Source organism: Daktulosphaira vitifoliae, unplaced genomic scaffold (genome assembly GCF_025091365.1).
Source record: "Daktulosphaira vitifoliae isolate Bord-2020 unplaced genomic scaffold, ASM2509136v1 Scaffold_2, whole genome shotgun sequence".
NCBI lineage: Eukaryota > Metazoa > Arthropoda > Insecta > Hemiptera > Phylloxeridae > Daktulosphaira > Daktulosphaira vitifoliae.
In genome coordinates this window covers 42,948,768-43,020,856 of record NW_026099573.1, presented here as the reverse complement: position 1 = coordinate 43,020,856, position 72,089 = coordinate 42,948,768, and the positions used below count along the sequence as shown (strand labels likewise).

The 72,089-nt window shown below is 25.4% G+C and overlaps 4 protein-coding genes across 5 annotated transcripts; 2 read left to right on the top strand and 2 right to left on the bottom strand.

Annotated features, from left to right (window-relative positions):
* Positions 1 to 65: 65 nt before the first annotated feature.
* LOC126898306 (fatty acyl-CoA reductase 1-like) lies at positions 66 to 14,413 on the bottom strand. The gene is made up of 9 exons (XM_050672248.1): positions 14,222 to 14,413; positions 5,267 to 5,526; positions 2,513 to 2,764; positions 2,254 to 2,399; positions 2,076 to 2,188; positions 1,794 to 1,986; positions 1,416 to 1,658; positions 1,012 to 1,269; positions 66 to 841 (listed from the first exon to the last, which is right to left on the bottom strand). The coding sequence occupies exons 2-9, from the start codon at positions 5,522 to 5,524 to the stop codon at positions 649 to 651; spliced, it is 1,656 nt and encodes a 551-aa protein (XP_050528205.1). The 5' UTR covers positions 5,525 to 5,526; positions 14,222 to 14,413; the 3' UTR covers positions 66 to 648.
* A 17,452-nt stretch (positions 14,414 to 31,865) lies between these two features.
* LOC126897603 (uncharacterized) lies at positions 31,866 to 48,694 on the top strand. 2 transcript variants are annotated; one of them, XM_050671321.1, is made up of 16 exons: positions 31,868 to 33,919; positions 34,395 to 34,522; positions 36,917 to 36,964; positions 37,043 to 37,151; positions 38,538 to 38,630; positions 43,071 to 43,243; positions 43,387 to 43,623; positions 43,718 to 43,877; positions 43,985 to 44,128; positions 44,490 to 44,674; positions 44,758 to 44,867; positions 46,484 to 46,672; positions 46,735 to 46,888; positions 47,019 to 47,151; positions 47,425 to 47,789; positions 47,916 to 48,694. In XM_050671321.1, exons 1-16 carry the CDS (start codon positions 32,233 to 32,235, stop codon positions 48,237 to 48,239), a joined length of 4,239 nt encoding a protein of 1,412 aa, XP_050527278.1. In that variant the 5' UTR covers positions 31,868 to 32,232; the 3' UTR covers positions 48,240 to 48,694. The 2 variants fall into 2 exon arrangements, with proteins under 2 accessions (XP_050527279.1, XP_050527278.1); XM_050671322.1 differs by lacking the exons at positions 47,425 to 47,789; positions 47,916 to 48,694 and having other exon boundaries at positions 31,866 to 33,919; positions 46,945 to 47,082.
* A 3,233-nt stretch (positions 48,695 to 51,927) lies between these two features.
* LOC126897783 (uncharacterized) lies at positions 51,928 to 61,461 on the top strand. The gene is made up of 7 exons (XM_050671647.1): positions 51,928 to 52,538; positions 52,731 to 52,810; positions 52,993 to 53,139; positions 53,280 to 53,528; positions 59,473 to 59,702; positions 59,940 to 60,072; positions 61,082 to 61,461. Exons 1-7 carry the CDS (start codon positions 52,505 to 52,507, stop codon positions 61,283 to 61,285), a joined length of 1,077 nt encoding a protein of 358 aa, XP_050527604.1. The 5' UTR covers positions 51,928 to 52,504; the 3' UTR covers positions 61,286 to 61,461.
* A 185-nt stretch (positions 61,462 to 61,646) lies between these two features.
* LOC126897782 (sphingomyelin phosphodiesterase 4) lies at positions 61,647 to 68,062 on the bottom strand. Its single transcript, XM_050671646.1, has 14 exons — positions 67,853 to 68,062; positions 67,592 to 67,788; positions 66,651 to 66,794; positions 66,442 to 66,544; positions 65,348 to 65,579; positions 65,065 to 65,239; positions 64,862 to 64,962; positions 64,243 to 64,389; positions 64,026 to 64,188; positions 63,665 to 63,835; positions 63,191 to 63,406; positions 62,965 to 63,099; positions 62,766 to 62,897; positions 61,647 to 62,179 (listed from the first exon to the last, which is right to left on the bottom strand). The coding sequence occupies exons 1-14, from the start codon at positions 67,896 to 67,898 to the stop codon at positions 61,832 to 61,834; spliced, it is 2,310 nt and encodes a 769-aa protein (XP_050527603.1). The 5' UTR covers positions 67,899 to 68,062; the 3' UTR covers positions 61,647 to 61,831.
* Positions 68,063 to 72,089: the final 4,027 nt, after the last annotated feature.

Sequence of the window (72,089 nt, the reverse complement as noted above, 5' to 3'; positions counted from 1 at the left end):
TGTCAATATTGGAATTTAACAACAATTTTTGTTATTAAAATGATAAAATATTTTATTTCATTGACTGCAATATAAATTTTGATTTTTATTAAAAACATTTATACAATCACAATTTTTTATAAATTATAAAATATATTGATTTATTTATTCTTTGATTATGTCAATAGCACAACAAACCCAAAAGAAACTCCAAACTTACTCAGTAACTCAATTTAAATCACATCTTAGGTTACAAGGTTAAAAATTAATAAGTCATGTAAGTCAATTAATTTGAATTTAAATAGAATAATACAACGATAAAAATGATAAACGATAAAAAAAATTCTTAAAGTAACTATATTTATAAAACTATAATTGGAGGTTATTAGTAAAATAGTTTTTAATAGTATCATATTTTACAATAAAAAATATAATATTAAGTATTAATCTAATTTTACTATATTTTAACTATTTAAACAGCATATAAAATTATCCTTAAGGAAGTCTTTATTTAACAAACAAAATTATTATTAAAAAATAATAATTAATTAATGTATTTGAAATTGAATTTAATCAGTAAAAAATGTAAAAATGTGTTTAAGTAACTGTAACAATTAATATTGGTACAAAAAAAATTAAAACAAAATAGCACTATATTAAGATTTAAGACTAAAGCTCATTATTCATAATTGGTTCGACAGTAGAACTTTGAATAAACATCGATCGTGTTGTATCAAAAAACATTTGTATTAGACTTAGTAAAAATATACCGATTGCTAAAATGAAATCAGACCACTTGAATAAGGTCCACAATAGAAGACCGAAGAACAATATTTTGGCTATTATATCGACACAATACATTCTATAACAAAATAAATTAATGAATTATAGTATAATTATTATGTTAAAATTTTATAGCCCAAAATGTAATTGTAAATAGAAAAAGTTTAATTTAACCATCTTTCTACCTAATTTTACATTTTAAACTTCAGTTTATACATAAAAAGTATACGAGTATTTTATATTACATACATTTTCATATGTCTTCTTGCACCCGGTAAAGTATCAGGCATTTCCTTTAATATGTAAATACGAGAAGCCATAATACAGTCTCTAAAATAATTTCTAATATTCATGTCAGCTCCATCTATTTTGTATTCAAACTTTTCTCGAGCATTCATAATTTTTCTCAAGTGGTGAACATGTTCATTTCTAAATTCCCATTGATTATTTGCATAATATCCAAACACTTCAAATCCTTTGTTAATTCTATCTTGTATACGAACAAGGCTACAAATCCAAGTTGAAAAAAAGTTTTTAAACTTAACATGAATAATCATTTCAAAAAACAAGTTGTCTTTTGTGTGTACACGATCGCGAATTAAATCTATTTTTATTGAATAGACTTAATTAATAATACTATTAATTATTATTACCATGGTTTGTTTCCAGACAAATATATTATTGCATCCAAAAAGTAAGCTGGAATAGTATGTAAAAAGAACGCACAAATATCGTGATGAAGCTTACTAGACTTCATACTGCCTCCAGGATACCATACACAACCATTCAACGGTACCTCATGAGTTACTATATCTTTACCAATGTCGATAATTTCTTGCCATGTAATTTGCCATTCTTGACTTGATGTCAAATGCCCAATCCATCTGTCTTTGTCACTATATTCAAAAATACAATAAGCTTTAAAAACAAATTGTGATAAGTGATAAAAATATTTTAATTATTTTGGAGTGTTTTTAGTATGTTTTGTTTATCACCGAAAACTCTCATTAAGAAAATTAGTTTTTATTTACTTATTTTCCAAGTAATTCCAAATAAATAAAAGAAGACCATTAACAGTTATGTCGACTGGCAAGAAATCAGCGTAACCTTTGTTATCACAATACATTGTCCGAATGACTCCTTTACCGGCGCCAATAAGTAAACCCGCAGGACCATTTATATTATCTGTCCAACCGGGCAAAGGCTCTTTCCAAACAGGAATAACTAAAAGACATTAACATGTTTGATTTATTTAAAATGAATTTAGAAAAATTTGGAAGTGATAGATGAGTTATCTTTTACAGCATACTAACCAATTGATGGACGAGTTATTACAACTGGCATTCCAGTTTTTCTTTCTTCAGACACTAAGTGTTCAGAAAGACATTTTGTGAATGCGTAAGAGTTAGGAAAGGTTCCAAGAACTCTAAATACAAATAAATAAATTGATAAAAACTACAAGACACGAATAAGATCTAATAGATAACTAACTCTTTGGAAATAGTTTCAACAAAAGATTCATCTAACAATTCCATGCTTTGAATAACTTTGTTTGGATCTGCTGGTGGAGGGTATGGTTTTTCGTACAACACTTTTTCGTCCAGATGACAGTACGCTGTCGAAATGTATGCAAATAACTAAAAATTGACGAAAACATACTAATACATAAGTAATTCAAAATTTAAAAAGTAAAATTTCGATTACCTNATACTTAAGTAATTCAAAATTTAAAAAGTAAAATTTCGATTACCTTTAAATTTTTCATTTCTCTTGCCAACGCTAGCATAAATTTAGTTCCTCTGGTATTCAATAGAACAGCTTTTTTTAAAGGCTCATCAAAACGAATGGTAGCAGCGGCGTGGAAAACTATGTCTACTTCGTCGGTGAGTATCTTTCGATCTTCTTTATTTATGCCTAATTCTGGTTCCAAAACATCTCCAGCTATAGGAAAAATCTTTTTTATGATATCTGCACCATGCAATTCTTTTAAGTAATCATACAACTATAAAAAAAATATTAGAAAAATTAAAGTGCTTGTTTAGATGGCCGCACAACGTCTTTGTCGTACTTAAAATTATGTCTGTTTTTCAAGCAATCAAACTTAAAATTTTCGATGTAATTTTTCATTTCAAAATTGTTTCTTTATTATAGTTTCGACGTTTTTTATTTAACTAAACCAGTTTTTTTATGTGGCAAAATTTTGAAAAATTAATTTGTGATCAATATATAAATAAATGTATCTTGTGGTTCATAATAAAAAATATTACTTGTACTATTTAGTTCTTTGTGTATAATATGTATTCTATACTGATTATATTCCAAATTTTCAAATGCGCTACTGGAGCCATAAAAATTTAATTTACAATTTACATTCTAAACGTTATTTTTAATAATGTAAAACAATTTTTTCTTATTTTCTTTAAATTATTTTTGTTGGAACTTTGTTGTTTCTCAAATCTTTGATTAATAAATGTAAAATTTATGGTTTCCTACAAAACTTTTTATTTTTAAAACTTATAAAATATTTTATTCTTTATTTTTCATTTGGTCATAATCAGATACTTTCGATTATTACAATAAGTTACGTATTCAACGTCTTTAACTANTAAAATTTATGGTTTCCTACAAAACTTTTTATTTTTAAAACTTGACGTTTGCTAATAAATCAACCTAATGGAACCTATTTCTGGTACCTACCTAATAAGAAAGTTAGCAACAAAATATTTCACAATAAATGTGGTTGACTTTTAAATCACAAAAATTAATTTAATAAATTATTAATACTCCATCGTTTTTTTTAAACACTGTTTTCGAAAATTTAATCCATACTTTGATATAAAGTATCAAAATATGGATCAAATTTATGTTTATCTCTGCTTTTATCCGATACGATAAAAGCGGTATTTCATATCTAAAACGCCTTCTATTCAAATGTTTATCACTTAAAAAATCATATTTAAAATAAATAAAAGCTAAATTTTTTATTGCATATTTAATATTGTACTTAATACAATAGTAAAAATTAAATAATTATTAAACTCCTAAAAAATATATAATATATTATGTTTTATACGTAACCTATACATATTTTTAATTATTTTAAATATAATTATGAAAATTCATATTTCGTAATAAATGTGTTTATGTACTTCGAAAAAATATTCAAAACATTTTTTCGTGAAAAACAGTCATTCGTTATTTTATAGTAATTTAAATACTATTAATTATTTTTATCTAAAACAAATAAAAAGAAATTAGTTTACTGAAAATGACCAAACACAGACTAGGCTTGATAGATTTCCATAGATGTTTTAACCTACGTTATTCAATTCTTATTCATTATTTCATAAAGTTTGATAAAATCATTATATAAACTGGTACTAAAGAAAATCAGAGAAAGCAACTACTACCTGTATTTTTAATATGTACCATCAAACGAGGTAGTGCAATATTTTACAGATTTCATCACTCAATTTTTGTATATAAACATTTTAACAATACTTGAAAATATTTTACTAGTGCTGTAGATTACTATAACTAAAATGATAATTGATATTCAACCCAAGTTTAATCACCGCCCCAAGTTAGCCCATTTAACTGTATTAATTTACTTTTTATTATATTCCTCCAATCCTAGAGTATTCGTTATAATTTTTACTAAAAATTTAAATTAAAAAAAAAAGTACTACTTTAGAAATACATTTAAATTGTTTACTTTTTTTTTTAAAGTAAAAGAAGTTATGTTAAAGTAATAATTAAAAAACGAATGTTTCATTAGTAAAAATGTTGAATAATAATGTAAATTAAATATTTATTCCGCGTTTTTTTAGTAATTTTTTGTGTGGGTTTTTGAGTTAAATATTTTTAATATAGTTTTAGTTTTTTAAATACTATTTACTGCAATAAAAAATAATTTTCTATAAACATGTTATGCTATGTTTAATATAAAAATACCTCTTCAGTATAACGAGCATACAAAAAATAATTTATAAAACATATCATTCTTTAAAATTACCAATACTTCTGTATTTAACATTCAAAAATTATAATTTAAGGTAACAACTAATATTTTTTTTAACATTTCAATGGGTAGATTTAAAAAACGTAGGACTTAAATGAAAAACATTATTAACTGAAAAACAAATTGTACGTAGAAATTTATTTTATTTATTAAATAAATAATTAAGTTAAACTTCAAAAACTACATAATTACATATGGCTAACATATTAAAAATAAATAACATTAATCCTTATTAAAAAATCAGCAGATAAGCATATTTCGAAACAATGTTTTTCATATAACCTCCTAAGCTTTTAATTTAAAATTATGGTGTACCGTACCAGCCATTAAAACGGAATTTAAAATTTTTTCAATGATTAATAATGACAAAAAACATAATTTTAACCTCTTTAAATGCTGGACTTTAGCACTATGGAGCCCATCTAACCCTATGTGAGGGCCCTAGTTATGACTAATAATATAATAAATTATTATAAAACTTACCACAGAAGAAAATAGAGCTTCGATTCTTTGTTTAGGATTATTTCCCTTCTTAGGTCGCAAAAGTATATATATTCTTTTAACATCTGGAGATTTTCGTAAAATCTTCTCAATAAGAACTTTTCCTAAAAAACCTGATCCGCCAGTAATGAACAACGTTTTATTTGCAAAAGTTTCACCTACACGCTCTGGTAGATGTGCTAGGCTTTCAGGTAACTTTGCTGGCTTGTAATTAAAGAAGTTTTCTTCATAGGTCGGCATTTCTGCAATATTATTAAATAAATTAGTTGAAAATAATTCAGTATAAACAAAGATATGAAACGCAAAGTATTGTTTTTAGACTGAGAACAAAATATGTTAAAATGAAATACTGTACTACGTTTTACGAAAGGGAAAAGTATTAAAAAATAGTAGTAGGGTGTTACATCTTCAGCTATTATGATTACAAGGTTTCTACTTTCAAGGTTTGTCATGTTACATGAACAATATACTACTTATATGACTACCTACGATGTATTACAATTAAATATCATTATATTCATGATCTTATTTGTGTATGATGTAGGTTAATTTTCTTTGGGTGAAAACATGAATCTGTTTAGTAATAGTTTTTGCAAACAACGTATACTGACCATAGCTATGTAAGTTAAATTATTCGTGTATGTAATTAAATGTATTTACATGATATTTTACCAGTACAAAAATGACGATTAAATATTAGAAAGTAAATTTCATATTTTAAATTTATGTGTTTGCCAAAAAAATAATAGAATAAACAACTAAACAATATAAATTATTAAAGTTTTATTTTGTTAGTTATCAATAAAAAAAAAACAACAATGGGTTTCTAAAGAAAATTGTTTCACATTCTTTTAAAATAAATAAACTTATATGGAAGAAAGCTAATTAGCTTCTTCCAAAGGATCATTCTTCGGATTATTTAGTTTTCCATTAAAATCAGTTATTAATAATTGCGTCATAATATTTTATAGCTAAATACACTTAAATTTACATTACCTAGTTAATTATATTTTATTTATTGTCACTTATAAAGAAATCTCTAAAACAATTAACTTTCATTTTTATTACCTTTCACATAAACGCATACTAAGAATTTGTAATAGTTTAAGGTTAGATCTTATTGTTTAGATTAAATTTTTTACAGTTACTTTTAAATTTTAAGAATTAAATAAATAAGTGGATGTAATATGCTTTTTTAATTAAATTAACTTTTTCAAAATTTAATCAATAGTTGTAAAAATATTTTCAGTAAAATTACGCTAAATAATTAAATACAATTTAAAATATCGAAAAAATTTTAAATTTTTAAAAGATTAAACGTATAAAAAATAGAAAACACATTATAAATAATATTATCAGTTAATATTATGAGATGAACAACCAGGAATGTCATATATTTTAAATAGAATAATTAGATATAACTATGGAGCAAACGGGTTAACGAATAAATACTCATTCTTGTTGATCTTTTAATACTGTAATATGTAAGCGAACACTCATTCATTAAGTTTTCTACTAGTATTATATAAATAACCTTGGCCTCTAGTACTTTCTACATCAAATTTTTATTGATTAACGTTATATCTTTTAATGAAATATACATTTACAATCATAGCAGTACAATTTATAAATATATACGATTTTATTAAAAGATTCTTTTATTTTTGAATATTTTTTATTATTTCTATAAATTCTCTAAAACTAGACAAATTTTAAGAACAAATATTTTTTATTATTTCTATAAATTAATTCTCTAAAACTAGACAAATTTTAAGAACGAAAATTTTTTTAATTGCTTTATGTTGAATGATGAACACATCAATATTAGGTCTTAAAGTGTGGTTTTTATTTTAATATTAATACATTTATTCTAATATTGAAACCAACCTATTTCCATTTAATACATATTTTTCTGGGTTTCAACTAATCCGGATATAGTTTACTTGTATAACTAAACAAATATTACATGTAAATAAGTATCGTTCTTATCTAGATAAGACAAATATTGATATTTGTCTTCTATGAATAATTATATATTATGTTAGTATGTATAATTTTGAAAAACATTGGTGTTTTATTACTTTTACTTTTATATATGTCTATTTATAACATAAAAAAAATACAACTTTTACCCAGCTATTATTATTTTATTTATTTTTCTTAAATAAAATTAATTTTTATGGATAAACTGCTCATAACATAAACCCATCAATTTAAAATTTTCTCACAAATAAAAGTTTATCCAATATTATATAAACTTTTTGTACTTGAGTCTATTGCAATAATTTACCTAATATATTTTTATTAGTTTTTAATAACTATGAATTTTTTAGTGGAATAATGGATTTTATACTTTTACGGGCATATTTAACTAAGATATAAAATATTTAACATTATTATTAATGGAAAATATTTCTACAAGTTTCTTCTTTTGTAATAGTTTTGAAAGTAGAATAGAACCTTCAATACAATAATTCTAATAAATAAATTCTCATTGTTATAGAATCACAAAAAATTTATTAATGCCATTCTATTTAGAGAAAGTTTTTTAAGGTCTTAAGAATAAAATAGCATCGATCAGACGTACTATACAAACGTTAAAATTTAACTACGCCTTAGGTAAGTAATTAAAGAATATAACTGTTATTTCCAAATAATATATCTTTCATTACACTATGTATTTGCCAGGCTGATTACTATAAGCCCAGATCACAGACTATTCATCATACTTCTTATACGCTCTAGTATAAAATATAAATATCATAATGTGTTAATGAACTCCTTAGATAAAGAATATAGAATTTAGAATAATTGCGTTAGGTATCTCCGAGTGCTGACATTCGCATGATACAATATTTGATATAAATCACTATGATTACTACAAAAATATTAATTATCTGGCATTATATAATTAAATCAAATTATATAAAATTACAATATTTATTGAATTCACTATTCAATTTTACTCCTACCGAATATTTTTTTTTATATTATTAATGGTAAAACATAATATTTTAACAAAATATATTATTTATCTATGCTATACATTAATAATAAAATTTTATTCACTTCATTTGTAGATTTAATCAGCGAATAACCCCTTAGAGAAACGTAGCCCTTTTTATCATTTTTATATAACTATACAATTATAATTGAAATATACCCTATTTTTCCTATACAAGATGATTCTTTTACCGCTAGCTACTCGATTTTTCTTAAAATAACAATTATGTTAAAGTAATTTTTTTTAATATATTTTAGTTACATTTATTAATTACTTTTTTAATAAATTCCTTATAAGGATGTCAACTTTACTTTTTTATATATACATATTTTACTAGCTTATAAAATAAAATAAAAACTAATTTAAAAAAGACTGGTCGATTACAATTTTTGAACTAGTACTTCGAAAGTTTTTAAAAGTTTTCCTTTTAACCATTTGTTGAAAAGAAAATGTGAGAAATATCTAATAATAAATGTAGTCATAATAGTGTATCACCTCGAGTTTGTATTTTAAAATGTTAATAACTTCCAAAATAATAGGTAAAAGTTATTAATCCACCAGTCGTTTTCGTTATTAGATAATTTTTTTATTTTATAAGCTCGATAAATATGTATGTTGCAATTTAAAGAAATTAATTTGATACCTCTTGTTCACTATTCAAGTTATAAGGGATTATACTAAACTGTAATTAATAACTGAAAAATCAATAAATATATGAAACTAAAAAATATCAAAATAAATTTTTTTAAGATAGTTCTTATTTAAAGAGAAAACGAGTGGCTAACGTTAAAATAATAATCCTGTATGTCTATCTAATCTATGTAATCACAGAAATAAAAAGGATTTGGCTATTTTAAAACCAAGTAATAGAAGTTAGATAAACCTAACATGTTAAATAAATTTAACGGTCAAAGTTGCTTTTTTTAATTATGTTGCGAAAACATGAGAGATTACATAAAATGTTGAGATTTTAGGTCTGACCATACCAAACCAAACAAATGCGTAATAATAATTTTAACAATGTTCTCTCCTCTTCCCTTCCAATAATTTTTTTAGCAAATATATTAGCTTAAAATAAGTTTTTAAAAACCCGAATACAAAAACCAATGATTTCGGATACAAGATGTGGCCTTGATTGTGAAATTAATGTGTTGGATGGTTACAATATAATTAATATAACTTTTGGCCATCAAAATCACTGTCACGATAATCAAAATAAGAAAATCAAGTTTAGTTTATAACGTATAGCGCATTGTTTAAATGTACTTAGTGGTGCAATCATTAACAAATACTTCAAAGACATAAAAAATTTCAAAAAAAATATATATACGCTATCCTGCAAAAATTACAATAACTAACTCTTCAGTAAATATGATGACAATAATAATTTTGTGCGTGGTAATAAAAAATTACCTGAAACTATATTGATCGTTTAACTCATAGATTTGTATCTAATTGAAGTTGTTATGTTTTTTACTCATTATAATTACTTTACAATTATGTTGTGATACATATAACAGTTCAATTAATCTTAACTTGAAGTATTCTTATTCTATACATATAGCTGTCACAGTACAATATTTTTATGTGGAAATGAAATAATAATAATGAATGAAACGGGTTCGAATTAAAATACGCAAGTCTATAAAAAAATGAAAGTTGAAGACTTATTTAATTTGTATTATCAAAATTATTAGCTAGAATGAATATTAATACGCAAATTAATTTTTTTTAAGATACATATTAATTACCTCTTTAGTATATGTTATAAAAATATGATTAAACAACTAATGGCACCCCTTAATGACCTTTATTATTATAAATACAATTTTTTACTATACTCGAAACATATACAATCAAATTAATATTTCTTAAAACAAAATATAAACCTTAATTAAAAATTTTTAATTTTAATTGCAAAAAAAAAAATTAATGACAATTTGGTTACTTTCGGAAAAAATAGGAAACGTCGTGACTCCTAAAAAGATTAATTTACTTAATATTAATTTATCGTGATTCAAATAACGGGAATTATTTAAGGCTAATGTACAATAAAACTGAATACATAAATTTCATCTTTATAATTTTATGTAATTTTATTAATCAAACTACAGTACTCTTTTTTATTAACATATGATTACTGTAACTCCCACTTAAATTTTTGGCTAGCGTTAAAAGAATCATTCTGTATATAAATATTAAACCATAATATATTGTTTAGTTTGAAAGTATTATGTTTTCTCTAAATCATATTTTTAGCGGTTTTTTTTAAATTTATATGAAACATTTTCTATAATTGTTAGTAGTCAATAATTGTTAGTAATCTACTCACTCGACCATGAATTTACAAAAATAGTTAGAGAAAGTTTTTGGAAAGAAATTTCAGTTACATTTTTGAATGTTCTATTAGATGAAAAATTTTACAATTAAACGCAAATTATACAGGTAAGAAGTGTATAGGTGATCAATTTTAAGTAATAATGATTTTTATATTTTTTTATGATAGTTATTATTAAAAAAATTTACACATCGGTGACAGACAATGTATGAAAGCAAACTTGCGTAGAATATAAGAGTGTGAGGCTATTAATAGTCACAAGTTAATAAAGAAAAGATTTCTGTATGTCGGATAATATCTTAGTCAATGAAAATTAGTTTATGTGACAAAATATTTAAACGAAAACTTCTGTTATTCTTAATAATTAAATATCATTAGAAAATTTATCTAAATTAAATTAAATCTAATCTGAACATGCTGTAACAGAAAAACGATTGATCAGTCAAAAAAAAATTATAATAACAAAATTATTTGTAATTTTTTTTATCATATTATCAAGTCAAAAATATGAGTTCCATTAAAAAAGTTCAGATTCTAATTCCTGAAGGAATGAAAAAACATTATTTGACGACATAATATTATAGAGTTTTTTAAACCAAATTTTGTTCTCTGCAAAATGAAAAATGTTTAAAAGTTTCTAAGAAAATTAGTGTCGTCTTATAGATTACTCCGTAGGAAATGAGCCGTTCATTTTTAATATACAACATTGTTTGAAAATAATATATTATATAATTTAGCCACCTCAGTTATTTATCAAAATTTTATACATAGTAATATAAAAATTATTTTTTAAAGAAGAAAAATTAAATTTTGACCTACCAGAAAATTTGAACATTCTATGTTTATGAATAAAATAATTTATTTCTGAAAATTAAGACTATCTGATATATATATATTGTCATTAATCCTGCAATATTGAGTATATCAGTCTTTTTAGGTTTCCAGGATGATCAAAAGCCCTTATTTGAATTATACACGTTCAAATACAAGAGTTACTTTTATAACTAATTAGTAGAACTAGGACTGTCAAAAAATATATGTACAACAAAATTGTTCAGAAAAACTTCATTTATCATTATTGATATAAATCTTAATATGTCAAATTATGAGATACAATCTACTGCAGTATAAGCGACGATATTTAACTTGTAACAATTGAGGCATTGATACAGAAAGAGTACTAGATCACAAAAACTACATTTTTAAAAAGAAACAAAAAAAAAATTGTTTAAATCATGTGGAAAAATGAAAAGCGTCTTTTTTTTCTGTGTTATTCCTATTCTTTATAGAACTTTTATTTAATATTTTAATTAAGTTTTTAAGTTTTACTTTGTCTTCCACAAAAAAACTGAAATTGATTTTATTTTACTTAGTATATTTTCCAACACCTCAATAAGTATTACTTAAAATTTTTAACTAAATAAATATTTGTTTAAGTCCTATTATAAAGAAATTATGTTTCTTTTAAACTTTTAAGTATATTTGTGATCTCAGAAACAGGTTATTAATTAACAAGTTTTTGATTTTTTTTTTATGTTCTTTAATCTTTTCTAATAGAAAAATTGTTTTTAAATAATAAAGTTTTACTAATCATTATTACTAATGTTGTAAAGTATTAAATTGAATATAGTGTTAATAAAAAAAAGTTAGCATCAATTTATATAATATGTCAGGCAATATACAGATCGATATGATTTACTAACTAACAATTCTTATAACTTTTGTTATAATTATAATTTCACTGTAATTTTTTTAAACAATTTTCGTATTTTTATACTCAATTAAAAGCATATTAAATAATAAAAATATGCCAAAAATAATAAATATTTTTAATAACAATAAAAGAAAACGTCTTTAAGTTTTCATCATTTTAAAATAAGTAGCTGTTTTTAAAAAAAATTTCATGAATTAATTACGACTTTAAAATAAATACTTATTAAGTTGCAAGCTTTTTAATATGTTGAGTGGGTATGTAAAATGAATACAGAATGCGTTATAAATATACACCATTATTAGCTTTAACCACTCGCGCTACATACCCACTCAATGTATTAAAAAGCTCAATAAGTACTTATTCTAATGCTGTAATCGAAACATCAAATTTTTTTATTAGAAAATTTTGACAATATTAAAAATAATAATATCGTAATATTCGATTTTCAAATAAAACCGAACTGAGTTTAATTTTAAAATTAAAATTCGGTTCAGGTTTGTTTTCAATATTAGGGTTTATAACATTACTAAGTAAAAATTAAAATTATTGTTTTTTTTTATTATTATTGAAAATAAATAATAAAAATTATGCTTTTAATGTCTACGAAAACAAAAATTCTTTTAAAAAAATTACAGTGAAATTTGAATCGTATCAAAGTATATAAAAGTTTTCGGTTAGATCTGTTTCACCACTTATATTGGTATATTGTATTAAGGTTTTTTCTAATCATTATTTTATAGAAGCGTATTTGAAGGAAAAGCTAAAAGAGCGTAACCCCTCTAAAATTTCATGCAATCGCCTGAATTTTTCTCAAAATACTATTAGAATAATTTTAAGCAAAAAAAGTCACAAATTAAATTTTAAATATCAAGTATTTAATATAAATAAAATTCTCGCAGTGTCATTAAATAAATAATATTTATTTCTAAACAAATCGTTTCCTTTAAAAAGATAAGAAAATAATTATAAGCATTTTACACCAAATTACTTGACAGTCTAGTCTATACTTTCTATGATTCACAAAGCCGGAAACTATGCAGTTAAAAAGCTGTTTTTAACCGTTCGGTGATGGTATCAGTTTAACTATTTTCAGACTTTTAATTTATTTCCTATTCAACGTTTAAAGTTTCAAATATGAATTTTTAAATGTTTTAATATGATTGTAATCATTCTTTTCTAATAAGATAAATCATGTATGTACTTCTATAACATTATTACTTTGAGCTATAACGCAAATAGTATGACTTAAAATTTAGCATGTTCCTATTAATTTTTAAATATTGTCAGTGGCGATTTCAAAATTTTCATATTTTCAGCCTTTATAAATTATTTTTCCCTGAGCTATAGTAGTATAAAATATGATCTATTAATTGACCCAAATTACCTTAAAGTCATGTAAACCTGATAATGTCCTCTCTTTAACTTAAATAATTAAATAAAGATCTATAGATAAGACTATCAAATTCATATCACATTTATTATTTTATGGCATCATATTTATAATTAATTTATCTTTTCATCATTTGAACATGAAGTGTATTTTTAAAAATGGCATCATCCAACAATTTCCAGTTTATATACTAGTGAGTCAAACCTCTAAAATAATTTATTTATTTATAAATATTTACGATTTTTCAAAATTAATCTGTTTACATCAAATATTTTATAATATGCGAATTGTCAGCCTTAAAAAAATATTTGTTCACACTCAATAAATATCAAACTCGTTGTCTAATCAAAAAATACTATAAAATCTATTTAAAAGACTAATTGCTTTTGCTTTTTTATAAATACATATATATCATAACAACTAATATGTTAAATTTCACTTAATTTTTTGTACTTTATCTATAAATTCTGTGTTTTAAAACTATAACGTACCTATACCGTTTTACGATGATGGACTTGAAAAATCCAATACCACAAGCCTTAAAAACGATGACGGAAACGGTTTACAAATTTGAACGAACAACAAATTACGAACACAATGAGAGCAAAAGTAAAATTAAAGTAAGACAAACTAAGTGTAACTAAAGACTAGCGGACGATGGCAATAGACTCAGACTTACCAAGTCGTTAAAAAGGAAAGTTGAAAAACCAGATGTAATAGTTTACTCACTACAACGTATTCGTGTCATCGTTCAGGTAGATTGTTCTTTCTCCGTTAGTAGTAGGAGACCGGTCAGTTGAAAGTAAGAGGGGAATTCACCTGTAGGGGTTTCTACGTTTGTCCTTGGACTTCCCGGATGGATGCGAGCGGTACATTAAAGTCTCTCATAACGTGCCGTTATAATAATCTTCGTGTACTTCATGAACACCATACTCTCACTCAGGTCTTTAAATTTGTCTACATAATACTATTGCTGTTGTTACTCATAGAAACGATACACTCGCATATTTGTCTGCCTTCGATTTCAATTATATAATATAACAGGTAACAATATGCGATTACGTAGGAAAATATGTTCATTAGAAAAATCGTTAATTAATGTTAGATATGTCAGTGTATTCAAACTACGTATCATTTATTAATATTTCTAAAAATAAATTAAATTTCCTTGTACGTTAAAATTTATTAAAATAAAGCATTTGCAGGCACATGCATAACATTGTCAAGATTATTTCATAAATGCGATAACAATGTTTTCAACAACAAATAAATTTCAATAAATACAATTTTATACAAATTATTAACTTAGGTGACGGTTTAATTGGATCGCCAAAATCTGTGTTTTTCTAGGAGAGGAGAAGACAAGTAGTATGACAGAGAAGCAAGTCGATTATCCAGTTATATGAAATAGTATATAGGGATAAAGTGAATTTTTTTTTTTTTTTTTTTTTTTGAAAAAAGTACGATATCTAAAAAAAAGTCAATAATATATCACATCCCGAAACAATTTAATATTTTATTTCGCTATGAAGAGTATAGATAAAAGATTCCTAACCTGATTTATGACTTATAATGTGCAAACTATCCTACAAATACCCCTCAAACGATATTCATTATGGTTGGCCGTTGACATCCACGATATTTTCTTAATTGATATGTTACTTAATTATCTTTACACGAATTTTTATTACTTCCCTTTTATTTGAATACTAACTAAAATATAATAATTGAATTATTAGTGTAGATTTTAAACTAAATTTTACTTTAATTTATTCAAAAAATTACAATAAAATATTCCATTCACGTCAAACGTTTCATCAAAACAAAATTGTTAAAATAAAAATTATGTATCGTCATTTATTAATTTAAACAGATTTAACAAGGACAATGCACAATTTTTTTGACCTAGCACTACTCTTCTTCTATGGACATAACTTACTTTACGAACGTGAGTGTGTAAATTGAAATTTCGTTCTTATGTTAACATACAAGGTGTTCAGTAAGTCAGGAAACAGGTCAGTTGTTATAAGCAATGAGAACATTAGAAACCCGTTCCTTAGATACTGAACACTCTATATAAATATATACTAATGGCATAATTAATGTTTTATCTGGAGAAGATATACATTAGAAAAATGTTCACGAAAAACGAAAAAGTTGTATATTTACTATGTAAATATGCCCTTGGGAATCAGTCCCTTTCATCATTCCTTTAATTATGCACTTGATAAATAATAGTGAAAAATATGTTTTTTTTTATTCTATCCCGTGTTGCTTTCTTTTAAGCTCTTCTATTTTTTAGAAATAGACATGTAAAATGATAAAATCATATAGATATGATTTATAAAAATGGTTCTTTTATATTATTTTGTTTTAATTGCGTAAATAAAATGTCGTTGTTTTCAACTATAGTCATTGTGCTATGTACTATGTAAGTCGTGAGTTTATTTTTATACACGCATTCCCTCACCGTGCATTAAAAATAGCAAGCAGATTTATTCATGAGAGTATATAAAAGTATACTAAAGATGTTAACTTTAAAAATAAATCATTTTTATAAATGTCTTTTTAAAAGAAAATTCTTTTTCAAAAAAATAATACGCTAACATATTTCTAAAATAAATGTTTTATGTAATAGAAGGGTTACCTTTTGAAAGTCTAATTCTATAATTTACTCAATCTTATATTAACTTTAATCATTAACTTCAACTAACTTTCTGTCGTTAATTTTTAACAGTCTACCAAGAAAAACAGTTCGATTAAACTGGTGTAAATGGACAAATACGGAGATTAGGCTGCCATAGGTACCTTAAATCTATTTTTTATATATATTTCTAAATTTCCATGATATTGATTTATTTTTGCCATTAGCAAAAATATTTATGTGTTAAAAAATTATAAAAATAATAATCAATAGTATTATTATCCTCTTTTATTATAATATGAGATCCATTTCAATCAATGGTTGTATGAACATAAACATGTATATATAAAAGAAAAAGTTAACCGTTTAGTTCCTTACATTTCAATCCAATTGGTAAAGAGCCTTTTATGTTTTTTTATATTTAAAAATATAAATTAATGACACTGTTGATATAAGTTCTAAAATAAATATTAAAATTTATTATTAAAAATACGGATTTGAATTTAAACTTTAAATAATATTACTTTTATTATTAAACTTATCTCATACTAATAAATAATAAAAATATCACAGGTGAACTTTTATTCCAAAAAATGTATTTGTGAAAACGTATTGTTCTGTTAAATTCTGAGACTCTGTATAATTATTATTTCTACTATATGAAAAGTTCAATTTTACCATTTTGGGTAATTTGGGCATATTAATTTTGTCATTGAGAATGTTGGCATAATTCCATTTTGGCGACGAATAAAAATAAGATAAGCTTAAAAATGGTAAATTGTTTTAAAAAATGGTCTATACTAAAAACTCGAGTATGTGGTATAAAATCACAATTGTTTTGATTTTTGTTAAGATACGTAATAGTTTTTTATATATAAACATTATACGGTCAAAACTTTTCGTTAAAAAATATTGTAATAATTAAAAGGCATCGTAGCTAACTTACACAATTATAAACAATAATGAATTAATTTATTGTATTTTTTTTTTTTCTAGTCAAATTTATTTAATACAAAAATTGACTTACACCACTTTATCACTATATCCTCTTATATTTTTATACTGTTGACTTTGGAAAATAAATCTTTTATTTTATTTTGACGATAAAGTTGTTCAAAATCTTATTCCATTGTTACTATAGAAAAATTAAATATTCCTTTCTGGCTCCTAAATATTTTTTAAAAAGTCGAATTATATGAGATATTATGGTCTCCATGATATCTCATGAAGTACTGTTGTCTCAACGGTACTTCAAATAATTTGTCAATAATAATAATCATATCACTAATTATAATATTTTAAGAGTGAGATAAAATTTTGCATTATATTTTAGTATAAAGTCATTATTTATAACCAAAGTCTAAACACTATTGGTATAAACACAAGTTAATATATAAGTTAATTGTCAGGAGAGCAAAGATTTTTTCTTTGCTTATCACTTTAATTTAATCATATTTTAGGATAAATTTAACGAAAAAAGATACTTGAGAAACAAGAAAATATACATAATTTTTACTACAATATTTATTTTCAAGGTGCATATCTCCCAGCCTCCCCTCATAAATGCCCTTGTATATATATTTTTTTAATTAATTATATAATTAAAAATTATTGATTCCCTAAAATATCACTTCTTCCGTTAATCAAAGTGTACAAAGATTGATATCAATTATATTAGTTACAACTCAAATTATTAAGTTGCAATTAGTAGCACGCGCCATACAACAATTGTACGAGCTACTCTACTAATAGCATTTTTATTGGATCACATACGTTCCATAAGCCTAATTAATGTAGGTAACGACAAGTGGTGTTTAGCCATAAAAAAACGTGTCGTTAAATGTAAGTAAAGATTCTTTAAGCCACTCCCTTGAGTCGGTTTAACTAGGAACCGAATTCAAGACTCGTTATATTTCAATCATTAAGAAACAAAAATAAAACGGCAATCGGCAGTCGCTAATTTATTTATAAACGACAATGACTTTTCAACGAGAGTTTTTGGCTCGGTCACGACGAAACGCTAAAGCATCGTTTGTTTGTCGCATTTAATCATTTAAAAAACAATACAATTTACAATGTTTAGCAATATTAATATTATTAGTCTCAGTCCTTGGCTTTATTATAAGCCGTTTAAGTGATGGGTAGGAATTATCAGCTTAAGTCTAATTCTACATGTCACTTTCATAACTATTTTAACAATCATCCATTTTTTATTTAAAAATAAACTGCATAATTGGAACACGACACTTGATTTAATCTTAACAAACGATATTCTATCGTTGCCGATCATGCATTTGTGTAAACAAACGAATAAAACATATTACATTGATATATTTATTCTGCAATTTGTTCACGTGCAAGTCGTAATCTATTGTTTAGCGATAAATTTTGAATCATTTTACAACACTGTGCCTCCCTATATATTACTTGAAAAAACTAAAGACAACCGTAAATTCAACGATTACTGAAAGTGNTGCCTCCCTATATATTACTTGAAAAAACTAAAGACAACCGTAAATTCAACGATAACTGAAAGTTGTCTATTATCTTTATGGTCTTATTTGACAATCATTACATTGAAATATTGAAATATTGAGCACAAACTATTTATTATCCCAATGGAATTAGTATTTTCCCGAAATTGTTAGTGTGTTTATTGCGTTATTTAAGTCTTATTAAATAAATAATTGTTTAGTTTCATATCTTAGTAGTATACAAACTGATTCTTTAAATGATACCCACTCGAATTCTCTTAAATTAATAATTAAATATGTTTAAAAAATTATTTTTGGTATTTGTTAGTTCCACATATTCTTGATTTTCAGTTATTAATTACTATTTTAATTCGCCCCTAAGAGTGTCAACTTCACTTTTTTATGCAGCATACATATTTAACTAGTTTATAAAATAAAAAATTATTCAAGTAAGAAAATACTGGTCAATAACAACTTTTAGACATTTATTTTTGAAAGTTATTAAAATTTTTATACCTCTACTGGAGATACAGCGCATGTGTGACGGTATTTATCATTAGAAATTACGAAGTCGCACCTCTCCTCCTCACACTTTGTAAATCTTAATAACTAGCGTTAAAAAAATCAACCTGCACTTCGATGGTTTGTGTGAATTAAACATCAACGTTGATCATGAAATTTTCTTATTGAAAATTAATATTATGTTAAAAATATTATTAATTTAAAACTAAAAAAAACTTAAAAAGTCACAAAAAATTACTGAAAAACCGCGAATACGTATTTCGGAAGTAATGTTACTACGATATTATTATACTTACTCGTATTATGAACGCTTAATATCTACTGATACCCCGACCGGAAAAAACTCCCTTATATACCCCTGGTGACGTTATCATTAAACACAAACATTTTTATTGTCTCCTTATATTAAGTATTTTCTAATTATTTACATTTTTAATTAGTTGGGATCTTGGCCCACTGAAAAATTCATTATTAAACTTGTGTAAACTGGTAAAATGTGATAATATTGCTTAGTGATAACGTCACTAGGGGTATATATTTTAGTTTTAAATTAATAATATTTTTAATATAGTATTAATTTAAAGTAACACTAGCCACAAGTGATCAATTTTTATTATACTTCATGTAATTATTAGAGTTGTTACTTTGTAAGTACCAAAAATTAAAAAAATTACTTTGATCTTATCACACGTTTAGATGGTTTGGTCATGTTATGAGGAGTGAGAATCGGAAGCTGTAAGAACAGTCATAGAAATGAATTTTGAAGGAAGAAGAGGTAGAGGAAGACCAAAAAAGAGATGGAGGGATGTAATTGAAAGCGATATGAGGACAGCTGATGTGAACGTAGATGATGTGAGAGATCGTGTCAAGTGGAAGTTTAGGATAAGGTTGGCCGACCCCAAATAGTTAGAATTAAGGCGAAGAAGAAGAAGAAGACGTTATAAATGTTATCGACGTTTACTTAAACAGTTTTAACAACCGCGATAATTAATTTGATTTGTTTTGGTCAAACAACAACAAATAAGTATATTTTAAGTATAAGTGTATTTTAATAAATAATCCAGTGTCCCTATGCTAGCAATTTCATCGAACCATAGCAGTACTGTTCTGCTGCATATTAATAATATACCAAGAAATTGTTTAAGAGATTACATTTGATATGATTCAGCCATATTACAAAAGTAATCGTTTTCCAACTATAATTTATTATACAACAAAAAATAACTAAGTACGGTCTTTATAAACAACATGAGATTCGATCTAATTATGAAATTTGTATTCTTTAATCTGTCATATTACTAGATATTATTGCATTGCGTATAGCTAATTTATACTTGAAATTTATTTTATTCGTATATTATGTGTCTCGGTTATAAAATCAGAATATAAATTTCACTACTATCAACATGAAATTTTATTTGAACTATATTTGACTAAAATCAGCCATAAAATATTAAAGACAGATCTATTATAACTCGTAATATTTAATACAAATGTATCGTTAACAAGTTTCGTTTCAATTAATGCAAAAGTGCAACAAACAAAAATATCAGGTTAATTATTTTTTTTTATGAATAAAGTAATTTATTTGATGCACGAAGTAGCATGTTGGTCGTTTTTAAAATCCTTTTCGCCTATAAAACGACCAAGTATCTTTTACCAAATTTACTGTAATCATAACCACAACGGTGATCAGAAACAAAAGGCATTTTTGTTTTTTTCAATTGCCAGGCGCTCTCGGTACATTCAGACAATGTGTCGACTAATAATGCAAACAAAACCAATGGATAAACATTTGTAATTCAAACAAATTAAATTTAATCCACTTGAAGTACGGACGTGTGGCCTCTGATGGTTTTATTACGTGAAGGAAAAAAAGAGAAGGAATAAAATAAGAAGAAGACAGATGGTGGTACGCAAAATAGTAGTCTTTGTATCTATAAATATAATGGTATGCCGAGATGGCGGTTGGGCGAGCAACGGCGGCGGATTGTTAGTAGTCGAGTGTGTAGTGCACGTTTTAAAGTCGCGCAATGTGCCTGGCCTAGTGGTGCGAGCTTGTGACGTCAAATGTCGTTCCAGCATAGTTTTTCCATTCACACGTTTTCGTTTTTCTTTAAATAGTTCAACTTAATTTTTTATGTTTCCGCTTGTTACGGCGATATCGTCGAATCTGCAACATCTCACAGGAATAAAACCAACGACGCTGTTCCATTGAAAAGGTGAGATCTCATTATCATGACGGGTTTTACATCACCTATTATATTTTTACGTTTTGTTAAAACACCTTGAGCAAGTCAACGTTTTTTTAATCGCTATGAATCACACAGTATAACGTCACTGTCAGTCACGTTAGCTCATCGTGTGTTAAATTTCCACTGGTTTGTTCCCATTTTTTCACCGAGTCATCTGATTCGATTTTCATTTAGACAATTTTTAAAACTAATACATTATATTACCTTCATTAAATTGACAATTTTTCAAAATAATAATATTCAAATCGAATAAAATGTTTAATTCATAAGTCATTATTAAGTAATTATCATTCTATGAATGACGTCTTGTAACGTATTTGTTTATAGAAAACTTGCATCGCATTATCGCAGTACAAATTTTTTAGGGTCAATCAGAAAAATATTAACTACATCGTTATTTATGAGCTCTACATTTCACTTGTAGTATAATTTTAGATAATCGTAATTTATAAATTTTAATTAGTTACTCTATAATAATTTTGATGAATTAATAATACACCAATTGGTTTTACAATCAATTGAATGTATCAGTCTATTATACCTTTACAAATGAACAAGCTTGAATGTTTAAAGTTGAAGTAGATACAAGAACACTTGCGATTTTTTTTTAAATACTAGTTAATAATAAAACATACTCTATATATATATATATATATATGTCTGTGATGTTTAATTAATAATATTTTTTTCTCGATTTATATTGTTAAATTTCATTTAGTTCTGTTCGATAATTAAATTTAAAATTAAAAATATTAGTTTAAAAGTAAAAGAAAAATTAAACATATTCAACTCAAAAAACCACAAAAATAAAAAATTAATATTTTTAATATAGTTTTAATTTTAAATAATATGAGCCACCAGTGGTCAATTTTTATTATATGGATAATTAAAAATTCTAAAAAATATAATAACAAATAATTCATCTATTATAGTCAGAATTCAGACAAAAAATGATGTATCGCCACGTATATTTAATTAGTGTATTAAGAATAATGCTATATTTCATTAATTACTTATTAATGAAACACTAAAGAATTTCCAATTAAATCTAATTTAAAAATTGAAATTCCTAGCAGATAACGAAAAGGATTTATTGTTTATGGTTATTCTTTGAATAATACGAAAAGTATGCAGATTAATTTTCCAAAACGACATCCGACTAGCAGGTGTTAATAAATTATAAGAAAGAAAAATAAAAAAATAATATTGCTGGGTAGACATTAAGCTGTGATTTCGTATTAAAATAAATAGGCCTAAGATAAATTTAAACGAGGGTTTCATGCATAAGTTCTAGATTTTTCGTAGCGAAGAAGGAAAATTGCCATGTTTATGTTAATGTATGATAGTATATTTCGACTGCAGTATTTCATTTATTAAACTTAATTAACCGTTTATGAGTATCTCATATGACAGCTTTGCTTTTCTTGGACATATCTTCTGCGCAGTTCACACATATACTCTATTTTAATTTCCGGTCATTACCCTCGAGTTTGATGATAATTAGCCTTGAGACGATCACACTATAATAGTTAACGGATGTTTTGATCATCTTAAAATCGAGTTTTTTTCAAATGTGATATCTTTTAAATGGAATTTCTAAAAAATTTAACACAATTAAAAGTTTTTTTTGAGTAGTTAAAAAATTAAAGAGTTGTGTCAAAAAATTACTTTTGACACGGAAAATATATTTTCATCACAGAAATACTCAAAAATTTTGTGCATTATTTATATGACACTAAACATTTGAACTATTTTCTTTGAAAATGTTAATCTATCAAGTGTCACATTAGATTGCTCACCATAAATATGACTATGATAGTACTTTTTTTTTTTGCAAAACTGTCACAATACTAATTTTCTTTGAATAATTACTAAAGAGAAAAATCTGTCAAAAAAAATTATAAATGGATACATTTATTAGCATTTAGAGCGGAAGTTAATGAAGCAGCAATTTTTATAATCAAACAACTTAATTTTAGGCTATTATAAATCTGCAATAACGAGGGTTTACTATAGTTATATTTTATATTTAAAAATTAATTCCGTTTCTCTACCTTTAGTCTTTTAAATTTCTTATTAAAAATTATCAAACACAATTTACTTTATGGAAATTTAGACAAATAATCTTGTTTAATAAATAATAGTTTGATTATGTGATTTAGCTAATTTAAGATTTAAATGTGGTAATTAAAACGATTTCAAAAGCTAATTTTGGCAAATTCTATTTGTCAGTGTTTATAAACAATATATGTTTTAAGAAACTGAAACACATTATATTCGATTAGTCTAAACTAACACAAAATATAGTCATTTGTTTTTTTAATAGTATTTCATTTGGAACGTTATCAACTTGTCAATCGAGACTCTTGGATACCGGCCTTTTGCTAATTGCTGTGAAATTGAATACAGTTTATTAAAAAACTTTTACGATATTTCTAATCACATATTGATTTCATAAGCCATAATCTCATGTTCTTTCATTGATGCTTAATATTAATTAATTTCCATTATAGTTGACGCAATAAAGTGATACGTTAAACAAATAGTTTGCTGCCCAATATTATGCTTAAAAAATTAGCGGCAAATTAAGTTGACTTGATGAAGCAATGTGAATAGAAATAGCTGATCTATGTCTTATAACTTTATTTTCTGCTTAACTAAGAATTATGAAAGTAAAACTCAGGTAAAGGAATTTTTCAAGAAGTTAAAAAATAATAACGTCAATGTTGTTTTCTTCACAAAACACTACTACAATTTAGTGGTAGCAAAGTAATAATCAAAAAGCATAACTGATAACCAGAAAATATTTTTTTTTTGTTACCAAAAAACATAATAATACAAACAATTTAGTAGGGTTTCTAATTAATAATCAATTAATTAGTCATGACATAATAAATCTGAATAGCTATCGTACATGGCATGAAAAATTATGCTTTTAATATTTATTTTTAACCGAATAAAGTTTATCCGAAAAATTAATACGTAAAAATAAACAAAATCAGTTATAATTTTAACACTTTTATATGTTTTTTACTGTATGTAGTGATTTTGTGAGCTATTTATTAAGAAAACCCCACACTAGCGTTATTATTTTTGAATTTCTTGTAAAATTTCCTTTACGCGAGTTATACTTTCATAATTCTTAGTTAAGCAAAAAAAAATAGTTATGAGACATAGATCAGTTTTTTCTAGTTCTTCTCCGATGAGGCACTGTTAAATTGCCTCATCGACTCAACTTTAAAGATCCTGAGGAACGGACCTTAAACCTTAGGTCCGAAATTTTGCACAGTTCATTTTTATGAACAATAAAAATAAATAAAATAGTAGTGTAAAAAAAAAAAAAGACATTCGATTTTTTAGGACCATATTAATGTCTAGTGATATTATTTTATCATAAAATTATTGGTAGCAGTTAAATGAACCAGAGTTTTAACATTGGAACTCGACTGTCGAGGTCTGGTCGTAAATGTTTGACGTATGCACATTTACGAATTCAAAACATATTACGTATTTCCGTTTTGATTCGCAGCTGTAAAGCAATCATTGCTAATTAAAGCAAATCATTAAATTAATTACTAATTAACATGGTTAATTTTACTAAAACATTACTAAAGTTACGTAAAAAAATATAGTTTTTAATGAAAATATATTATTTTTTATGAATTATATAAACACTTTATACTTGATTAAAAGAGATTTTTATAAGACCATATGCGTTTTTTAAAACTAAAAAAAACCAATGATAAAAAATAAAGCAACTTATTTTGTTAGGCGACTGTTTGGTTAAATGCTCACTTATAATATTTCTTGCATATGTAGTAATAACTATTTGTACAAATTATTATTGTTTTGTGGTTGTAGATCAACTGATGTTCGAATCTAAGTAGTTACATAATATACTTTAGTAAACATTTTAACTTTTATGACGATGAACATGTTGAATACAAAATACTCTTTGTTTTTAACTAAATATGAATAATACTTTTTAAGTGTTTATTTTGGTCGGAATGTTATGACACTCGATTTTCGTATCACTAATTTTTCAATTATTATTTTTATAGATAATATGGTTGAAGTTTAAACAGCTTACTCGATAAGAAAGAATCAGCGGAACGGTCGTGACGACGGAAATCTAAAATTAAATACATTTTATACGCTTTCAACCCGTCTGCCTAGAAATACTGAATCCGTTCGCCAAATTAAAAATATTGTTAAATAGCACTATTAAATTTACTAGTCATAGCTGGAGATTGTAAATTTATTCGTTTTTATGAAAAAAACATTGTTCTACCGATTATTTTAAAAGTTAACTATTCATTTTTCGGCGGCCTATTTCTCGATAATTGTTGAAAATATTTCAAGTCTCAACATTTGCATAATGATTAAGAAAGTTGCCAACAGCATCAGCAGCAGACGGACGACCGACTGTTGTTGTCATTGATAAACTCTAAAAAAATCATGAAACGTCAGGACTCGTCGACATGTGAATTCATTTTTCATCCATTCAGAGCCATCACCACGACCCAACACATCAGGTGAGTTCTTAAAATTTCCAATTAATAAATGATCATTTAGAATAAAATTTCAAATAAACTTTTAAAGTTGAGCTCGAATTAGAAATTTCTAATTGCAATTGGTTGGTTAATGTAAGCTCAATATTCTATAAAATGAAATAAAAACTTATTTACCATTTAAATCTCTAGAAGTATAATCTATTATTTTACATTATAATTTGTTATTTTGATGAAAGTGTACTTAAATCATTTAATTAGGTCAGTTAATAGAGTTTAACTAATGCATTTTGTGTAATTTTAACTTCGATGAGTATTTGAGAAGCTATTATTTTTAATCCTACTGGACCCATTATTTTGAAAATTACGTCAAAAAAACACAAAACATATCTAATTGTAGCTGTGGGCTCCGAAATTTTTATAAATTCCCATGATAAAGAAAAACGTTTCAAAAAATTACAGCTGTTATGAAACAATCAATATTGATTTTTAGTTTTCACTTTAGATTAAAATAATTTTTTGAAATACGCACAGATCATTCCGAAATTTTTATTAAAAATAATACTAACATTTGCCTTGCTGACAATATGTCTTTTTTTTTTTTTTGAAAATTAACTAAATTTCTGTGGGAGCTTATAAATCTTATCAAAATATTTTTCTTTTTAATTTTTAATAATATTCTAAAAAACCTATATTTTCTAAATTTACATTATATTAAAACTAATACAATTTATTTAAAACCAAAAATACTTATATAGTATAATATATGATTAAAGAAAATGTTTCGTTAGGGACTGAGAAGCCACAGCCAAAGAGACAAAATAATTGCAGTGGTCCACTTTATTTCCAAAAATAATTGTATCACTCCATAAAATTAAGAAATGATGAGTAAAAAAAGGATATAAAATCAGTTTTATAATCTAAATTAAGATAATTCTAATAGCCTTCGTTGTTCTATAATCAAAAAGCTACAAGGCAATTGCCCTCTTGCCACCGTAACCAATCCGATAACTTCTCCTTAGTGAGTAATCAACCATTAAAGTCAAAAAGTTCAATGTACTTTACTTTTTTTTAATTCATTATTATTTATATGAAAAAAAAAATTGATTAATACTCTTGTATTACTCAAAATAAAATTGCAGACTTCATAAATATAGTTTTCAATGTTTGATCTCATAATTTCCAATTCTTTTCGCCGTTTTTTTTTAAATTTAAATAAAAAACTTACAATTTAAGTTTCATTCCTTACTAAGATACCAGTTTTATTTATTTAGTCAAATTAAATGTAATACGGTTAATACAATTAAAATAACTGTCTGAAACAAGCCAAAATATATAATACACATAAAGCTACCTATAATTCTTAAAATTTTTCTTTAGAATTTCTGTGATAAAAGTTCATTTTTGAGTAAAAAATATCAGATAATAAATTCCCTTAAATTACTAGTTTTAAACTTAGATGACTAAACAATAGGAATTCTCTCGAAACACGCAAAATAAGTGCTATACGTTGTGTATTTTATCACCAAAGTATAATTGACACGCAAATTTTTGAAATTCCAAATTAACGTGCGTATGCATTCACTTCTTTTAGAAATATATTCCGATTTAAATATGAAATTCCTGTGCCTTTTTGAAGTGCATCTTTTGACCGTTATAACGTCAAAAGATTTAAGCTCAACTTTATCTGAACTTAAACAATTAGGTAACCAAATCATGTAGATCTCCTGGAATGATAAACTCATTCGAAGAAATGTACTCTTCCTCTAGTTGATTACTGATCATACGCCCCTCCTACAAAATTGAGAGCATGCTGGCAAACACTAATAGAGTCACTTAAGGAACTGAATTGTATGTGCATACTATTCTTACACAACTACTATTTGGTTTTTTTTCTCATCACTCAATTACATAAGGCCTCGATTAGGTTGGATTAAACTGTCTGTTATGTTTGTTAAATGTAATTATAACAACCATTACTATCTTAAATTAAATTGATGAAAATCTACCAAAATTGAATTTTGATATTCTATAATAGAAGTTCTAACATATATTTATCTTTCATAAGACGTATTGAATATTAAATTAACAATTTTAGTAGTCGTTGAGAAACAAAAAGATGCATAAAAATATTTTTTAAACGAGAAGAAAATTGCTCTAAAAATACCTAATATATTACTGAAAAACATTAGTTTCCAGAATACAGTAATAAATGTTTAAACATTTTATTCTTTAAACTATAATTGGAATTTTGAACATCCTCTCATGTAAATTAATAAATTTATGGATTTTTTATAAAATATGTTTTCCCAAAACTTCTTCGTTTTATATTAATAAATGTTAAGAATTAATTAAATATAATAATTAAAATAGAATTAGTACAATAATTATATTATTATTAACCTATTTATATTTATTTACGTTTTAAAATCTATACTATGTATTAAAGAGAAAGGAAAAATATGCGCACAGAAAGCACTAAACCTTCCTGTCTGAGTTAAGTAGGACGACTAAAGTTAATATAAAGTTATATATATATAAATAATTTAAACTAGAATAAATATTAGTATTTGGAAATTAAGAGCCTTCTATAATATATTATTGATATAATTTATGAAAATAATTTAATACTTACTTAGGTAAATATTAAATTAGTTTAAAATTATAGTATTATTAATTGATATATTTGTATACGTTTTATACTAAGAAATAATTTTTAAAAACTTTTTCAAAAAAAAATAAATACCTATTGACAGTTATGAAATACTTAGATTCAAATCATAACCTTTATTTCCATTTTGAATGTATGGTTATTACTTATAATAAATGTAAATTATTTATTAAAAATTGTAGATGAATAAACGATACATTTATAGTTATTACGCCTGACTACTTGATAGCTGGCAACAGTTATTACTTTAAAATATAATAGAATGCGTATTATGATGGTCAGGCACTACTATACTACTATTACTACTAAAAAAGTTTCTTGTCTGTACAGTGTACACTCTATATAAATATTAATTAAAAATTCTAGCGTTTATCTTATAGGATACATGGAAATATTTAGACTGTTGAAGTGAATAAAATAAAAATTATAGTGTAATACAGTTTACCATGTGCACATAATTTATTTATTTATTAAATAATATAACGCTTAGTAGGTAATAAAAATATAAACTTATAGAGTATTATGTGCTTATAAAATTCAGTAACAACTAAGTAAAACAAAAAAAATTGACTACCGATAATAATGGTAATAGCTAATAATTATTATTCAAATAGAGTTTACTCCCGTCTAAAGAGTCATAAAAAATCTATATCAAAGCAAATACATACGATTGGCTGGAAAAAATAACCATTTATTTAAAAATATTATCACAAGAAATATAAAAACGGTTGTGAGTGAAAAATCAAATTACTCAAAATACTATAAATTCAAAACTTTCGTATTGAAACTGATATTTTCATATGAAATGTATGTTAGAGCGAATGTGGTTTAAGTAATTTTTCAGGGGTTATAATAGTTTTGAACTGAAAATAAATATTTCAAATTTTAGTCTTTCTTTGATATCATTAATTGCAATAAAGTGTTATGAAGCCATACTGTTACATTAATATTAATCCCTGTGAGATCAACGTGTTTCTATTGACTCCCTAATAAATGATTAAATTTGACTTATTCACATTCATTTCTAGCTAATGTTGTAACATGTTTGTATACATGTTTGACTGTAAAATTATTAAGTTTTATTAGTTATAAAATAAATTTAGTTTTGTAGTCTATACGAGTTAATATTCTTCAAACATTAATTTTACCTTTAGTGTGCGTCTACTATGCTCCCCTACCCTTAAATTGGAAAAACATAAGTATAACCTAATTATAAATAAATACGCATCAAAGTTTAAAGAATATGAAACATTGTCAGATGCAACATAAAATATTTATTATAAGTTTATTCGCTATGTTAAGAATTCACTTTTTTTTTTATTAATTTTTACCGTCAGTTTTTCTTAAAAACAGTTGAACATAACCTAAAATATCATATTTTTATAGTCTGAACTATTTCTAATCAACACAATTTTTAAAATGCAATCAAATTAACGGGGTGTCGATATTTTTTAAGGCAGATATCGAAATCTATTTGGCTCACTGACATTGTAACAATTAATTTGATCGATAATAAAAAAAGGCCTTTTAACTGTTAAAACTTTAGAAGAGCAAGCTAGCTTCCTGGATCTCTTAATTACGCCCCAAATCTTATATATAATTAATTAAATTTTATAAGCATAATCCAAGTATTAATATATATATATTGTATATTTTGATAGAATTTACATAAATACAATAGCAGTACTCTAAGTACATACAATAAAAACTATTAGGAGGACCAAATATAAATTATTCTAGCTCTAATTTTTTTTCGTGTAATGAAATAATTATTAAAATGACAATATTTTGATATATTGTAATATATTATATATATAATATTATGATAATATTTATTATGAATTATAAAACGCGAAAAACTAATTTTTTTTGTAATTTATCTAACTTTTATAAACAAGAAAAAAATCTACAAAAATTGTTTCAAATCTATATAATCTACGCCCTTTTTCTTGGCTGGTATATGATTCCAGCCAGATCATGACTACGACCATAAAACAAAAACAAAAATATCTTTCCTTTAATATCCATCAATATTTTGTCAGTTATTTTACGAAGAGTTGAACTTTTATCAAATGTTATGTTTTGAAAATATGTTACTTATCTACACTGCTATTTTATGAGTTTGTTTTAATTTTTGTGATTGTAAAGTTTATTTTACATATATTCCTATTTTATACTACGTCAATAACTGCCTATTCACAGAACAATTCAACTTGCCAATAAATTATCATAATATATTTTTAAACGGAAAGTACTCTCTCATATATAAATTTTTCTATTGTGTTCGTTTTCATTTCATCATTATAAATAGATGAACTAAATTATTTTTATCCGCACCGCTGCTACTCTTCAGAATATTTATACTATACCTCTTTAGAAAACATCTGTCTTTCAATTATTTATAATTCAAATTAATATAATATTTGTCCGAATTACTCTAAGCATAAGATTTTACAACCCATTTTTATAATTTTTTTTATTATTTATTTCAAAGTATTTTACAAAAGTAAATATTCAATGAAAAAAATAAATGAAATTAGACGTATAGTTAGGAAATTGTATTAAAAAATAAATAAATATCATTTTGTAACTTTACATAAATTCCATGTTTAAAAAATCTAAAAATTAAATAAATAAATTATTTATCTCGTTATAAAATTATATTTTTGATTTATATTGTAATCTTTACATACTTTGCACTCGACAGTTATACACTATTATACAATATCAATTCTTTATCAAAATTAATTTTCAAATTGACAAGTTTTGGCAAACAGTGTGATGTATTATAAATTTTCTTGTTTACCATCATCTCTTGGTATAGAAATCCGGGCAAGTTGCCGGATCACCCTGTATACAAAACGTTGATTTGTACAATGTGATGCGAAACTGTATTAGACGAGCGTATGTGGGTGTTATATATTTTGGCACACTGTTGTTCTAACACCCGATCATTATCTTCTCAATCTCACTCCCACTACTTCCCCCCACTCGACCATCGCTTATACTATTTTGCTGTCCGTGCCGTTTACCTAACCAAGAAAATGCCCGCGGCTATTTTCGAAGTCTAGTGTGAGACGCGACTACGACGAGACATTTTCGTTTTATTAATATTATTGTATAATAGCGAGTCTAAGTTCGGTACGCGGCACGGCCTATTTTCATTCCAGTGTATTTTTGTCAATTGTACATAATAATTACGCACATGCTAACGTTTATTTTTAGACATCATCGATGAACCGACTAAGCAATCCGTCGACCACAGTATTGACTAATATTTTTTAATATCTTGTCGATACTTTTTGAAAGATTACTAATGATTGAAATATACCACCTGTTACTTTTAAAAAATATTATTGTTTATTTTAATAACTTATTGGATTTTATATGAGTGCACTCGTGATCAAGTGGTATCTATTTAAACGATGTCTGACCACCCGAGTGGTTCCCGGATGCCGGAAAGTGACGAAGAAAAACCTAAAAAATGTAGTTTCAAGCTTATTTCAAAGAAGAAAAAAATTAAAAAGACTGGTCGGATAAGTATTGGAGATTGTGGAGAAGTCATGGCTAAAACTTGGGACAAGGAACCATTTAAAGATAGAAAAACTAGAGGATCTAAACGCGAACGATGGCTTCTAACTCGTAAAACATGGAGGTATATGGCCGACGCAGGTAGAAAACTAATACCTGAAGGTGTGGCAAACAGACCGGAAGATGTGCCAAAAATTGAAGCTTATTTTCAGGAAGTATGTCAAAAAGAACCAAAATTTTTGCTATGGAGAAAGCAATCTTATCCTGGAGCATTAGGTTTTAGGTCTAGGGGTAGACCCAGAAGTGGTAGACTAAAAAAAATGAGTAGCGTTCGGGAACATACCAATAGTGCAGATGAAGCTGAAACCATCACAAGGGTGCCAAGTGTAACCTTTTTAGCTCATCCAAGACCAGCAGGAAGATACGAGTTAGAACAACTAAGAAAAGAATTTCTTTTTGGGTCTAATGATCAAAGTAACTTATTATTAATTGATAGCCAATCATCCAATTCTAAGTCAGATTTAGTTCAAATCATAAATGATTATATTAGAAAACCTAGCGGAGAGGCTTCACCACAAGATGATTCAACATTAGACCATGAAAAGCTTTTAGAAAAACTTGAAGACTACATATCTAAAACTGTGGACGTTTCAGCTAGCTATGGTAACTCTGATGGTAAAAAGTCTCTTAGATCTTACATACTAGAAAGTGATAACACTCAAAAAAACTTACTTGAAACGTTACGAAGATATTATGCAAGATCGACAAACCGAGAAAAAGTTATAGGTGACATACTAATGGATAGAAAATTATTAGAAAATTTATACTTTGAATTGCGTAAAACTAGAGGGTTTTTAGGTAGAAGAATAATAGGATCGTCGTCGAATCTAGGCTTGGGATCGTTAAACTCTTTGAGCTCATCATGGAAAGACAATCAAAGATCGGATGACCGAATTAACACATCATCTAATGAATACCTAAAACTATATAATGATAAAAAAAAGTGTATGTTTTTTTCCAACAATAAATCAGGATATTTATCCTCTCCACCCCCAATAATAGAAATAGAAGACGTGGAAGACAAATACAGAGAAATTAGCACACAAACAATACCTTTAGACTCAGGAATTCTTAGTTTCATAGAAGAAGAAAATCGACGAAGGATAGAAAATCCAACTGAAGTAATTGATAACTCTTCTAAAGCATCATCTAAAACATTGCAACGTAAAACCAGCATAGAAAATGATGATATTTCACCTTCAGTAAGTGATACAATTAAGAGATATTTAAGAATGGCAAGAAAAAAAAGCGTTGACTCTGATAAAGCGGACAGGTTTAAAAGGGTCAACTATGATCGAAACATTAGAAACATAAAAGGAAAAGGTGAACCAGATATATGTGAGGGTGATGAAACTAATAAGTCAATACAAACAGACGATTCTTGGCTAATGGTGCTGAAAACTTTTGATGATAATTCTGGATCGAGAATGACGAGCTCTAGAAGCAGTATCGATACTGGTACAACCTTTAGCGGGGAAGAATTACTGTCACCTCCACTATCCCCACCTAAATCTCTTAATGGTAATATAATTGCCAATTTTTTGTACTTAATACATTAATAAGTTGAATTATCAGGCCTAAGAATTTGTAATAACATATAATAAGAATTTTACTCAAAATAACTAACTACATTAGATAAAATTATATCTATTGAGTTTATTTAAACCATAATGTTGATTTAAATATTTATTTTTACTTTTGAATGTAATTTTATAAATCTATACTAAACAATCAATCAATAGTTAAAGGTAATAAATATTATTAAAGACTATTAAATCATTCATATAACAATTAAATAAGGTTATTTTCATTTATATTTAAATTAAATTTATGCATTTTCAAGTTGTTAATTTAGCACAAAAACTTTAAGTATTAATATTTTATTTATTTAATACCATTATTAAATTAACAATAGTTTTATCATAATTTAAAACAGAAAATATTAGACATTTATTTTAATTGAAAAGTTATTTGAACATATTAATTTTATGTTTAGCCCCCGGAATGCAGAAATCAAGATCTTCAACCAACGTTCAGCAGGGGTTTATGTCCAAAAGAATATGGAAAGGCCGTTCAAAAAGTCAGACGAGGGCTAATACAATTTCATCACCTTGGTCTCCATTAGTAAGTATACATAAGTAAAAATTATTATTTAATTCTTCGTGTACAAATATTAGTATGTTATATAAATACAAATCGATTATTAAAATATTTTATTCTATTATCAATTCAAATTTTCAAAGATAAATAATAAAATCAAAAAACTGAAATCACTCAAATATTTAGATAAGCATATATACAAATTTGAATAGCCTTCCTATGTAATTATTAAAAAAAAAACAATATATTGATTTAACTTTTCTTAATTGATATAATATTTAAAGGAATTTACAAGGATTTATGAAAGAATCCATAAAATTACCATATGAAATTATGTTAAAAATAATACAATAAAATAAGATAATGCTTCCTAAAGTTTCAAGTTTATAGAAATATTACCCATTTTTATGATGATAATTAGTGTATATTAAATAAATGTTCAGTGCTGTTTTCTTAATTAGCCAGAAAATTAATTTCAAACATAAAACTCTTCATAAGTTGACTTGTGTACATGCATTTATTGTTAAAATATCTAAAAAATATTTCACTAATATTGTATATATTATAATAATGTTTAATATAATAATTTATTTTATTTTTGCATGATTTAATAAGTTATGGTTTAATAATAAAGCCACGAGTTGTAAAATCAATGAAAGTTATACTTACATGCGTGAATAAAATCTCTAAATTAAAATTCTTTTAAAATAAAACCTATAAATATAAAAATATACATTCAATTAATAACAAATAATAAGTTAATAATAAAACTCAATCATTTGAATTTTCGAATAAAATAAATTAATATATTACATTTTTAATTTAAGTAACAATAATTTTTATCAAAAAATTTAATAATTAAGTGTGATATTTTTCAAATGGATGAAGGATTTAATACATCACATGGCTATTTTATTCCATTTTCTAGTTTTCCAATCAATATCTTAATTAGTTGGCGCAATGTTAATTGAAATATTGTACATTCATAAAAACCTTTAAAGGTTCAATAAGCTTGTAGTCCTGTTTATTTATAAATATAAAGATTTCTTGAAATCTTATATGTGGTTATGTGGAGTATTTCTAAATGTTAATAAAACATTTAATTTTTTTTTAGTTTTTAAACGATGTTTTTGATATATTATTTTTAACTTATTCTCTATATAATGTTTTTTAAAAAACTTTATAAGATTTTAATTTATGATACCGAAAAATTAAAAATACAACACACACTTTAAAAGTAGAATATTGGTGATAGGAAGCTACAAATAAGCATTTATTTATTTAACACATAAAATAAAGTGTGACTCATAGCTTTACAGCAAGATAGTTTTTACAAACCCGTTCTATTCACTTTGAATTAAGCACAATTAGAAAATTTTGGATATTAAAAAAACTGGAGAAAAATATTATTTAAATCATTCTAACCAATCTAGTACAATTTTATCCACAACAATCAAGTAAAAGTCACAATGAACAATTATCATATCTGTACATTATATAGTGTAGCAACATAGTTATGTGTAACATTTGGCAAACTTCATGAGTATTTCTAATTTTCTTAACATCTGTATAAAATATATGTTTCTATACTATTATTACACTCTATTTTTTAAAAACTGTATTATTATTTGAGTAAATAGGACATAAAAGAAAATCAAAATATTGAGACTAAATGATTAAAAAAACTTTCGTCCCTATCTCTGAGAATTTTTAATCAATTTTAATTAAATATATCCAAATAAGATACAAATATTATTTAAAAAATCTAAATATTTTTACTAACTTGAGTTTGAAAAATAAAATAAAATCTCATAGTACACAACAAAAATTGGCAAAGTCAGTGACCACCAGAAAAATCATTTTAACTTAACATGTATTTATTTTTAGATCGTGAAAATATATTTATGAGAGTTGAAATAATTTTTTTGTATATAATTGTTAACGGCAACAAATAGCGAAAATTTGAGAATTTTGGTAAAACGTTTTAAGTTTAAACTATTTTTGTTTAAATTTAAAATTGAACTTTAGCTGGAAAATCAACGTTTTTCGTACACAAGTTCACCTTTGCTTATATCATAAATACAACCAAAGTTTTGTATAAAATAATATGGTCTAATAATTTCGTTTAAACTGAATTTAATAACATAACTTAACCTATACAAACGCATATAATCATATTATTTAATGAGAACATTTTATTTTGTTAGAAAATCTATTTTAATGTGTATAAACGTTTTTCTCTAATACAAAATTATCATTATAGTATAACTTTTAAATAAGACTTGGAAAAATTTCGTTTTCATTATCCATAACTAGTCCTTAGAATAATCATTAGTTAATAGCTGCTTAGTTTGACAATACATAGAAACTAAAATAATATTGACTGTTTTCTATCATAAAATTTTGATTTAATTTTAGGGAAACTGCGTATGGCTGCATTCTAGCGGAAAATCAATTCGTCTTAAAGTAAGAATTAATTACTTAAATTTTTTATTAATAATTGATTATTCAATGTTATGATTATCAAAAATAAAATTTTTAAAGGACTCATCTTTACTAGACCTCACTGATATTGAAAAAGAAATATTATCGTACGTTGCCATTAATAAGATTCAAGAAATTAATCTCGGAGTGCCAGTAAGAATACCAACAGGTAAAAATACAAGTATATATATATGCATGTTTTTTCAATAGGAAAGCTTATTATATTAGTCTACTATTTATAACCTCTTGAACGTTTCAAACTTTTAATCACTAAAATTATTTGAAATATAATACACTATCATTATTACATAAATTTTATTAATACATAATAGGTAGTGTTAACTTATTTTAGAGTGTCTGTTATTATAAGTATCAAACAACTGAAACTATATACTTTACGTTTATTTTTTATTTTTGCCGTAAGCCAGCAAACTTCTTAGTAAACTGTCACAAATTCACTAATTATAAATGGTCAAACATTTACTAGCCATTTTATTCGAAATAACAAAATAAAATAAAAACTTGAACAGAAGCCAAAGATTAAATAAAAATGTAAAGTGACTTTACCAATGTTAATTTAAAATTTAGCATTAAATGTTCTAAACTTTCAAAAAATTATAATTTAATTTATTAAATTAATATAATTTAATTCAATTTAAAATTGTTTTCATAAGGCTTCTATAATATTGATGTACACAATTGGAATTATAGGCGGTCTATACGAAGACTTTAAATAGCTAAGAAAATAATTGGAAATTAAACCAATCATAATTTTTACTTAATTAAATACCCAGGATTTTAAGAACATTACTACTACAGTAATGGCATTCATACACTAAGAAATAATATACAACTCATTTGATATAATACAACAAAAATATTTCTGTTAGCCTTTATTTACCATCCATCCTTTACTTTAAAAATTTTCTAATTTTATTAATTCGATTTCTACATAAATAAATAATATTTATAGGTAAAAGAAATTTTTTATTTATATGTTAGTACAAATGTAATTACAGTGTTGTTCTAGAGAGGAAAATACACGAGAAATTATTTTTTATGTAAATAGATTAATTTATACGGTCACATCATTTAGATTACACATTGATCCGGATTTAAATTTCAATACCGCAATATGTGTATATAAGGTACACAAATAAATTATTTCCCATGTTTTCTATATCAATATAACTTGACGTTAAATATAAGTTATAGTCCAACGCCATTATCTGCTACTTTCTAATTGAATTTATATCTTGAGCCAATCTTCGGAAGTTCTCATTAACCCATTCTCTGTGTGTTACTCATAACCTTGGAGTAGAATTTTAACACTAAAATAAACATTTGAAAATAATGTGAAAATATATTTAACAGTATTATGTTTTTTATTCGTTTATAAAATAAGCTTATTTAACAATTTGAATTATTATATTTTTAATCAATCGATACGGTAATGTTAAAATGGAAATTCGAAAATTCGCCAAGTGTTTTATCCAATTTTTAATATTTAAATGCAAATTGAATTTTTTAGCTATATTAATTTTTTTTTTTTTAGGAAACGTACTTTCTGGTCCTAAGAAACGAAGACCTTATCTTTTGAAGAGAAGGGCGAACACCACCGGCAATTTAAAAGATAAAGATGAAAATGGTAATTTTTTTTTTTTTATCTAGAATGAATGAATAATTTATTTAGTTGTAGTGCTTTTCATATGTTATCGTTTGTTGTATAGATCATTACTACAAACTCTCCTTAATGTAAATTTTGAAATAAAAAAAAATTTGGATTTTCTAGAGTTATCAAGATGACAAATGTCAAGGGTGGCGAATATTAATATTTATTACTTGGCTCGCCCCCTCGTTATAATGTTCGTACTAAACAATTTTTAAAAAAAAATATTGGAAGCTAATTAATGTTTTAGAGCATTAGTCTATAAACATGTTATTTGAAACACCTAAGAACAGATATTTTATAAAATCAGTGAAAACAACATAGTTATTAAAATTATTTTTTAAAGATCGTTTATAACTATACAATAAATTCTTTATGCTGTAAAATTTCAAATGGACCAGCTGCTAACAATCGAATACAATTTTGGCTTAGGAACTGAAATTATTTCATATTTTAAAGTTTGTAAAAAATTTGCAAATCTTAAAATATGTACAAATATTTTATGTTCATTAAAAAAAACATATAACGTTGCCATGAATAACAACAATGTCAAATATTATTTTGAAAATCAAATTAATAAATGACAGTTAAGAATAAAACATTTTTAAAAGATAAATACAATTTTTAACACTCAAGAGTTTAATATTTATGGACACTAAATACTACAGAAAAGTTTTTGTAATGTATGAACACATGTAGTATGCTAAACTACAGTGTTGGAAATATATTGTACAAATATTTTATAAGTTCATTTTTGTGTTAATTTTTATACTCCCCCAGTAATTTGATATTGATTGGATTTTCAAAAAAAAATGTGTCTCATCGAAAAGGTAAATCTGAAGTATCATCAATAAAAATTTGGCAATGATTCGTCTAGTTTTCGAAATGTTATTTTAACATAAAGTGAAAAATAAAAAATCAATAACGACTGTTTTATAACAATTGTAATGTTTTGAGACATTTCGCTCTATCGTGGGAATTGAGAGGAATATTTCAAAACTATGACGCTAATCCAACTAGATACAATGAATTTGTAATATTTTGACGTATGTTTGATAAAAATCGATTCAATAGAAGTAAATCGATTTACATAATTGACTTCCGTGCTACGCATTGAAGCTAAAACCATATTTTTGATTACATAACTTGTTTAATATTTTGTCCTATAAATGTTTCTCTATTTTTTCTAAGATTCTCAAATAGTTTACTGTAAATTATATTTTAAAATAGTTATTAGCGACTTTAGAAAAATAATCTTACATATTTCATAATTATTTTGTACAGAGGTTTTCAGTTAATGCTGATGAACAATGTATTTAAAATTATCTGTGTACTTTTTTAAATTTATTATAATTGTTGGAATTTAATTGGTGAAGGGCCCTGTTTTTGGCCGGCTGTGAACTTTGTTGATCGCCCACGTTAACTAATACAGAAATAAACGTATCACGACAGTGTTTGCACGAAATAAATTGTGTTTTAAGTGCACTAAATTAAGTTCACTATAAGATTGTTTTGTTGTCGTGTAATTAAAATCAAACAAGGTAGTTTAGCAAAAGAATGTTTTTGTTAAAAAAAAAACAGGCATTTATGTTGTGTGTAGTATAATCCGCGCACGTCTGGGTGTTTTTTAGGCGAAATAAGTTAAATTTAACTCTATTTTTTTGGCATAGGTTGTGACAAGATATTAAATCGTCATTACATTATGTACACTCATGCATTCTGTGACGTTTTTACGGAGTTCTGTCAATCCCACGATTTTGTATCCAGGAGAACATAAAAAAATCATTGGGAAAACTGGGTTGTTTATTTTTAACGTTACTTATTTCGGCCTAGTTTTAACGATTAACGTACATTGTAGCCGTGACAATGAAATTAGGTGCTTAACTCTACAAATCCATGAGACTTTGAGTAAAACTATAATCTTAGTGATTATTAGACATTAAATATGTTAGAAAAAATTTCGTTAAGCTTAAATTAAGTATTTCTTTATCCAGTATTGTCGATTCTATTAAAATTATAAAATACACTTTTTAAATTGCAACTTTTATTTTTAAAAGAATTTATTGATTAAAGTGCATTAATATGTTCTTCTATAAAGCGTTAAATAAAATATTTTTTAAAAAGCTTAATTAAATAATGCATTTTAAAATGTTGGATTTTAAGTGCTTTACATTCAACTAAAAGTAATATTAGAATTTAAATTTATTTAAAACTTACGACGGCAGTTCTAAAATAAATTATAACACTTGTAAATGATAAATTATCATTTGATTCCTAACTACAAGAAAAAGCTAGCAAAATTCAAGTTAACCTAGTGAGAGAGACGTAGATACAGAATTTATTATTAGTAAAAGGCGAGTAGGAGAAGGACACCAGGTTAAAATATCTACACTCCCTCCAAAATTATACAGGTTAATCCGTTACCTATGTTTCACGTATTTTCAAAAGTATAATAAATTATAATTCTTTCTTTTCAGAAGTTAATATCCTACACACTTAATTAATAGAAAAATATACAACTGTATCCCTCTTTAAAATTGTATCATCTTAGTTTTTTAAACTGAAACTTACCTGTTTAACTTGATTTCAAATAAAAATACAACCAGTTGATAATAACTTTTGAATCATTATTTTAAAAGGTATTATCATTTTCAAATCAGCGTTCATAATGCGTTTCTTTTATGTCTAGAGATAAAAATTAACAGACTTGCACTTCACCACCAATGTTTTTATATATAGGACAATCAACAAAGGAAAAATGGCGGAAAAAATTCCCAACCAAATTTTTTAAAATTTAAAGTGTTAAGAAAAAAATATGTTTTATCTTATACCATTAAAGATATTGCACGTGATATAGCTGTATAATAGAATTAGTGCACATAATTTAATTTAACCTAGAACTTCAAATGAGGTGGGGGTGTAAAGGAACACATTCACCCAATCTTAAACATATCTAAACAAGATTTTATTTAAAATAGTTAATTTTGGAGAATTTCTCAAAATGATAAATGGACAGTAAATGATATCTTCGTAATGTTTCTTTGCTACTTTAAACATTAATTTGACCCTTTTTGATTAGCATTTACTTATTGAATATTTACTTTAATATTTAGTAACGCTATAATGCGTAGTGATTAAATTAATTAGTACTTAAAATGTATGAACAAAATTGAATAGTGATTAAATTTAAAATAAACATAAATTAGAACGTTTTAAAATTTTATTTAACGTTTAGAAAATTTTATTTTTGTTTTTGTAAGGCTTTGTATTCTACAGGGAGTTCAATAAGTAAGAAAACTGGTCAATTATTATAAACAATGAGAACAATAGAAACCCGTACCTTTATTTACTAAATACTCTATATATTAATACTTACCACATTTTTTGTAAAACCTGAACAGTATTTGTCAGTTAATTCTACAATTGGTAACATCTATGACACAAAAAATCATCATTATTATGATAAAATAATATATGGAAATTAAAATACATTACATGAATTATAAAATAGTCCTGTCTAATTAATTGGCATATATTTTGCCATTTTTTTTTATTATCATCAACATATGTAACTTTTATTTTTTTATGTGCATATTTAATAAATTTACAATGGAAATAATAATAAGTCTCATTAATATTTAGTATTATTTTGTGTAATAGAATATTTAGCAAAATATTTTTCATATAAAGGATAATTTCTTTAATATTTGGTTCTCTAATTTTTCTTAAAATAATAGTTATGTTAAGGAAATTTTTTTTAATATTTTTCAGTTTTTTATAAAGTGAAATTCATATTAATATTGAGAATTTTTTGTTTGGTTTCTTTTAAGTTTATGTTTTTCTCAATTTAACAATCAAATTATTTTTTATAATCATCCCGTATACCTTATAAAATCATCAATTTTATTTTTTTATGGCAACATACATATTTAACTAGTGTATTATATAATAAATGATCAAATTAAGAAAGTTCCTGGTCAATAACAAATTTTGACCCATTATTTCGAAATTAATTATTTTATTATATTTTAGAATATAAAGTAGAGATAAGGTGCACTTTATTTACTCTCATGATTACAAATTACTCTGTCTCGCTTCTCCAATCTATACTTGTCAATGTTAATAATTTCCGAATACTAGTTCAAAAACTGTTATTAACCAGTCATTTTCTTAATTAGATTATTTTCTTTAAGGTAGTTAAATATTTATGTTTCTATTTAAAAATTTAAGTTAATACTCTTATAAGGTTTAATGGATGAATTAAAAAAGTAACTAATAATTCATAAAGAAATTTATGAAATAAAAAAACTCCAAAAATAACTATCAACATAATTATTATTTTAAGAAAAATCAAGAGGCTAATATTAAAAGAATTTTCCTGTGTATATTACATTTATTTATAAAAAATAATAATTTTAGAAAGCTTGTACCCGCATACAATTTTCGGAGTTTCGCTAAATGATTGTGTAGAACAAGAACGTTCATCAAGATCTCAGTTAAATGTTCCAACTGATGCTCAGTATGCGTCTAAATCACAACGTGGTAGGAGTAGCTTTTCAAGTTATATTGAAGTTCCAAAAGATCCAAGTGAGGTATTTCAAATAAATATTTTTCACATAGGCATTTAAGTATAGTTTTACTAAAATTTATGTTGATATTATAATCAATTTTCCTTTCAAATTACATATTTTCATAACTAATTTTTCAACGTTGATGAAAGTTTAAATGTTATTAGCGATCACATTCCTGTGACTCTACAGCAAACCCGCCCGTCAGTGAGTTAATCAAGACTTTTTCAAGTTCCAGTTCAAATGTATTGTCCGATACCGATAAAGATAATAGTCCAAATAAACGAATCACCAATTATGGTGTTCCTAGTTTTGTCACTTCGTGTTTAAGTTACTTAGAAAACTATGGATTACATAAAGTAGGAGTTTTCCGGATAAGTAGTTCAAAGAAACGTTTAAGACAGGTATTAAATTATTTAGTCAGCTAAAATAATTTCTTAGCTTCTATTTTTGTATTAAAATATTGAAACTTATCAAGTTTTAATTTTTATATAATAGCTTCGTGAAGATTTTGATCATGGAAAATCTTTAGAAAGCATATTGTCTAAAACTGAAGATCACGTACATGACGTAGCCACGTTATTAAAAGAGTACTTTAGGGCATTGCCTGACTCACTTCTATGCAATGATCTATACCAATGTTTCATTCAAACTCAAAGTATTATTTTATTTTTTTTTTTAGTTTTTTCTAAGCTCGATAAATATATATTTGTCGAGTAAAGTAAAACTCAATGACAAAAACTTAATATAAAATTTTCTAAATAGAAATCCGGAATAGGCATTTACAAATTAATGCTATCAAACATCTTATTCAACTATTGCCAGTAGCAAATCGTAATACACTCCATGCTTTACTCAAGTTCCTGAATAATATGGCTAAATATTCAGAAGACTCGAAAGATTCTAATGGTAATTTATAATTTACATTATTATTTAAAAATAACATTTGAGATTATTTAACTTTTTTATAAATCTGTGTTTATTTTCCAAAAGCTGATATGCAATTTTAGCGATTTTTCAGGATAATAAAAATAAATTTAATATTACAATGATGTTATACGTAAATTGTCATTTTCTTAGCATAAAATAAAACTTTCACGATAAAATTCAGCTACAATTTTTTTACACGCGACAGAAAATATTCTTTTCTATTCATATTAGAAGAAATCTCAATTTATTTTTGTCAGTGATCAGTTTTGGAAGATAGCCACAAAAATAATATTCCTAAGTTAGTTATTTAAAATGAGTTTGATAAAAATTACCCTCTTAGGACATTTAGTTGAAGGCAATAAAATGGATGCTAGCAACTTAGCGACATTATTTGCGCCTAATATTCTTCACAAACCTATTAAAGAAATAAGTTTAAACGACCTAAGTGACGAAATGACAACGGAAAGAAGACTTGCAATTGACGTGGTCACGTCATTAATAGAAAACTATGAACAATTATTTAAGGTATTTTGGGTTGAAGAAACTCAAAAATTTTTTTTAATAAAACGGCTATACAATGTAATCAACTCAACAATTTATAATTAAAGGTACCTGCTGAAATTTTAGATGAAGTGTATGCTCAAATGTCAGAATCAAACCCTGAAGCCTTAGATAATGTGCTAAGGTTACGATATACATTCATCGAAAATAATATCCAGTAAATTAAATTGTAGTGTTTGTGTGCGTTTAAAATAAACTTTGCCATTAAATATTTTTAATAACCTACTTACCTCAAATTAAAAAATGTGAAACTTAACTCATTCTGAATTTTATTCAGAGAACTAATTGTCTTCTGACGTAAATTGAGACTTACACTCACTAAAAGATATTCACTTTTAAAATATGTCATTTTATGCTACTAATATTATAAAAAACAATCCAAGTAACTTAATATTTTAGATTTTACTATATTTCACACACATTCCTATTATTATTATTAAATTCTGAATACATCATAATTTCAAAATTTAAAAAGTAATACAATATTTATAGCCGACGAAATTTATATTTTATCTTGCTTAAAGATATTTACGTAACTTTATTCCAATTTAACACTAAGATTTTTATTTTAAAAGTTATAGTTTCTGAATTTTATTTGTTTCCCAATGAACCTTTTCTTAATGCTATTTATTTTAAAAATAAATCCTAGATGCGTGATTAATATCTTAAACTTATTTACTCTGGCTTACATGTATATTTAATAAATAATTTATGGGAAAAGTTAATTATAAATGTGTTAAAGCTTTCTTGAATTGTTGTATTATTTAAAATATTTAAGATATGCCCATGTCTCCAGTATTGTTCTGACATTTCGACAAGGGTGTCTTTAGATAGATATTCATCCAAAGGGGCAATCAAATTTAATACTTATAACCTTAGTTTTGCTTATAACTTTTATCTTATCTTATATAAGTATAGTAGAAATATATGATATGTACTATCACAGGTTTATTATTTTATCATATAACTATTATGACTATAATTAGTCAATCTTTAATGGTTCATTTGACTTCTCAGTCAAATTTTGAAGATGTGAGTTATAAAAAAATTGAAAATGCAACAGTATAAGCAATAATCAAATAGTATTAACAAGTTAAACAGATAATTATAATTTTTCATAAAACATAAAAAATAATTCATATAAATTTTTTTTTATTTATAAAAATGCATTAACAAAAATAAAATCATCAGAACCATAAAACATAAATGCTAGCCCCGAAAAGTTTGTATCGTTGCATGTTCAGGAGGTGATCGCTTCCATCACCTCCCTAAATATGCTTCTGCAACAAGTTAAAAACATTAGCACAAAATAAAGACATGGATATATTTGTAAATATTCTAAATAAGAATGAATTATATTCCATATATTTTAGAACTTAAAATTTTATTAATATTATTATTGCAATGTAAATTATTCTCACTATGAAATCAAAAGATAACTGAAAAATAAAAATTATTACAATGCTTTTTGAAGATAACATAATTTTTATTATTCAGTTATCTTTTGATTTCATAGTGAGAATAATTTACAATTGTAATAAAAATATTGTAAAATTACAATGCCTTTTGAAGATAACATAATTTTTATTATTTATGTTTTTTCAAGTTTTTCAGCTAAATTCGTGTAGTCGTTGATTCTTAACCAATGTTAGTGCCAACATTTTGACAACTGTAAGGATGAACAACGACTACACAAATTTAATAGAAAAATCTAAGAAAAATGTAATGATTTTCAAAACCTTTAATATTTATGCAAAATGTATTTATCATCAGGAATGGTTCATCTCAGGAATCTAAGGACTTCCTATTGAATGTACCTATACCAAATGAAGGTAGTGTTTCTCCAGACTTAGAATTAACTAGACTTGATGGCCAAGGGAAGAAAATTTGGACTCGAGGAGAATTTACCCATCAAAATGCTGGTATTGGCGGACCCGATGATAATGAAGAATATAAATACAAGTACAAAATTATTAAATTGTCTATTATATCGTTAGTATTTTCTTTGACTCATTAAATTTTAGACCGAGAGAACGAAAAAGCCGAAGTAAAGCAGCGACAGCATTTTTCCCCGATGATGTAGAATCATTCACCTATCCTGTTTTCGAACGAATGCATATGAACAGAAAAACAGTAGAACACTCAATAGCAAATAAACCACAATCTAATGGAAATCAAGTATGATTTTTAATGTTATATCTAATAATAAATTAGTAACATACCCATTTTAACAGTTATCACAAGGGAAAGCGTAGTCTTTCTTTACACTCAAAACATAACTTGGGATCAATTATTAGTTTTGGTTTAGGTAAATAATGATGATGGTGTTATTACTGCCAGTCTGATGATACCAGTTCCTGTAAAACATTCGCCATCGCAGTCATTAAATGTCGAAGATACTGATATTCCATTCATTGAGGATGAAAGCAGACAAAATAATAGTAAGAATAATGCCACCAATTGAAAATATATATCTTATTGATCAACCAGAATACAAACCAGAAATTAAAACTATGTACAGCTATTTAATCAATATTATCTTTATTCTGGATATTTTTAGTGATCCCTTTAAATCTACAAACCACGTTTATTAAGGTTTTACTGAGTTCTTAAAAAATTTAGGATATAATTTATTAATGTGATATACATTTTCTAGTTTTCTTTTTATTATTCGATTAATCTAAATTCTTAATGAAAATTTTAATTAAATTAAGGTTCTGTAATTAACTTACCTCGAGCAATGATTGCTTCAATGTCATCAGATAGTAGCTCAATATCGACACCACCAACATCACCAGACAATGTGGCTGCTGAATATCACAGACGGTCTACAAAAGCTGATACAAAATGTAATACATTTCCACCAACTAAAGATACCTTAATAAAAGACATGGACGCGGAACAATTTAAAATTGACAAAAAATCTAAAGAGAAAGACATTAAATTTTATCACAAAATCTTATCAAGTACCGGTCTAGATCGATTGTCTAAAAGCGCTAGTACAACAGGAGTCCCAAAAACGCCTTTATACAAGGAAAAATTCAAACATGGTCATGAGGAGTTATCTACCTTGTTACCTGTTAGTACACTCTTTTATTATTTATTTGTGATTCTTTGCTCTATCGTAAAAGATTTTAGTGAATTCTTATAGTTTCTAAGTCATTATATTCTTAAATAATGTAGCTTGTTTTCGTTTTATATTTAGGAATCATCTAAAGTAAGCTCAGGCATATCAAATATAGGTGGAGCTGTACTTCGTTCTAAAACTGCTGATATTGAACATATACTAATGAAACAGTCTGGTTCAAAATCACGAAAAACAAGCCAAGTAGGTTTAGGGTTAGATAAACCTAAACGGAAAACATCAGCAGAACCAACTAGACATCCGTTAAGGATGGAACCTGATCCTAACGTAGGTGAAAGACTAGCAGGAGGTTCGACATACCGATCTCCGTCGCCATCAAGAAACGTTTGGAGAAGAAAAGATGTCATATCCAGTATGCCAAAACATAAAAAACCATACACGTGATTGCATAAGGACATGAATTATATTATCTTAATTAAATAAATGACTGTACACCAGATAACTGAAAATATTGTTATAGGTGTGTTGTAAATGATCCCTTAAAATAAAAAGTTTTGAAACGTACAATTTCAGATAAAAACATTGACTCTTCAAACTATTATAAATTCTTATTTGGTGCTTACTAATAAATTTTTATACTTTGATTTTTTAATTTATTTAATTTACTTTTTTTATAATTATTACTGTGTACAGATTATACTATAAATTAAGACTCGGGCCATCAGTGATGGTTAGTATATTAATTCGTTTGTTATCCGATAAGTTATAAAAAAGACCAATTAAAAAAATCCTTTTACCAAAACTTTGTTTTTTTATTATACATACATATATTTTCAGAGTGTTTCACTTATCATGAACAACTTAATTAGTTTAAAAATAAAAAACTTTGGTTTCTTTTAGTTCAATGTTTCTTTCAATTTTTCAATCATAAATTTTTATTTATGTTCATCCCTTATACCTTATATCACTTATGCCAACTTTCATTTTTCAAATGGCATCACACATAATTAACTAGCTTATTTAATAAATGATGATCTAATTAAGAAAATGACTGGTCGATAACAACTTTTGAATCAGTATTTTAGAAGTTATTGAAAATTTAAAGTAATGACTCGAGATGAAAAGCGAGTGCTTCTATTTTTATAAGTAATAATTTCCCGGTCAAACTCTTCCTCTCATCTCTTATCCCTGTAGATAGGGGATAAAAATACTTCCACGCTCCCTCTGACAATCGTAAGAGGTGACTAATGAGGTTGCGTCAGGTCGACGTAAAATTTCTATCAAATAGTATGAGGTGTCCTGAACAAAACTTAGGCGAATTGTCTCATCTCGGATGTACGCGGGGACAACAGGCGTGCGATATGAGGACAGTTGATGTGAGCGTAGATGATGTGGGAGATCATGTCAAGTGGAAGTTTAGGATAAGGGTGGCCCACCCCAAGTAGTTGGGATTAAGGCGAGGAAGAAGTAGACTCTTCCTCTCATCTAGATAAAAATATGTCAAAATGTTAGAATCAAAATTGGCAGAAAAATTGTTTCAATGATACGTTTTGCAGATGACATTGTGGTGATAGCAGAGAGAAAAGGTGACAATTAGCGTACAGTTGGTGAAATTTCATCAGAAATGAAAATAAATATTGCAAAAACAAAAATCGTAGTCTGATCCATAGAACTAAAAATAAAAACTGATGTAAAGAAAATATTCAAAAATTAGAACAAGTATATAAAATGATATACTTAAGGAGCAAAATGACATTCGATGGTAAGAGCATCTGAAAGATAAAACTACATATAACATTAGCAAAAACTGCCTCTTTTAAAAAACATAAATTACTCACTTTAAAAAGTTACACCTCGATATAAATAAATTAAGAATAGTACTTAGAACTGTAGAAGAAAAACGTACACTCAAAGATGCAATTAAAGAAAGACATTAGAAAATGGTTGGACAAACCGTGAAAAACCTAGAAATGTTGCATAATATAATATTAGAGGGAATGATAGAGGGAAAGAATTGTAGGACGTCCTTGAACTCTTATATACGAAAAAATAAATGTGATGCAAAGTTAACATTTTTAAGAAACTTAAAGAAAAAGCGAGCAACCGCACAGTGGGACCAAACGCTGATTTAGCCGGCCAAAAGTACCATTTTTAAATCAACTAATAAAAATTTTTTTTTTAGCAAATTTTTTTTATTATATCCTTATAAGGTCATGTACAAAAATTCAAGGCCAAAAATTGATATAGTAATGGTTGGGTGCTATTTAAATATCAAAANAACCGTTTAGATAACTTTAATTGTTTATTCTCAATGTATAATATGTGTATAATAGACATTTATTAAATAAGGTATCTCACCAAGTTTTGACATCTTTAATTATTTTTCACCCAGAAAATACTTTGTGTAACTGTTTATTTTTTACGATTTTCAAACCTGACAAAGGGAATTGAGAAAAGGATAGAAAAAACGAAGTCATTTAACATTAAATATTAGTAATAGGCTTAACACTAAAAAGTTCATACTAGTATGTAACTTTTTCAATGACAATTACTACACATTAATGAGCTCCTATAATTGTACAAAATAACTCAAGTAGTAATATTACCTACTCTATATAACCTCATTGGTACCACTTTATTATAAGTGAATCATAATTTTACTTGGAGAACGAGAAATTATGAAAATATCTTTATTGTTGAATAAATATTGATGACATCTAATTAACATACATTCAATAACCATTCTTATTAACTAGAATTCTTTGTGTGATTATTGAAGAATGTATATCTATATTCTAGATAATATAAATACTTATTAAGTATTACTTATGCTTGAACAAATTATAGAATACAAGGAAATAGTTGGTAACAACCTTTGATTTTAATCTTGGCCATTCTAATTTAAATATGTTATAATAAATTATTTAATTTGATTTACGAAGAAAATCTATAATTTTATTGGATGGCTACATTTTTTTTTATTTTTTAAATAATAAGGATAGCCTAATTGAATACTAATACATGATTTATCTAAAAATAGTTATGAACATTATAATCATTAAAGAAAAATGTTTGATCAATTTAGATAAAAGTATAATAAAGACAAAATATAATATTAATTATATGTATTATTTGAAAAGCTTGAGGATTTATCCATGTTTGCAGTTGATTGCTGACGTTTCAGACTCATTGCAGAGTCCATCTTCGGAGCGATAGTTACTGCTCGGTGGCTGAAACTATACTGGCAGCTTATCTTGTTATCAGTCTGTTTTTATATGTTGGTTGTTTATCATATCAGTTGTTTACCGTATTGATTGTTTATCATATCTGTGTATGACTCATGTTGTTTACGGTATCTTGTTTTTGTTGACGACCTTGTTTTTGATTATTGTTGTTGTTTTTGACATACTTGGCATTTTGGTCTTCCTTTTCTGCACCGACAGATTTCCATTACGTTGATAGTAACTTTTTCTTGTATTGAACTGTTTTCAGTTAAGAGCACGGTATTTCATATACTCCGGATGTTTGCATCTCTGGTAGCTAGTACACAACAGATACCGTAAACAACATGAGTCATAAACAGATATGATAAACAACCAATACGGTAAACAACTGATATGATAAACAACCAACATATAAAAACAGACTGATAACAAGATAAGCTGCTAATACAGTTTCAGCCACCGAGCAGTAACTATCGCTCCGAAGATGGACTCTGCAATGAGTCTGAAACGTCAGCAATCAACTGCAAACATGGATCAAATCCTCAAGCTTTTCAAATAATATGACAATCCATGAAAGTTTCAACACATTTATTATATGTGTTATGTATCATTTTATAAGTGTTGTTTAAAACTAAAAGTTTTAATTCCTTGACTTTTTGGAATGAGTGCTTATAATAAAATACTGACAAGTAACATTAGTAAAAATATTATACAAAACTAACCAAATAATCATTATTATATTATTATTTTTATTATATAATCATCATGTTCAGTAAATTTATTAATAGATTGAAAGACAATAACAATAAATTAATAAATTTAACAGTTATTTTACTGAAATGATTTTGGTGAAAATTATTAAAAGAATATATATGCAACTGCTTTTCACTTAGTAAATTATACCTTCATATTCTACGATTATAAAAATAGGATTATTCCAAACTTGTATAATTGTACATAAATTAAGTGTAAATTACAATTATAGTATATATATATACTATAATATAGAATGATATTAAACATATATTATTTATATTTGAAATTTTGCACTCAGAAACGTTTTCTGAATGACCTTATAAAGTTATATTCAACACAGTATTAATAAAAAAAACTACTAATTTAATTACACATACTCACATTATCAGACTACTAAATAAATAAACATCTGGATCTTCAACGTCAATGAAGGTAACATTAAAATCGAAAAATGTATATGCAATTTTTTAGTAATTTTTGTGGTTTTTTTTTTTTTTTTTGAGATAAATATTTTTATACTTTTTAGTTATAATTATATTTTAAACATATTTTTAAGATTAAATCTGCATCTTATACATATTTATATAACTAATCATAGCTATTGATTTAGTTTATTTAAAATATTTCACATTCTGTTAGCAACAACCTATTTGTCAAAGATTGTTTATACATGTTTATATATTTTCTTATATCTATATTAATTGTGTACATTTGAATTTATTTCATTCAATGATGACAGCAAATGGTATATTGAGTTACACCGGTAAATATATGTATTAATGATAAGTACTTATAACTTAGCTTAAAGTTAAAGTAAATTAATGAATATAATTTTTTAAGAACTTAATTCAGCAAATATTAAGTAAATATATTTTACAATAAAATTGTCTCTGTACATTCAATAAATAAAATAAAACTTGTTAGCAGTCAATACTAATAATTTTTTAATGTTAAGATTGTTGTAAAAAATTGGAAAAAATAGCTTTAAGGCGAAAAATCTATGGATCCGAATCTAGATATAAATTGCACAAAAATGTAAGAAAAATAATCACTAAAATTATACAACAACTCAAATTCTATTTAGTATACTAACGACTCATGATTTTAATGTATTTTAAATCATAAATCGATTAATAAATCGTGATTTATCGTGATACCATTCATTTTAATATTTCCTCTAAAGTCATAATTGGTAGCATATTTGAAATATGTTTAAGACATCAACTAAACATAATGAATCCAAAGACAATGTAGTCAAAATTGCAAAAAATGTATTTGAAAAAATTCCATTCGTGTGTGGTTCTTCGGCAAGTAAAAGTCATCATATAGGTGCAAATATCCAAACAGCATTGTCAATGGTTAAGGTAAAGCTAATGTTATTAAAAAAATTACAACCAAAGAAATCATTAAACAACCAATTTGATAGATGGGTTTTAAAAAAATAACTATAAAATATTTATACATAATATAACTTGATAACAAATACTAAATGTTTAAAATTCAGCAATTTCGGGAACGTATGGATGATAACATCATGTTGACCATGTCCAGATATTATGAAACAGAATCAGAATTTTTATTTAAAAAAAACAATAAAGGATCTTGTGGTTCAGAGGAATACAGTGATTGTTCATCATATTGTCCAGCCTTAAGTGAAAACTGGAAAGAATACCAAGAAGAAGATACTTTTGAAGGAACCACGCGTGATCCCTGGTCTGTAAGACAATCAGATGGATACGATAATAACATCGTTGTGAGTTAATAGAATTAATACCAAGAACTGTTTTTATACATTTTTTAATAAGACTAATCTTCAAGTTCCATAATCGTAAGCTTAAATGATTTCCTAGTTAGAATACTCAAATAGATTAAAGAATAACACTAAAAATATTTTAAAATTTACTTAAGAAAATTATTTGTAGATAAATGATGTATTTAGTGAATATCTTATAAAGTAGCAGTACAGGATGACTTTTTATGTGAAAGCATTTTTATTTTTTAAATATAACAACAATGTTATTGTTCCCAACTAAAATAGATAATAAGAAAAAAACCCAGCACAAGGGGGTCGCGGCATAGTGGTGACGTGGCATAGTTGGATCAAGTATAATGATATCTGACAGTGATTAAAATCACTATCAAAAATAAACGCTTCGATGCAAATTTGTAGATAGTGTTTAATTAAAAAAAATTTGTGGATTACTCCAAAAGCTACATGATCTCCTATTTCCTTATTAATATCCTGAATAAGATAAAGTATGTCGAATGAAAAAGGGATTATTAAAAAATAGTATTTCTCATAGAAAAATTATGTTGATCCACACACTTTTCAATAAGTTATAGCATTATAAAGTTAAAAATGTAAAAAATAAAATCGAGAATTTTCACAAAATAATAGCATTCGGTAGCTATTTTCACCGTGAAGACAAAATAAAGTCCGAAATTTTTTTTTTTGCATAATTAAGTACATTATATTAGCTTTAATTTAAGATATATATAAAAGTGTCAGACTTTCCGGAAAACTTTCAAAATTTAAGTTGAAAAAGTTGTCATTTTGAATCCCCATATGTAGGTAGGTAAAAAGTCAGATTTATAAAAAAAAAACGGTAGCACAGTGGGGTTGAGGCACAGTGTGGACGAGGCATAGATGGGACAAGTATAGATGATATCTGACAGTGATTAAAATCACTATCATAAGAAACGCTTCGATGCAAATCTGTAGATAGTGTTTCCTTTAGAGAAATTGGTGAAATATTTTAAAAGCAACATGAACTCTTATTTCTTTAATTATATCCTGATTAGTAGTTCTTTGATTTTAAAATATAATATATGAATAAATACTAATTATAGTTTTTAAATTTAGTATGAAATTGTGAGGCCAGCTATGATGTATGGTTCATAGTGTTGGGCGGTTGATAAGAAAATAGAGCAGAGAATAAATGTAGCAGAGATGATAATGCTTAGTTGGATGAGTGGAGTGATTAGAGATGATAGGATAAGGAATGAGCGTATAAGAGGAAGTATAGGTGTTGTGTCAATCGTGGATAAGATGACAGAAAATAGACTTAGATTGTTTAGTCATGGTATGAGGAAAGAAGAATCGAAAGCTGTAAGAACAGTTATAGAAATGAATGTTGAAGGAAGAAGAGATAGAGGAAGACCAAAAAAGAGATGGAGGGATGCTATTGAATGCGATTTGAGGACAGCTGATGTGAGCGTAGAAGATGTGGGAGATCGTGACAAGTGGAATCTTAGGATAAGGGTGGCCGACCCCAAGTAGATGGGATTAAGGCAAAGAAAAAGAAAAAGATTACCAGAAATTCCAGTGGCAATTGACATAATATGATTGTTGTTTGAGAATGTACAATTTAGCGTTTAGTTGGGTTTAAACAATATAGTGTCAAATCAATTACCTACTCTATCGGCTGTATCTTAATATACACTACACTTAAATGATACTATAAATAAATAAACTCACATATATACATTTATATGCATTTATAACATTGTGTCTAATGTATAACATGATAAAAAGTAACCGTAAATGAAAAAATGGAATATTAATTTTAGTACTCATATTAAATGTAATGTAACTCAAAAAATATTTGTTTAAATGCAAAAATATATGATAATTTTTTTGTTTATAATTGTCTTTTAAACAACTTTTGTACGAAACTTTTTTTTTAAGTTAAATATTTTTTGAGAAAATTAAAAAAGCTCATATTTTTGAACTTTTGCGAGGCTGTAAAAAAAAAGCTCAATTTCAATCAAGGAGGACTATAAGTATGTCATTATACATATTTTAATTCAACTATTAATAAAACAAAAACGGTAGCACAGTGAGGTCGCGGCATAGTGGAGACATTGCATAGTAGGGTCCAGTATAGATTTAATCTGACAGTGATTAAAATCACTATCATAAGAAACGCTTCGATGCAAATCTGTAGATAGTGTTTAATTTTAAAAAATTGATGGATAATTGCAAAAGCAACATCAACTTCTATTAAAATAAAATACAAAACCCATAATTATCATACAAAAATAGTATATTTTTCAATATGGTAGCCATTTGCGTATAGAAGATAGATCGTCGGGACAAATTTTTTTTTTTCATTTTGTAGTACATAAAATAAGCTTTAATTTTATATATGTTTAAAGGACGCAGTATTTCCGGAACATTTTCAAAAATTAAGTTGAAAAAGTTATTTTTTGTAAAAAAGTTACTATTTTAAATCCTCCCAGTGAGCAGAATAAGTGTTAGATTTTCAAAAAAAATTATATCAAATGAAAGGGAAATATCTAAGGTTTCAATACAAAAAAATATTATTTTTATTTGTTCATTTTTGAAAAAGTTATGGCAGTTTTAAGTACAAAAAACATCCCGATAAAATGTAATTTTTATCGCAAACTTTACATTATTTTTTAAATTTTCGACAGCCATTTGCACATAGAAGATAAGATGTCGGGACAAATTTTTTTTTTTCATTTGATAGTATATAACATAACCTTTGANGTCGGGACAAATTTTTTTTTTTGATTTTATAGTACATAAAATAAGCTTTAATTTGATATATGTTTAAAGGACGCAGTATTTCCGGAACATTTTCAAAAGTTCAGTTGAAAAAAATTTATGTTTTTTACAATATTTTAAGTTTTGAACGCCCCCTATATAAGGAGAAATTGTCCAATTTTAATAAAAAGTATGTCAAATGAAAGATGTACTTATAATGTATTTAGAAAAAAAAAATTTGTGCTGATATATACATTTTTCAAAAAGTTATAGCATTTTTAAGTTGAAAATTTAAAATCGAAAATTTTAACACAAAAATAGTGTTTTTTTAACTACGGCAGCCGTTTAAATGTAGAAAAAAAAAATTAATGAAACTTAAAAAACGGTAGCACAGTGGGGTCACGGCATAGTGGAGACATTGCATAGTTGGATCCAGTATAGATTTAATCTGACAGTGATTAAAATCACTATCATAAGAAACGCTTCGATGCAAATCTGTAGATAGTGTTTAATTTTAAAAAATTGATGGATAATTGCAAAAGCAACATCAACTTCTATTAAAATAAAATACAAAACCCATAATTATCATACAAAAATAGTATATTTTTCAATATGGTAGCCATTTGCGTATAGAAGATAGATCGTCGGGACAAATTTTTTTTTTTCATTTTGTAGTACATAAAATAAGCTTTAATTTTATATATGTTTAAAGGACGCAGTATTTCCGGAACATTTTCAAAAATTAAGTTGAAAAAGTTATTTTTTGTAAAAAAGTTACTATTTTAAATCCTCCCAGTGAGCAGAATAAGTGTTAGATTTTCAAAAAAAATTATATCAAATGAAAGGGAAATATCTAAGGTTTCAATACAAAAAAATATTATTTTTATTTGTTCATTTTTGAAAAAGTTATGGCAGTTTTAAGTACAAAAAACATCCCGATAAAATGTAATTTTTATCGCAAACATTACATTTTTTTTTAAATTTTCGACAGCCATTTGCACATAGAAGATAAGATGTCGGGACAAATTTTTTTTTTTCATTTGATAGTATATAACATAACCTTTGATTTGATATATGTTTAAAGGACGCAGTATTTCCGGAACATTTTCAAAAGTTCAGTTGAAAAAGATCTATGTTTTTTACAATATTTTAAGTTTTGAACGCCCCCTATATAAGGGGAAATTGTCCAATTTTAATAAAAAGTATGTCAAATGAAAGATGTACTTATAATGTATTTAGAAAAAAAAAATTTGTGCTGATATATACATTTTTCAAAAAGTTATAGCATTTTTAAGTTGAAAATTTAAAATCGAAAATCGAAAATTTTAACACAAAAATAGTGTTTTTTTAACTACGGCAGCCGTTTAAATGTAGAAAAAAAAGTGTCGGGACAAATTTTTTTTTTTCATTTTGTAGTACATAAAATAAGCTTTAATTTGATATATGTTTAAAGGACGCAGTATTTCCGGAACATTTTCAAAAATTAAGTTGAAAAAATTAGTTTTTGTAAAAAAGTTGCCATTTTAAATCCCCCCCCAATGAGCAGGTTAAGTGATAGATTTTCAAAAAAATGATATCAAATGAAAGGTAAATATCTAAGGTTTTAGTATAAAAAAAAATTATGTTGATTTGTTGATTTTTCAAAAAGTTATGGAAGTTTTAAGAAAAAAAAGTGAAAAAATTTCGAAAATTAGCGATTTTTAAATTTGTAATTTTTTTGGATATTTCCCCCATTTACGGGGAACGAGGGAATTTTTTTCAATTTTTAAGGGTAATGTCTTCAACTAGATACGATTTATGATCTTTTGACATATTATTCATCAATATCGGTTCAGTGAGATCTGAGATTGAGCGTATACAGACACAAAAAAACAAAAAAAAACACATCATAGTAAAATTAATAACTTCTCAGCTTCGCATCGAAGCTAAAATATACCAAATGATAGGTAAAGACATCATGCATTTATAAAAAAAAAATTTATATTAATCCATACATCTTTCAAAAAGTTATAGCATTATAAAGTTAAAAATATAAAAGAGAATTTTTTTACAAAAATCGTATTTTTTTTATTAACTTTGATGTCTGCTTTCACCATGAAGATAAAATAAAGTTCGAAATTTTTTTTTACTATGATGAAGTATATTACATTAGCTTTAATTTAAGATATATATAAAAGTGTCAGACTTTCCAGAACACTTTCAATAGTTAAGTTGAAAAAGTTCTACTTTCTACGTGCATTTTTTAGATTTGAACCCCCCTCGTATATAGGGAAATGATCCGATTTAAAAAAACAGTATTTCGAATGAAAGATGTATATAAATACTACTTCTCATGAAAAAAATGTATTGATCCATACATTTTTCAAAAAGTTATAGCATAATAAAGTTAAAAGTGTAAAATGCAAAATCGAAAATTTTCACACAAAAATAGCATTTGGTAGCCATTTTCACCGTGAAGATAAAATAAAGTCCGAAATTTTTTTTTTTTCATGATAAAGTACATTACATTAACTTTAATTTAAAATATATATAAAAGTGTCAGACCTTCCGGAACACTTTCAAAATTTAAGATGAAAAAGTTTATTTTTTGTGAAAAAGTTGTCATTTTAAATCTCCTCCTGTGGGCAGACAAAGGGTCAAATTTACAAAAAAAATATACCAAATGATAGATAAAGACATCAAGCATCTATAAAAAAAAAGTTATATTGATTTGTTTATTTTTGAAAAAGTTATGTTTTAAGAAAAAAAAAATTTTTTAAATTTCAAAAAATAGCGATTTTTTAATTTGTAATTTTTTGGAGATTTTCCCCATTTACGGGGAACGAGGGAAGTTTTTTCAATTTTTGAGGGTAATGTCTTTGACTAGATACAATTTGTGATCTTTTGACGTATCGTTGAAAGAAATTGGTTCGGTGAGAGCTGAGAAAAAGTGGTAACAGACACAAAAAAAAAAAACACATCTTAGTAAAACCAATACCTTCTCAGCTTCGCATCGAAGCTAAAAGCATAAAAATTGATTTAGCTTAGAAAGTAATACGGAAAAAATTTAAATTTAAATTCTTTTATTTTCGACTTCCCTTACCCACCTAATTTTATCCCTCTTATACGCTTAATGTTGCAATTTTGTTAACACTCTTAGTAACACAAATATTTTTTTTATCCCATGTAAAATTTAATTTCATTGTAGTGTTCTCACGAAAAAATTTCTTGTAACTGTTCAGCCCGGCCAATGGAAAGCTATCAAAAAGTAATGGCTCCATACGTAAAGAAATTTATACAAAAACAAAAACTGCATGTCGATCAAAATCCATTTATTAAAGAAAAAACCGTTCAACATTATGAATTGTTATCCAAACGCGTACAAGAACTTAAACAAACTATGATAGCAACGAATATAGAATTGTTAGAACAAACAAAGTAGATATTTACTCTATTTATGTATTAAAACTTTTTGATTTTAAAATATAGGTAAAAGAGCTAAATTCATAATAATTTTAAAAAGTAACGAAACTTTTGAGTCATACCCTCAACTTATCCTCCCATTTTTGTAAAATTGTTATCAATTCATAATTGAACCCTCTCGTGCCCTGTCCAATTACAAGTGTGCAATAAAATAAACAATGTATAGCGCCCCATAATCGTTAATATTGTTAGAAGATACTCAAAATTATATGAACAATACACCCGACAACAAGACGTTAACATAGCTTCTCAATTACTGGAAGTCGAAGACAAAATAAACGATTTGATAGCCCAAGTTGAACAGGCCGTAGATATGTACAAAGAGGTAATCAAATATGTTTTTGATAGAAAATAACGATAATTTCAATTACTCTAATAATTCAACAGCGTCCATAATGTATCTAATTGATTATCTCTTTCCCTTGCTTACTCAAACACACAGATACAGACGGCATTTTTACATTTTTAGGGATTTTTATTTAAAATTTAAGATATTGAGAAAAAGTATATAAAAGGCAGCATCTATAAGATCTATAATTTCGTCTATAGCGGCAAAATACCTTTAGTCAGCCCTGTCTACGTGTACTGTACTATTCGTGATTTGTCATAATCAATATTTTGAAATACTAAAACAATGTCACGTAAAATCATATTATAATTATATAAATTGTTAAATAGTTTATATAATAAATAATTTTATAATTTGTTATCTGTACTGTTTCAAAAATAAGTATCTAGTTTATCTAATGATAAAAAATTTGCCACCGTTGTTACTAATAGACAACTAAGCGAACGCTGATTTCGATGAAGACAATTCTTTGCTCCTTCTAAATTCCTAGAACTTTTTTCATATTTTATGACACATTGCCGTCACCAATGATAAAATCTCTTATTTGTCAATCATTGGCAATTGTGTTGCCTACAACTACTACTCTGTAACATCTATTTAAGAATATCTAAAAACGCATTTAAGTAGACACAAAACGCAATTTATCTGGTTGTGTTAATTACATAGAAAAAAATGAACGTTATAAATTGAAAAGGGCGCTCCATTAATTTATCAACACTACTTTTTAGAATTATGATACATTTTGAATATGAATAAAATGGTTCTTTTTAAAACACCACAATTTTTGGAATCACTAAAATCTTAAACTCCGATTGAAAGATATTATTCATAATTTACGTTTAATCAATTTGACCTTACCATGTGTTTATTTAAAACCATATTTTAAACTAAACATTTTTTGGTATTTTTTTTTCATAAAATCATAGTTACCTACAATAATTTTTAACTTAAGTTGTATTTGTTGTTTAATAAAAAGATTTTTCAGGGAACTGCATTATTGGCTATACAAAAGTCAAATGATGAAACATCATCTACATATTTGCTAGCTCTTGCTAATGCTGATAATGAAACAAAACCAAAGGAAACTAATGCCGTTCGTTTATCTAAGCTCTTAAAAAGAATTCAATTTTTTCAAGAAAAACTAAAAACTGGTTATTATTGTAAAAACTTCTCTGAAATAGTAGAATAAATATATGTATTTCTTTTTTTTTTTTCACTTTGTATGGACTATAAAAGGGTCATTTCAGCCTTCTCCGATGAAGAGGTTTTTTAATCTTAAGTACTTAAAAGTGGATTTTAAAAAAACCATTGTCAATAATATGTTGACAATTTTAATTGAAATGTTTCAAATCAATTATAATATTTCTCTATCTTAAAAATATAATGTATTTTATAAAATATTTCTTTATTTTTGGAATTTAAAAGTAATACAACAAAAAACTTGCAACATTAACATTTTTATTTCAATTGTCATATGGAAGGTAATTCATAAATTAAATACAATTTGTCATGATAGCAAAAGTATTTCAATACGCTTTAACATACCAAAAACAATTTTTGTATAAATGGTTAATAAAATGCAATGGTAGAAAAAAAATTTGTAGAATAGTTTCACATTCCACAATTTCATATAGTTTAACTTACTACATAAAATAAAAACTAAATATAAGTAAAACTTAATTGACAAATATAACAAATGAACACATTTAAGTTGTACAATTTTTTACACAGATTTTTAATTCTCGCTAAAATTCCAATTATAAACTGGTGCATATCCAAGAATATATTTAATGCACATATAGATAATTTTTAATGTGTACCAAACAAAAATCCAAAAAGAGAAGCTATTCAATTGCATAATTAATGTTATGATAAAAAGCACCCAAAATATTCTAAAATAGGAAGCTAATGGTCTAAAACTTATAGTTGGAGGAATAACTTTTGGAGTTCTCACTTTTCTTCCTGATCCATCCTGTCTAGGTTCATATATATAAATTTTCATTGGTGGTCTTATGATAGCTTGGCGTAAAACACCAGCAATAACACTTTCTGATATACACATATTAATTATAAATGGATACCACTGAAATAATATAAAATATTAACTTGTCTCTTAAATGTACTGTAAATTTTTATGTAAAAAATCAATTTAACTATAAAATTACACTACAAAATTATACTTAAAATTAAATTGTGTTTATACCTATTTTAAGTTTATATAAGTTATATACATAAATTCTATACTTAAATTTATTCATTTTTATTTTTAATTAGTAATTAGTTTATAAAACTAATACATTCCAATTTTTGTTAAATAACATATTATTTAAGATGTTTATTATAAATGTGTGTATATTCTTTTCAATATTTTGTTTAACTTTGTAATATAATTTACTTATAATAATTTTTTTTGGTAATCAAATAAAATTTTGAACATTAAATAAACTTGAGTTTGTTTTTAATAAGCTTTATATGACCATTATTAAATTAGAAATATTTATGTAATTTAATTAACCTATTAAATACTTATAAGAATAAAACTGAAATCAAAAGATAATTTTGTTAAAACTTAATGAGAAATATTTTTTACATCAAGTAAAATAATAAATAAATACTAAATAATAAATTATTTAAAAGTAAAAAGTATATAATCAATGAGGTTTACTCACATAACGTTCTACAGCATTCCTCAAATAAATACTCAATTTCACTAAATAATTGTTTTCATATGATAATGTATCAAGAAAATCCGGATCAATTTCCCATTCTATTGAACGATTTATTTTTTTAGATGGCGAAATCTAATAAAAACATAAATGTTAGTAATATTACAGGTTTAATTATTTTGATAATCCTAATTCAACTTACATATTCAAGTGATGTAGCAGATGACTGACTAGCAAATGATACATTTAGAGATTGCTGACTTTGATTTAGATTTAAACTAGACACTGACCAATTTAATAAATTTTCTGTTATTGGAGTATTCGTTGCATTATTATTCTGAAATAATCAATATTATAATTACAATGATTTAATACATAACTTAAATAAAATTAATTAATAAACACTACAAAAAAATTTTTTTACTAACAATAATTTGTTCCATAAACAGTTTTGAAGACTTAAGATTTGTTTGTATTTCTTCCCACTCTGGCAAAGTAAAATCTGATATTTTGTTTTTTCTAGGAGGCAACATCATATCAAAAAATGATGAATTATTTCTATCTTTTCTATCTTCTTGAAAACGATAAAACTCTTGAGCAACATGTTCCAAAGATTTTTGTAATTTGGTGTGAAACAGTTTATACTAAAATGAAAGTATTAAATTAAATTTATTTAATTCAAAAAAAAAAAATTATTCTAAATAATTAAAGATAGTGCAAAATTATAAATTGTATAAATACTTGATATTAGATTAAAATTGATAATCTATATAAAAAATCATAAAAGTATTATCTATAAGATGTATATTATTTTAGATAACTATTCCTTTTCTATATAAAATAAAAAGAGGGGCGGAATGAAAACACAAATGAAAAATAGAGTGAAAAAATTAAGAACTAACCTCTACCATTCGTTCATCAGAAAACATTGCTTCATATTTGAAATAGGGCCCTTCAGTTTCAACTAAGCTCTCAGATAACAACAAATTCCATGTCTTTTGTTGAGGCTTATTGTTTAAAAAACTATTTTCAATATCAAGGACAATTTTCAATAAATATGGATGAGTAAAAACCTAAAATAATTTGTTGCAACTATAAAATTTAATTCAAAATAGAAAATTATATTTATTTATATTATTTAAACAAATCTTTATTTAGTTTAAATTTAACATTTTTAGATCTTAAGAATAAATTAAAATACTCCACTAAATTTAACTTTAAAGAAAACACAATGAGAATAAAGTAAAAAGTAAGTGAAATTACTTTAAGCAATCGAAATATCATAGCTGAATATCGAGGGGAACAAATATCTATACAATTAAATCTTTTTATAGCACGGTAAAACAATTTTGTATAACATAACAAATTTCTTATGATAAATATCTTCCACTTATCATTCATTTCTTTTTCTGTGATTACTCGTTGTCTAAAAAAATGAAATTTATTAATCATAATTAATAACTGTAAAAGTTATACTTACTGAATTATTGATCCATCATAACGCCATGGTTGTATATAGCTAAGCCAATTTTCTAACAACAAGCGAAATGAGAAATCTTGAGGCCAATGATCCATATAATGTGCTAAATATTGATAAATTTTTACACCGTACCGAGCACTTAACATTCTGAAACAAAAAACATTTTTTTTAATTTATTAAAATAAAAATATCTTCGAATTACAACTGCTATTTGATATCATTGTATCACAATAGGCAGTATAAATAGAGTACTTTTTTTCCCATTAATTATGTAGTGAATATTTTTAAATTATTTACATACTCCAATAAATTGAATATAAAATATTACGTTTCTGTTAACAAAGAAGAACAACACTAATGTTTGTCGTATTATATACATTTCTTTAAACATATTATGTTAAAAAATATATATCAAACATTAAATTTTTATATGAAAATCATTATATATATATACAAGAGCATGTCCAAAAATTAATATATGAAATTATACTATTCTTTTTTAAGGGTTGACCATATTATGGTATAATATATTTTATAGGTATTTAACTAAAATTTTCGTTATAATAGTTATTCAAATAAATTAAGTCAACAAATTTTAAAATATATTTAAGATTCATACAATTTTAAATTATCCAGTGGTTTATGATCTGCACAGTTGGAATAATTATGTAAATGTTTGATAAACAATCTTACAATTTTTGTTAAATCAGATGAAGGAGTCTGAAAAAAATTTGAACAGTATACTATATTAAAAATATCATAAATAGTATTCTAACAATATTTTACAGACATAAACACAAAAAAGTTTCAATGGAAACTTACTGAGCTATAATTGCAACTTAACCAAATATCAGCAAAATAAAAAGCAAGTAATTCACTACGCCATGTAGCTTCAGATGTAAGCACACAAGATGAACTTTCAACGTCACTACTTAACATTTTAAATTTTAAGTCTTTTATGTTGGTAACATCTTTCCTAATGAAGCTGAAAGTTTTACTAAATCAAGAAATAATAAGAATGATTAAAAATTACAAAAAAGTTAATGAATACAAAAATTAAAAACGTTTATTAGATATTTAGTAGTATACTCAAATAAGATTTTACCCTGGACTTGAAAATGGTTTTTGACTTTGCATGGACGATAAAACATTATACTGTAATTGTGGTGGAACCATAGCAGCAGAATTTTCCAAAGGTAAAAAAAAGTTTAGATATTCTAAACATAAATATCTATATAATGACTGTTCATTGGAATCAATAACATTGTTGATAGAATCCAATGAAATTAATTTAAGACCATAAACAGTAAAGTGGAACATATAAAATTCAAAAGAATCTAAAATTTATTATTCAGGAAAAAAAAAATAAACACTTTCGTATATAAAATAATGTATAATAAATAATGCTAAATTTTAAAGTATTTAATAAATAAAAGCTATTGATATAACACCAACTACTGATTTCTGTTATTATAATTAAAACTTATCATAAAAATGAATAGTTAAACCAATAATTGTTTTTTACTTTAGTCTTTAATGTATAATGTGGTCTAAAATTTATGATCAAACCATAAAACATTATTCTCATTGCAATGAAGTGGATTAAAATTTAAATAAATATTTTTTTCATAAATAATATATTACAGTAGCATAAGATAAATAACCCACTATCTTGTTATTTTAAAATTATTAGAAAATAAAAATTGAAAATAATTTTGTACTTACAATACTAGCTGTTTTTATTCTATCTAAAAATTTAGTATTGTACTCTTTATTGTTTCAATAGCACAAATCTATAGTAATACTAAAATTTTTCTAATACCACACAACTCTCTCCAATATTTTTAAGTACTTCACATTATATTAAATCTTGACTATTTTTATTTTATACAGAATACACTTGATCTACTAAACTATCAAATAAAATTTTATACTTCTAATTTTTCACAGTAAAAATAAATTATATAAAATATGCTTAAAATTTAGTCAAAAAATGTAAAAATAGTAAAATATTAAGTTAATTAAAAGTTATGAAGAATTATAAATTGAAATGGAATTGATCTTTACATAACAAATTTTAATTAGATTTTGTTAGCTATGCAAAGTATAAAATTTAAGTTACAAGTACTAAAACAAAATTGTTTTTTTGTACTATCACATTTCCTTAAATATTTATAAGAACATTTATTTAAAGGATACTTAAAAGAAGACCAACTGGTAAACTAGAATCTGAATGTTGTAAAAATCGTAGCCCATAAAATGTTTTTGATGATAATTTTTGAATCCTTCTCGCCAATTCAATCTGATAAAAAAATTGTAATTTTTTTTTTGATAAATTACAAACTATTAAATAAATAAATAAACAAGCTGTACATAGTTTTCAAATAATAATAAATAGTACTACTTACTGGTATATCAGAAAAATTAACATGAAATTTGAATGAGCTATTTGAAAGAAGCATATAACAAAGTTTAAATATAGGTCCTTGACAAGATAGTAGATAATACACTGCTTCTGTTTCCTTACTCATGTATCGCTGGTTTTGTATTATCTGAAAGTATATTTTTTTTAATAGCTCGTTAATGGACAGTAAATAGCATAGTGTTATACAAAATTTTAATATTACTGCTATAGTAGTAATATTGGATTCTATTCATAAACATGTTAGAGAGAAAACAATATCATGTATGTGTCCTTTATCTGTTTATACTTAATGAGTTAATCCACTGAAATATAACTTAAATTGAAATGCTTTGCTCATTACTAAAGAAATTTTTGGATAAAAATATTGTTCAAAAAAACTGTAAAGTTAATGATGAAAGAGAGATGCTATAACTATATACATTGACTTAAAATATTTTAAACAATTTTTATTATTTAATCTAAATCATTAACAGCAAGATCATTAGCCGTTTAATAGTTTTAATATTAGATATAGTGTCTCAGACCTAAATTATTACGCTAATATAATTTGAATTATCATTTTGTAGATATTTTTTTTTTTAAATTACTACATTATATATGTACTGTTTAATATTATTTAGATATAAAAAATGGTATTTTTAACTTCAAAACTATTTTTACAAAAATACATTATTTTGATTATGACATTTTGAAATGACAGTTATAACAAATTTTAAATAAAAAATTACAAATTACCAATACTAAGTTTCTGCATTGAGGTAACAATATTATATAAATTAATAGTTGACATTATTAAAAAAATCATAGAATTACATAAAGTAATAAAGGAGTTATAAATACAAGTAAACTTCGATTAAAAAATTTAAATCTACAAATATCCTCAAAGGAACTAAATTTTTAATTAGTTATACAGTACCAACTTACTCTAATTTTTAATTGATCCAAGCCCAATCCTCTTGCTGAACCCCGTCCTAAAATTTCATATATCTTATCAGTGAATGAATTTTGTAAATCTCTTTCAGACCATTCTTCAATACGGGTAGTTAAAAGCTGACAAGTATCAATTACTGTTAATACTGGTGTCGGTCCTTTTGAAGGTGTAGAAAATGATGAAGAAGAATCTAGAACAATTTAAATAGTATAATACAATTTATGTTTTAAATGTGCGACGAACAAAAATTATACTTCGTGTTGAATTTGATGGGGAATAACAAATAAATGGAGAATTCATGTTTGTAGTCACGTTTTTAAGCTCAAAAATTATTTTTAATATTAAATAAATTAAACACTTAATGATTCATAATTAAAATAATATTTTTTAATTTCACTCACTAATTACAGAACAAAATAATCTATCATAAAATATCAAAAACATGTAACCGTCGCCTCTAGAGTAATGATAAAATTTATCTAGTTAAAAAATATATGGTAAGTTTTAATGATAAGAAAGATCTTTTATATTCTGATAACAACGAAAATGTATAGTGGCATCAATGTTGGTCATTTTGAAAATTTGATAAGATAAACTCGTTGGCCTACCTATTATCTATATATTTTTAATTCATTAAAAATAGAAAGATAGCGCCACTAAAACAATATAATAAAGAAAATTAATTTCCCGGGTATTAATTTGACTAAAATGAACTAAAATGACATAGATGATGCTATAACATATAAGTTCAACAATTTAATAAATCTAGTAAATCTTTCTAAAGACCTCATTTTATTAAGTCATATTATTTAATTTTTAAATTCCAATTTCACAATAAAAGACTCGGATGAAATTATGTTGTCTATAATTTTACCGTTAATTGTCAGTGTTTAAAGTTTCTACTGCGTAATTCTAACCAATCTCGCAAAAAAAGAGGCAATATAAGCCGAAAAACTTGTAGCTATAGCTTGTAAGGGGGTATTGTAGTTATTGCTAATACTCCCTTATTATTTTGTATATTTATTGTGTGTTATACTAATTGTTCCTTTTGTTATTATTAAAAAGAAACGGCATTAGACGACCCGGGGAAAGTAATGCTTTATGGCAAGTTTACCCCGATTGTTTTATAGTGCATTGCAAGGGGTAAGGGTTAGATAAGGTTTTAAAAAAGTATTTCCATGGTATTCAAGAAAGTATTCTAACCGAGTATGAATTCTATCCATTTCAGTTCTCACCAGAAATTAAAAATATATAAATACAAATTCCAAAACTTTTTTAATTCCTTAATAAATTTTATGATAGGCTACGATGAGTTGTTAGCAAATATGAGTATAAAAAAACATATTTAAAAATAAGAAAACCTATTTAAAATTTCCAATAAGACCAATGTAATTTCTAAAATCTTTGGTGTCTAAAATTTGTTGTAATCAATACTCTCTCTCTCAGAAGAAATGTCGAGTCCTGTGCCTGCTAACTTTTATAATTTATTCAGAGCCTCGTATTTCATAGTTCTCACACAATACAATAAATTATTTCTTGAGTATATACCCATGTAATGATACCTATGTATTCTTCTATATATTACGATATACATGTTTATGTTATAATCAGGGCTCGGATATTATAGCACTAATAAAATAGATTTTTAGCGCTTTAAAACACCACAATAAGGACTATAAATAGCACTAAAACATAAAAATATGCAAATTACAATTTCAATACAAACTTTTTTTAATAATAATTTTTTTCAAACATAACTATTTAAAACTTAAATGTTATAGTTGAATATTTATTTTTATTTTATAGTATATATTAGGGTGGTCCTTATTTTTTTTTTTCGAAATTTGATCGGGCCACCCCCCAAATTTGTTCAAGTTTGATACAAGTTTGTGTAAATTCTACCATGCAAAGGGTAAGCATTTGCTGCATCGCAAGCCCAAAAAACATTTATTCCATATTTTGCAGATTTAGATGGAATGTACTGTGTAAATTTTGTGTGTCCTCTGTAAGGAAATAATTGTTCATCTACTGTTATATTTTCTGTAGGTTTATAATTTTTATGTAAGTTTTTATTAAGCATGTCCAAATATCACGAATCGGTGCAGCTTTGTCTGTTGTAATACGTATATTACGAGTGTTTACATTATCAAAACAAATAAACCTTAGCAACATTTTGAATCGATCTCGAGACATTGCAGCTCGAATGAGAGGTAACGAGTCTAATTTCCACATTTCTGATACATGTTCTTTATGAGATCTATGTACACCAGATACGAGAAGAATTACATACAATAAGATATAAAGCGATAGACTGACGACAATGAAATAATTTACCGGAAAAGCACAGATAACTATATTGTAGGTACCCGGGTACCTACACCGTCACAAGAAGTGGTTTTTTTGTCAGTCACATAAAGGTTAAATACACATCCGTGACGTCTGTCGATGTTGAGCGGTCATTCTCAACATATAAAACTCTATTGTCAAATAACCGTAGATTATTCAAATATGAAAATGTATGAAAACATATTATTATTCAGTGTAATTCTTTAGTTAAATAATATAAATTCATTTAAAATTAATACATTAAAACAGTAATATATATACTAGGGTGGTCCTTANAATAGAACATTTATAAGTTAATTAAACACTTACACGATGCTTTTATTTCATCATAAGTACGTTTTTTTCTTTTTTCTGTTTTTTCAAAGCGTAAATACTTTTTTTGTTCAGCTTGATATGAATCATAATCGATTCCACTCAACGATCCCGGACGACCTTTTTCACGTTGACGAATTAAAAATTGTTTATCCAACTCAATACTCATCAGATTCATAGCGTCAGCATGTGCTATATCAAAAAGGTCGTCAAATTTATCGATAAAACAATTTTCTTTTTTTTTTTGAGTATCAGTTTGTCGTGATGCATTTTTTTGCAAACTTCGCCATTCGTCGTAAATTGCTTCCAATTTTAATATACAGTGACGTACTTCACGAGTTGGAATGCGAGCTTTTTGCCAAAATATTAAAACCTCATCTATTACTAATCGTGCACTATCACGAATGCTTAATTTGACTTCACGTATATTATGAAACAATACTCTAAGAACTTGTATATTAGAAGGTAATTTACAGCCAAAAATTTGATGGACAGTATGACCTAATAAATAAATCTGTTTACGCAAATTTACTTTGTGTGACATATTACAACACTACTTTTAATATTAAATAATAAAAGAAAAGCGTAGAAAATAACAAAAATTACACTTAATCAGCGTTAAAACGAACAAAATATAAACAAAAACTTGGTACCAAGCCCGTTCAAATGCTGCAATAGGTATTTGCGAGTATAAACGAGTTTTAAACTATTGTAATAGTATAATTTTACTTATTGGTTACAATCAAACCTATTATCGAAGAATTATCAACAGGTGTAATCTAACAATAGGTGACAAAAATATATTAATTTTATATGATTTTGATAATTTTTAAAAACAGATAGTGAAACATTTAAGATTCTAAATCAATAATGATACCTAAAAAGCTTGATAAAATAAAACACGTTTTGATACCTATACAATAAGATTAAAAATAAAAATCAACTTTTTTTTTAAACATTACACAATGAGAATACTGATGAGAGGATTACCTCGTTGACATAAATAAGCCAAAATAATCTATTATTTTGTCAATGTCAAATTTATTATAGTATAAAACCGAGTTTTTGTTATTTTGTGATAGAATGAGTCGTTTTATGAGAAAAACACTTATAACAAATATTATTGTAAATTTAATTTTAAAAACCTTTTTNCACTTATAACAAATATTATTGTAAATTTAATTTTAAAAACATTTTATAATAAGTTATTTTTTTCTATAGTTAATACTTTCGGATTTAATCGCAAAAAACTGAAAAACACCTTTTTTAAAAAATGTTTGAACTTTTAACTTTTACGAGGTAAATACTTGACTTACGACTTTTTTAATAATGAACTTTATTATTTAGAATATTAATATCTACAATTTTTTTCTTATAAACGTTTACGTAAATGTCATAGTTTTTGAGATAAACCACAATAACTGAAAAACTACCCTTATTACCGAGTTTTCAACCCTCTTGAGGCACGGCTTAGGGTTAACCAAAATTGACGAAATTAAGTATGAACCATTTTTTTATAGTTTAGAACAAATTTGGGGGGTGGCCCGATCAAATTTCGAAAAAAAAAATTCTACACCTATAAGCTAAGGACCACCCTAGTATATATATTACTGTTTTAATGTATTAATTTTAAATGAATTTATATTATTTAACTAAAGAATTACACTGAATAATAATATGTTTTCATACATTTTCATATTTGAATAATCTACGGTTATTTGACAATAGAGTTTTATATGTTGAGAATGACCGCTCAACATCGACAGACGTCACGGATGTGTATTTAACCTTTATGTGACTGACAAAAAAACAACTTCTTGTGACGGTGTAGGT

Excerpts from the sequence above, each read along its gene's own strand:
- LOC126898306 (XM_050672248.1), bottom strand. The coding sequence starts at position 5,524 with ATGCCGACCTATGAAGAAAACTTCTTTAATTACAAGCCAGCAAAGTTA. Across the intron at positions 2,189-2,253 it reads GTTGAAACTATTTCCAAAGA|AGTTCTTGGAACCTTTCCTA; the intron begins GTTAGTTATCTA and ends ATTTGTATTTAG. Across the intron at positions 1,659-1,793 it reads TGGAATTACTTGGAAAATAA|TGACAAAGACAGATGGATTG; the intron begins GTAAATAAAAAC and ends TTTTGAATATAG.
- LOC126897603 (XM_050671321.1), top strand. The coding sequence starts at position 32,233 with ATGTCTGACCACCCGAGTGGTTCCCGGATGCCGGAAAGTGACGAAGAA. Across the intron at positions 44,675-44,757 it reads ACTATGAACAATTATTTAAG|GTACCTGCTGAAATTTTAGA; the intron begins GTATTTTGGGTT and ends TTATAATTAAAG. Across the intron at positions 46,673-46,734 it reads AATGAAGAATATAAATACAA|ACCGAGAGAACGAAAAAGCC; the intron begins GTACAAAATTAT and ends ATTAAATTTTAG.
- LOC126897783 (XM_050671647.1), top strand. The coding sequence starts at position 52,505 with ATGATGACAGCAAATGGTATATTGAGTTACACCG. Across the intron at positions 52,811-52,992 it reads GATATAAATTGCACAAAAAT|ACATCAACTAAACATAATGA; the intron begins GTAAGAAAAATA and ends AATATGTTTAAG. Across the intron at positions 60,073-61,081 it reads CCGTAGATATGTACAAAGAG|GGAACTGCATTATTGGCTAT; the intron begins GTAATCAAATAT and ends AAGATTTTTCAG.
- LOC126897782 (XM_050671646.1), bottom strand. The coding sequence starts at position 67,898 with ATGAATTCTCCATTTATTTGTTATTCCCCATCAAATTCAACACGAA. Across the intron at positions 66,545-66,650 it reads TTAATTTTTCTGATATACCA|ATTGAATTGGCGAGAAGGAT; the intron begins GTAAGTAGTACT and ends TTTTTTTATCAG. Across the intron at positions 64,189-64,242 it reads TATGATGGATCAATAATTCA|ACAACGAGTAATCACAGAAA; the intron begins GTAAGTATAACT and ends TCATTTTTTTAG.